Genomic DNA, 72,089 nt, shown 5'->3' on the forward strand with positions numbered 1-72,089 from the left:
AGACTAAGAATCATCTATGACAACAAGAAATTCATCCCAGAGATGCATGTTGAAACACTGGGGTTCTCCAGCAAAGGGAGAGAAGATCAGTGGTGTGCTGGAGCAGGCTCTCACAGGCTCGCAAGAGCCGGTTGTTAAGTTTTTAAGAATTTTGGGAGCCGGTTGTTAAAGTAGGGCCCTCCATGGCTACTTTAACAACTGGCTCCCAAAATGTGGGCTTGGGCCCCCTGCTAAATTATCTTGTACTTTGCTGGTGGGGATGCTGAGCCCTGCCAGCCAAGTAAGTAGACTACTGCTGCTCCCCGCTTCTTGTTTCCAGCTTTGAGCATCAGGCTGGGACTTCTCCAGCATGTGTGAGAAGTTTCAGCATGCTGCTCAGAGCAAGACGTTGGGAGTGGTGGCAGTCCATTTAGTGGCTGCCAGCAAAGGTATGCCTAGTGTGCCCACACAAAGGGAGGGAGGAGAAAGAGAGGCAAGTGTTGCTCCCCCACCCCACCCCCGGCCACCCCTGGCCCTTCCAACTGCAGAGCTGGCTACATCCGGAGAAAGAGCCTGTTGTTAAAAATTTACCAGCACACCCCTGGAGAATATCTTGTGCAGAAAGAAGACAGCTGGATACAGGTCACCAGATCCTGCAAAATCAAACCCCCAACTCCATCTTCTGTAGAACTGAAGAATCGATTCACAGCCCTGCATGCAGAAGAGATGAAAACATCTCAGGAACAGGAGGAAACAGCGATCAAAAATCCCTCGGTATGGGACCTAAAGCAACTGAGATATTCTTTGAGTGAAAAAATATTTCCTCCTATTTGTTTAAAAAGTATTTCGATGTAATTTCATTAAGCGTCCCCTGGTCATTGTACTTTTTGAAAGAGTGAAAAATCGATTCACTTTTACCCATTCTGCACCACTCAGGACTTTATAGACCTCAACATCTCTTTTCCAAGCTGAAGAGCCCTAACCTCTTTAGCCTTTCCTCATATGGGATGAGTTCCATCTGCTTTATCATTTTAGGTGTTCTTCTTTGAATCTTTTCTAATTCCACTGTATCTTTTTTCAGATACGGGAACCACAATTGAACGCAATATTCAAGGTGAGGTCGCACCATGGAGTGTGATTCAGAGGCATTATAATATTCTATCACTACTCTGAGATGTATACCATCTGGTCCAGGCAATTTACTACTCTTCAAATTGTCAAATTGCTCCGTTACATCTTCCATGTTTACAGAGATTTGTTTCAGTTTCTCTGACTTGTCAGTATTGAATACCATTTCTGGCATTGGTATCTCTCCCACAGCTTCCTTGGTGAAGACTGAAGCAAAGAATTCATTTAATGTCTCCGCTATGCCCTTGTCTTCCCTCAGTGCCCCTTTTTATCCCTCGGTCATCTAGCTCAGTGTTTCCCAAGTCCAGCCCTGGAGTACCCTTTGCCAGTCAGGTTTTCAGGATATCCACAATGAATACGCAATGAACTTTATTTGCATACACTGCTTCCATTATATGCAAATCTCTTTCATGCATATTCATAGTGGATATCCTGAAATTCTGACTGGCAAAGGGTACTCCGGGACTGGACTTGGGAAACACTGACTTAAAGGATGCACCCTGTAATAGAATATCCCCCTCAGTGGGCACTTTTCAACTTGTTTAAAAATCAGTGTTACAGTCCTCAAGTGCTGTGAAATATTGACGGTGGGGGCTTTTTGTATGCATCACGGACCGTTCCTCTTGGAACTACTGCAAAACTCAGTTTAAACTGAGCAGAGAGACTAGCTTTCAGAAACAGAGGTAAAAACAAATGTTAAATGAAGAATAGCCTTGTAATATGAATTACTGCTAAGGGAAGGGCCAGAACACAAGAACCGCTCTACTGGGTCAGACCAAAGGTCCATTAAACCCAGTATCCTGCCTCCAACAGTGACAAGATCCCAGAACGGCTTATGAGCAAACATCTGAAAGTGCTTTTGCTCCCTTTTTATACTGAAACTGATATCCACGAGTCCCTGTAAACTCATGTACAATGACGTCTGTGCAGCAATAAAGAATTTCTCATCCTTCAAATAATCTAATGTTCTGTGCTCAGCAGAGTTCCAGGAGTTAATCAAGCGTCAAACCCTTAAGGCTTCTTTTACAGCTCTCTGGGACTTGGATTATCTTTCCTCAATGAGCCGATAGTCGGAAATGCGCAAAGAGTGCCCACACTCTAGAGACCACTGTAACAGAACATGAGTACAGGCTGGAAGCTCAAATTTAACCTGCATTTCAAACTCAAAAATTAACAAAGTTAACTCATGATGCAATTAGCAATCAGTACGCAAATCTATCATGCTAATAAATGTGCTGGACTGAAAACAGAGCGGGATCTTATCTCTCTTGGCATCCAGTCCAGCTCCTCAGTATTTACGTAGACAAGCAGAAATGAAAAATTAAGACTAAACACAACAATCTTGAACAACTTGCTAACCAGATGAGCAAACGTGTGGACCTCTGGACAGCCTGTAGAGAACAAGAAATAGGCAGGAAGAACCATATAAGGTGAACTCAGTTTTTGATCCAGTACTTTGTACTGGGTGTCGTCGTTGATAATACACTGAAACCCTCTGTTCAGTGTGCTGCTGCGGCTAGGAAAGCGAATAGAATGTTGGGTATTATTAGGAAAGGTATGGAAAACAGGTCATTTCTTTCTCTATAATATCACCAAAATTCGCCCTTTCCTTTCTGAACACACTACCAGAACCCTCATCCACAATCTTATCACCTCTCGCTTAGACTATTGCAACTTGCTTCTTACAGGTCTCCCACTTAGCCATCTCTCTCCTCTTCAATCTGTTCAAAATTCTGCTGCATGACTAATATTCCGCCAGTGTCGCTATGCTCATATTAGCCTTCTCCTCAAGTCACTTCACTGGCTTCCTATCCGTTTCAGCATACAGTTCAAACTCCTCTTATTGACCTATAAGTGCATTCACTCTGCAGCTCCTCAGTACCTCTCCACTCTCATCTCTCCCTACATTCCTCCCCGGGAACTCCGTTCACTGGGTAAATCTCTCTTATCTGCACCCTTCTCCTCCACTGCTAACTCCAGACTCCGTTCCTTTTATCTTGCTGCACCATATGCCTGGAATAGACTTCCTGAGCCGGTACGTCAAGCTCCATCTCTGGCCGTCTTCAAATCTAAGCTAAAAGCCCACCTTTTTGATGCTGCTTTTAACTTCTAACCCTTATTCACTTATTCAAAACCCTGATTTTATCATCCTCACTTTAATTTTCCCTTATCTCTTGTTTGTCCTGTTTGTCTGTCCTAATTAGATTGTAAGCTCTGTCGAGCAGGGACTGTGTCTTCATGTTCAAGTGTACAGCGCTGCGTATGTCTAGAAGTGCTATAGAAATGATAAGTAGTAGTAGTAGTAGAAAACAGGTGTGAGGATGTTATAATGCCGTTGAATCGCTCCATGGTGCGACCGCACCTTGAGTATTGTGTTCAATTCTGGTCGCCGCATCTCAAGAAAGATATAGTGGAATTGGAAAAGGTACAGCGAAGGGCGACTAAAATGATAGCGGGGATGGGACGACTTCCCTATGAAGAAAGACTAAGGAGGCTAGGGCTTTTCAGCTTGGAGAAGAGACGGCTGAGGGGAGACATGATAGAGGTATATAAAATAATGAGTGGAGTGGAACAGGTGGATGTGAAGCGTCTGTTCACGCTTTCCAAAAATACTAGGACTAGGGGGCATGCGATGAAACTACAGTGTAGTAAATTTAAAACAAATAGGAGAAAATATTTCTTCACCCAACGCGTAATTAAACTCTGGAATTTGTTGCTGGAGAACGTGGTGAAGGCGGTTAGCTTGGCAGAGTTTAAAAAGGGGTTAGAGACAAGTCCATAAACCGCTACTAAATGGACTTGGGAAAAATCCACAGTTCCGGGAATAACATGTATAGAATGTTTGTACGTTTGGGAAGCTTGCCAAGTGCCCTTGGCCTGGATTGGCCGCTGCCGTGGACAGGATGCTGGGCTCGATGGACCCTTGGTCTTTTCCCAGTGTGGCATTACTTATGTACTTATGTACTTAAACATCTCAGAAACCTTGGGCGGGCCTCTGGAATAGTGAAAAGGACTAATGGAAAGAAAATGATCAGGTAAGACAATTCCTCCTTCCATTACATAGGTTCCCACTGTTTCAGAACCTGTGGGATGTATGAAAATAATCCCTTGAGTGGGTGGAATCCTGGTTCTGCCGCCCTGAGGATCGAAGCCTCAAAACTGGCTTCCCAGTGCAGTGCAACGTAAACCTTGTAGTGCTCGGAAAAGGTATGCAGCATCGACCACATTCATTGCCATCTTGCAAATATCCACTGGAGACAGTAAGGTAGTCTTTGCCCAGGATAAGAACATAAGAGTAGCCTTACTGGATCAGACCAATGGTCCATCTAGCCCAGTATCCTGTTCCCAACAGTGGCCAAGCCAGGTCACAAGTACCTGGCAAAAACCCAAATAGTGAAATGAAAAAAAACAAAGGGAGTAACAAGCCTGAACAACAGTGGTGAGAAACAGAAGGCCATACAACCAAAATAAGTACTACTACTACTATTACTACTACTATTTAGCATTTCTATAGCGCTACAAGGCATATGCAGCGCTGCACAAACATAGAAGAAAGACAGTCCCTGCTCAAAGAGCTATGTAATAAAAGTGAGCCAAGTATAGGACAATCAAGCCATTGTGACATCACTGATGAGGTTGGCTCTTATTGGTGGCCTGAGGCATTATGACATCACAATATCACCTCTGATTACAAGAGACTATTACTACTACTATTTAGCATTTCTATAGCGCTACAAGGCATACGCAGCGCTGCACAAACATAGAAGAAAGAGAGTCCTTGCTCAAAGAGCTTACAATCTAATAGCCCGACAAGACTTAAGAAGGAAAAACCAGATAGGAGGCAACATAAGGCAAATCAAATCGGCTATGTGATCTCCCACAGTGCAAAGCTATTCCAGATCTGCAGCACTTCATATCTATTAATCATCTGTCTCCTATGCTGGATTGAATCCTTTAAATTATTGAATCTATTTAATTTCGAATGCTTTTATATAAATTTGCAATAAAACCAAGAAACAGCAACCCCAATACTTAGCTAACACCACAATGGCACAGCGCTGAAGACAAAGCAGAGCTCTGGTGTTAGCTAAGTATTGGGGTTGCTGTTCATTGCATGCCCCCTTGTCCTAGTATTTTGGAAAGCGTAAACAGACGCTTCACATCTACCCATTCAACTCCACTCATTATTTTATAGACCTTTATCATATCTTCCCTCAGCCGCCTTTTCTCCAAGCTGAAGAGCCCTAGCCACTTTAGCCTTTCCTCATAGGGAAGTCGTCCCATCCCCTTTATCATTTTCGTTGCCCTTCTCTGCACCTTTTTGTAATTCCACTATATCTTTTTTTAGATGCGGCGACCAGAATTAAACACAATATTCGAGGTGCGGTCGCACCATGGAGCGATACAAAGGCATTATAACGTCCTCATTTTTGTTTTCCATTCCTTTCCTAATAATACCTAACATTCTATTTGTTTTCTTAGCTGCCGTTGGCTCCAATTCAATTTTCTTGTGCCCCAAATAGAGCTGCTGATAGCGCAGCCCCATGGACACATACGTTGGGCATTGATCTCCCGCTAGTGCATAATTTTTCACACAGTCCATTTACATTCTTTGTTTACTGCACCGGGAAATATTATGTTTCTTTTTCATGTGCATTAGGAAACCCTGGCACTGTGCTGTAGCCCAGACCCCTAATGAATGTTTTCTGCATCTGAGCGGTTCTCTCAGCCAGGTCACATCCCTCAGAAGCTATCAGGACAGAGTCTTAGGGAGTGAAACAGTTACCCAGTAATTTTATATCAAGGCAAGTAAGTTAATAGGGCAGGAAGGTGTCTATATTATAAAGACATCCGTGGAAAATCTTTTTAACTATAGAGAACAATGGTGGATCTTTAATCTCAATTCAGTAGTTCCGCGGGGTTTGAATATGGAGGTAGAGTGAAAGACATTAACTTAACCCAGGAGTGAGATTGGTGGAGTTTGGTGATCAGTGATAAAGCATGTAATTAAAAGGGGAGTAAAAACGCACTCGCCATCTTGCCAAGATCATAAGCACTGACAGGTAAAGTTGGCAGTGAATTAAAACAGATAATTTGGGGGATATGAAATGGGGAAAATAAGAAGGGTTTTCTGAATAGCGTTTAATTTTGATGCTTTCTTTATAGGGGACTTTCCTTGAGACAGTTTTTCAGTGAAATATTAGACATGTTGGATCCAGTCCCCAACCCGGCAGTGAAGCATTAATTCAGATGAATAACAGTTTATGTATTTGATCAAGATGTGAAAGCTGAAAATGAAAATTCAAAATACTATTTAAAAAACAAGTTTTGATGAGAGGTTACATAGAAAAAAAAGTGTTCTCTGTGTTGCCAGTGAGGAGCTGGGTGTGTAAATCTCGCTGTTTATGACGTTTGTATGACAGTGAATGACACTGCTGAGGTACACAGAAAATGCACTGAGTTTTGTGGAAAGTTGATTTGTTGAGTATAAATGTATTTTATCCCACAAGAGAATAAGAACATAAGAATAGCCATACGGGGTCAGATCAGTGGTCCATCTAGCCCAGTATCTTGCTTCCAGCAGTGGCCAATCCAGATCACAAGTAACATAGTAAATGAGGGCAGAAAAAAAAGACCTTTACGGTCCATACAGTCTGCCCAACAAGATAAACTCATTTTACATGGTATGTGATACTTTATACCCGAGTTTGATTTGTTCTTGCCATTCTCAGGGCACAGACCGTAGAAGTGTGCCCAGCACTCTTCTTGTACTAAAAGATCTGACGCTAACATCACAGTAACATAGTAGATGACGGCAGACAAAGACCTGCATGGTCCATCCAGTCTGCCCAAGACAAACTCATATGTGTATACCTTACCTTGAATTTGTACCTGTCCTTTTCAGGGCACAGACCATATAAGTCTGCCCAGCAGTATTTCCCGCCTCCCAACCACCAGTCCCTCCTCCCATCACCGGCTGTGGTACAGACCGTACAAGTCTGCCCTCCCCTATCCTCTCCTCCCAATCACCACCCCCTCTTCCCCCCACCTTCGAAGCCCCTTAAAATAGACACTCAAGCCCATAAATATCTATTCAGTTACGATCAGGGCGTAGACTGTAGAGGTCCACCCTGCACCAGTTTTACTCTCCAAATACCGGCGTTGCCACCCAATCCGTAGATCCATTCCTTCGAAATAGGATTCCTTTGTGTTTATCCCACGCATATTTGAATTCCATTACCATTTTCATCTCCACCACCTCCCGCGGGAGGGCATCCACATATCCACCACCCTCTCCGTGAAAAAATATTTCCTGACAATAGTCCTGAGTCTGCCCCCCTTCAACCTCAATTCATGTCCTCTCGTTCTACTGCCTTCCTGTCTCTGGAAAAGGTTCGTTTATGGATTAATACCTTTGAAATATTTGAACATCTGAATCATGTCACCCCTGTTTCTCCTTTCCTCCAAGGTATACATGTTCAGGTCGGCAAGTCTCTACTCGTACAGTTTGCAACGCAAATCCCATACCATTTTCGTAGCTTTTCTTTGCACTGCTTCCAGTCTTTTTACATCTTTAGCGAGATACAGCCTCCAAAACTGAACACAATACTCCAAGTACCATAAATAAAAGGTTTCTTAAGCGTGAATTATGACACAAAATCAATTAGCTTTTCTTGGTTATTGAGGAGGACCAATGTCCAGCTTTGCTGGATGAGTCAGGAGACACGATATAAAACTCCTGGGTTGAGTTGCAGAATTACAAAAGTGTTTCATAAGGGCATAATTGTATTTTATAGACATACAGGTGCTCATTTTAGCAGCACTGTTCATGTTTTAAATGCCCATAAACTGACACTTATAGTGCATAAGTGTCCAAACCCTGATTTTAAGAAGCTGGAATATGGATGTCTAAAACTGAAGAGCATCCATAGGTGGTCTGGGAGTGCTGGGAATGGGATTAGGGTGGGCCTAAAAGCTGGACATTCAAGTCCCCGTTACACAAGGGGAATGAGCATCTCTGTCCTAAATGATGGGACATCAGGATGTCAGTGTCAGAAAAGTGTTCCCACTGGGCAAAGCTCCACCGGAAGGATTAGGGTTATGTCCCCCATCCCCCCCCCCCCAAAAAAAAAAACCTGGCAAGGGAAATGGGGCTCTGTGACAGCTATGGGAAAAGTAAACATTTATGTTTCTATAATGGCTGACATATACATTTACCCTAGGATTCTATATATATGATGCCTCAATTTCTGCACGGAAATTGCAGCGTATAATATAACAATGAACGTAACTTGATTGGTTAATGAGCTAACCAGCACTGTTAATTGGATGTAAACAAGCAATTATCAGCACTAATTGGCATTGATTTACGCACACATAGTTGAAAAGGGAACGGGGCCATTGGCGGGGCATGGGCATTTCTAAAATCTATGTTCGTTGTTATAGAACACACCCGTTCTGCGCCTATAGGCGTCAGGATTTACACCAAGTAAAACATGCCGTAAATGGCCGTGACTGCATTTGGTTGCGTGGAGAGGCGCTCGGCGTTATTCTATATATTGCACAAAATTTAAGCCTATTCTATAAAATGTAGGCGGACTTTACAGAATACACCTAGGCGTATTTTTTTCTGCGTGGAATTTTCAGGTGCCATTTCGGAACATGAACATCCACAGGGACATTCATGCTCCAGTTTCGTCCCACTGATATCTTAGATGTCCATTTTTTTAATGGAGTTCCTGCTGCAAAAGATTCTACATAAAGTACACATAAGTTCGTATTGTATAAAATACACATGTAAATTGCGCCTCTATTCAGACTCCTCCCCTATTCTTCAAGATTGCACGAGCTTAAACCGTATGTACTTTTAAATGTAACAATTTTATAAGAGATATTTTAGGCACATAAAAGGTTTATAACATTGCCCTCCACAAGCAAAATTACAAAACATCAAAAGCTAGAACAGCAGAAAAGGAAAAGGTCTTCTCTTTGTACGTTATCACCTCATCATGTTAAGCCACATGGTGAGAAGTAATTGCCATATCCAATGATTGATCTGATACTGATCAGTAAGTAGTAGAATCTTGTCCTAGTTTACAGACCTATGGCACCATCTAGTGGAGACAAGCTTGCTAAGCAGACAAGGCAGAAATATGCTCCTAGCCTGCTTAAAAGCCGGGATCTTTGAAGGAGTCAAATTCACCTGCCTCCTTACTCACCCTAATGGTATATGCTTTAAGATTTCACACACAGGAGCCAAAGCAGAAGGCTACAGTGGGCAGGACCTCATTGAAGAAAGGGGTTCACTGTGGCAGTTAACTCACACAGTACACATAAGCACACACTATACTAACATGAATGGTAATGAGGCCATTAGGTTTTCCTCCACACTGCGCATAAGTAAGGGAAAGGGAACTGGGACTTGATATACCACCTTTCTGAGGTTTTTGCAACTACATTCAAAGTGGTTTACATATATTCAGGTACTTATTTTGTACCAGGGGCAATGGAGGGTTAAGTGACTTGCCCAGAGTCACAAGGAGCTGCAGTGGGAATAGAACCCAGTTCCCCAGGATCAAAGTCCACTGTACTAACCACTAGGCTACTCCTCCACTCATTCCACCAATAAGAGCCAACCTCATCAGTGATGTCACAATGGCTTGATTGCCCGATACTTGGCTCACTTCTGATATTGTGATGTCATAAGGGAAAGGGGGAAAGGGAACTGGGACTTGATATACTGCCTTTCTGAGGTTTTTGCAACTACATTCAAAACGGTTTACATATATTCAGGTACTTATTTTGTACCGGGGCAATGGAGGGTTAAGTGACTTACTCAGAGTCACAAAGAGCTGCAGTGGGAATTGAACTCAGTTCCCCAGGATCAAAGTCCACTGTACTAACCACTAGGCTACTCCTCCACTAGCAACATTCCATGTAGAATCTCAAATAGGGAAAGGAAAATGGGACTTGATATACCGCCTTCCTGAGGTTTTTGCAACTACATTCAAGGCAGTTTACATATATTCAGGTACTTATTTTGTACCAGGGGCAATGGAGGGTTAAGTGACTTGCCCAGAGTCACAAGGAGCTGCAGTGGGAATTGAACCCAGTCCCCCAGGATCAAAGTCCACTGTACTAACCACTAGGCTACTCCTCCACTCATTCCACCAATAAGAGCCAACCTCATCAGTGATGTCACAATGGCTTGATTGCCCGATACTTGGCTCACTTCTGATATTGTGATGTCATAAGGGAAAGGGGGAAAGGGAACTGGGACTTGATATACCGCCTTTCTGAGGTTTTTGCAACTACATTCAAAACGGTTTACATATATTCAGGTACTTATTTTGTACCGGGGCAATGGAGGGTTAAGTGACTTACTCAGAGTCACAAAGCGCTGCAGTGGGAATTGAACTCAGTTCCCCAGGATCAAAGTCCACTGTACTAACCACTAGGCTACTCCTCCACTAGCAACATTCCATGTAGAATCTCAAATAGGGAAAGGAAAATGGGACTTGATATACCGCCTTCCTGAGGTTTTTGCAACTACATTCAAGGCAGTTTACATATATTCAGGTACTTATTTTGTACCAGGGGCAATGGAGGGTTAAGTGACTTGCCCAGAGTCACAAGGAGCTGCAGTGGGAATCGAACTCAGCTCCCCAGGATCAAAGTCCACTGCACTAACCACTAGGCTACTCTTCCACTCATTCCACCAATAAGAGCCAACCTCATCAGTGATGTCACAATGGCTTGATTGCCCAATACTTGGCTCACTTCTGATATTGTGATGTCATAAGGGAAAGGGTAATGGGACTTGATATACCGCCTTTCTGAGGTTTTTGCAACTACATTCAAAGCGGTTTACATATATTCAGGTACTTATTTTGTACCAGGAGCAATGGAGGGTTAAGTGACTTGCCCAGAGTCACAAGGAGCTGCAGTGGGAATCGAACTCAGTTCCCCAGGATCAAAGCCCACTGCACTAACCACTAGGCTACTCCTCCACTCCAAGTACATAAGTATTGCCGTACTGGGAAAGACCAAAGGTCCATCAAGCCCAGCATCCTGTTTCCAACAGTGGCCAATCCAGGTCACAAGTACCTGGCAACACCCCAAAATCCCAGAGTTTAATTAGACGTTGAAGGAAGAAAACGTTTCTTCGATTTGTTTTAAATTTACTTTGCAGCTTCATCACGTGCCCCGTAGTCCTAATATTTTTGGAAAGAGTAAACAAGCACAGAAGTAAATAGCAGATTTGAATGTGTACAATGTGACAAATTCACCCCAAGTCTGTGGCAGAGTTTAATGCTGATTTCTGGGATTTCCTGCCAGTTTTTTCTTTTCTTTCTTTGACCGTATATACCTGCAATTTTAAAAGAAGAGAGCGGCTCAAGGCTTCGACTCCTGACTTGTCAATTCCTGCTAAATATGCCAAACTGTTTAAGTTAATGATTTCTCTTGCTCTTCATCTGATTGCATTACATTGGAAGAACAATCAGCTTGTTTCATATCATGAACGGTGGAATCTGCTGTGTTCTTATAGGCGATATGAGGAAATGGCTGCCATAAGATTTGATTGCATCTCCTCTTTCCACAGAGCATGGTCGCTGCTAGACAGCTATGTATCTTGTGAAGGGAATTAGCTCTCTAAAGTATGTTGCGCATACTGTTCTGTTTTTATCAGCTCACTGACCTGCATGTTTTTTGTTTTTTTGTTTTTTTCCCCACTGTTCCATATTATATGCTGTTATATGTTTTTATAAATATTATGTTGTTTTGAATTCAATAAATAAAGTAAAAAAAAAAAAAGAAGAGAGCGGAGGGGGTGGAGAAGATGGTGGTGGCGTTGTGAGGCTCTAAACTTCAGCACATCTTTACTTTAAATTTTGCTTCTTTGTTCGTCATGGGAAAATGGAAGGGGAGTGTGTAGGCTGCTAGACTTCCCCCCCCCCCCTCATCTGCTACAGCCCCGATGTTTTGTGTGATAAAGCTTAGGTGTTACAGAGCTCCAGAGAGCAGGCCTCTGGGACAGGGGCGTATCTGGACTCTGGCGGTAGGGGGGGCCAGAGCCAGAAGGAGGGGGCACATTTTAGGTTCCCCCCGGTGCCACCGATCCCCCCCGCCATTTCCGGACCCCCCCCCGCCACTGCCAGACACCCCCTCGCCACCAATGACACTCTCCAGCCCCTCCCGCCGCCGCAAACCCTCGCACACTGCTGTCACTTACCTTTGCTGGCGGGGGACCCCAACCCCCCGCCAGCCGAGGTCCTCTCTTCCATGCAGGCTGCAAGTTGCAATGCTTCCTGTTCTTCTGAGTCTGACGTCCTGCACGTGCAACGCGCAGGACGTCAGACTGAGTTCCAAATTCTGAGTCTGACGTCCTGCACGTTGTACGTGCAGGACGTCAGACTCAGAAGAACAGGAAGCGTTGCAACTTGCATCCTGCACGGAAGAGAGGACTTCGGCTGGCGGGGGCTTGGGGTCCCCCGCCAGCAAAGATCGGCGACGGGTTGGTGGCGGGCGGGAGGGAGGGGGAGGTGGAGAGGGTCGGTGGTAGGGGGGTCCAGGGCAAAATCTACGGGGGCCCAGGCCCCTGTGGCCCCACGCAGATACGCCCCTGCTCTGGGAGAATCCTTGAAACAAGGAGCCTTGGCAAAGGAGCACAGACCCTCCCTCCTCCATGACTTACTGCATCAGCATCTGGAAGTGGTGAATGGCCTATATTGGGGGCAGTAAGAAAACTGCAAGGACCTTCCCTGACAAAACAGCCCAGTGAGGAGAGCAAGAGGCCAGCATTTTTACCAGGAGCAGCTGAGCCATCTAGTGAGTCGAATATAGAACTGATGGCCCCTTTTACAAAGGTGCGCTAGCGTTTTTAGCACTAAATGTTAGATACGCCCTTATATTCCTGTGGGCATCTCTAGCGTTTAGCGCATGCTAATAATCATTAGCATGTGCTAAAAATGCAAGTGCGCCTTTGTAAAAGTACATAAGAAATGCCACACTGAGAAAAGACCAAGGGTCCAGAGAACTGAAAAACAGCCAAACACAATCCAAAGGGTTGTGTGGAATGAATGTAAAGAAATGAGGAAAGTGGGAAATACCCTCAGAAACCAAGGCTTCTGCCAAGGTCTAATCAACAAGACACTATTATCTATGAAAGACTTCGTGCCCTTGATCAAGTTTCTTTCATGGGGTAAATATTCCCTACTCCACTCCACTCATTCAAAAATGCCCATATAGGAGCATCATGCAAAATTGCCCATAATAGAGCACAAATATTAAAGATAACTGAGTAACAAAAATTGTTCAAGCTACAGCATGGCATGCATCAACTTAGCTTAATAAATGCTGGCTTGACAACCCCACAGTTCAACTGTTGATTTTCAACGGGGCCCGGTTCGTTTCACCCATAACAGGGCTTCATCAGGAACCACTCAGTTGGATCATACTGACAGGGGTATCGGTCTCAAGCTGACTAAACTTCTCTTACACCCGACTGCAACCATCCCAGGCACTTACTCAAAAGTCTGTTCAACTTTGCAAAAGAATGTTCCTACCAGAGATGTGAAGGCAAAAGAATTGGAGAGAGAGAGAGCAGGAAAGGCAAATAACGACTGACAAGTATGTTCAAGGCATGTTCTGGGACTGAAAGGAGACCGGCCAGGTCTATAAGCAGTCAGCCAAATGATTAAAAAAAACAGAGTGAAGGGCAGGGTGCAGCAGTATCATCATTTTGAAGGGTTGATTTTGCAAGCAGAGTATCGCAATCAAACTTCCAAGCAGCCAAGAGCAGTTTTACAGCTGTGCTCGGAACTAACTTGAGACGTTTAACTGAGGAAATAGGATGCAGTAGTCAATCTGGGATAGTATTGGAACACAGATCATCAGTAAGGTCCTTCACATGTCAAACATGCTTGACGGAAGGTATGTTAATACTTGGGGTGCAAAAGGAAGCCCTAGTCACAGCATAAATTTGTGGGCCCAGTACAGGAAAGAATGTACAGTTTGAGCCCTGAAAATGGCAAGGACAGATCAAATCAAGTATGCACATGTTATCATATCATATGCTATGAGTTTATTTTGTTGGGCAGAATGGATGGATTATGACAGCCTTCCCAACACTTAACAGCTGTCAGCTAGATAGAATGAAAATAGATCCCTGAAGCAGGCTATGAAATGGCAGATGACGTTTAATGTGAGCAAGTGCAAAGTGATGCATGTGGGAAAGAGGTACCCGAAATATAGCTACTTCATGCAAGGTTCCACGTTAGGAGTCATAGACCAAGAAAGGGATCTAGGTGTCGTCGTGGAATTAGAAAAGGTGCAGAGAAGGGTGACGAAAATGATAAAAGGGATGGGACGACTTCCCTATGAGGAAAGGCTAAAGCGGATAGGGCTCTTGAGCTTGGAGAAAAGGCGGCTGAGGGGAGATATGACTGGCGGTAAGGTCGTAGACCCAAAATGAATGCGCAGCAATTTTGATTTTGCCGCATGTCTGTTTTCGGCAAAAATTTTAAAAAGGCCTTTTTTTACAGGCATGCTGAAAAATAGATCGACGTGCGCCCAAAACCCATGCCTACACTACCACAAGCCATTTTTCAGCGCACCTTAGTAAAAGGATCCCTACCAGAGATACCCGTTTTACAATTTCTGGAAGAGAAATCTTTGCTTAGTGTAAGATATTTTCAGAATGATTTTCATCAGAACCCCAGACAAATGTCACACAGCTACAAGTGACACATAAAAATAACAAAATCAAAGCAAGCAAGAAGTCAGCAAAGGTGAAGGTACATCTCTTAAACTCAAAGGAGTGAAAATAACAGAAACAAAACGTATTAGACCCAGAAAAGAATGGAGACTTTGGAAGAAACAACACAGTTCATTAATAGGTTAATTTGTATTTGTGAAAACTAAATCTACACTGAAGTTAATATTGTTAAATTACAATAAGATGATAACCAGCAGAATAATTTGTATAAAAGACTGAGCAAAGCTGTGACTCATACTCAAGAGAATGAACTGGAGCTTGGTATAAATGTTCATCAATTCAGCCCCATGAATAGAACCTATTACTTCTAAAGACGTCAAGGCAAGTATTTATGTGCAATTAACGGCTTGTGCAAGACAAGAAGTGAATGGAGCTAAGAAAGAACCCAAAGAGGCGGATAAGCATTAACTCAGGAGTCACAGAGGAGTCTGTATTCAAATACCGATCGGCACCAACCAAGTGCATGAGGCAGAGGGGGTGTTAAAGAAAGGGGAGAACGGGCGAAGGGCATGTGCTTGCTCTTTGGTGCTGCCAAGTCCAGTGGCACCAGTCTCCGAAGACAATAAACGAGGAGGGGCGTCTTTTCTTTTTAAATATAATTTGAAACCAGATCTTACTTCTCTCTTTGAAAGGAGGAAAAAGACTTCAGATGCTCGGCTTGTGGGGAATTTTCAACTATAATTTCTCTGCCATACTGGCCGTTTTGAAACTGTGACCCAACCATTTATAAAACATCACTGGTTACCAGTTGAACACAGAATTACTTATAAAATTCTGATGCTGACCTTTAAGGAGTTCCACATTGGCTCACCAACCTACTAATCTTTGCTTACGATTCCCTATACACCTACTAGGGTCTTCTGCTCTTTGAATGAACACCGTTTGGTATTCCTTGGACCTAACTCTACGGCTTGAAGTCAACAGAAATAGTGCCTTCTATTTCTTATCCCCTTTTACTTGGAACAACCTTCTCCTACCTATTCGTGGTGAGCTCTCCTTCAAAGTCTTCAAATCTGCAGTTAAGACCTGGTTGTTCCATAGAGCGTTCAATATTGGTTAGGGGCGACCCAGGGCCGCTGAGAGGGGGGGCAGGGGGGACAAAATTCCCTGGGCCCGGCGCCACAGTCCCCAGTCTCACCTGCCCGCCCTCGGCTCTGTCGACAGTCCCTCTCCGTCCGCCACCGGGCCCCCTGCATTCAAATCGATTCGGCAGCGCCTTACCTCTGTGTGAAAGTGGAAACAGGAAGTTACATCAGATGAGGACGGGACACAGGGAGGGAAGGCCCGAAGGGAGGTGATCTGCCGCTGTGCTTTCACACGGAGGTGAGGCACTACCGAATCGATTTGAATGAGGACAGAGAGGGGCTGTCGACGTAGCCGCGGGTGGGTGAGACCGGGGACTGCGGCGCCGGCAGCCTGAGAAGCAATTGGGGGGGCGGCAGCGGCGAACTCAAGGGGGCGGCCTTGCCCCGGGCCCAGCTCAGTCTCTTGGCGGCCCTGGGTCGACCCTAGTGAAAGGTTTTGGTTGAAAATTCCTTCTGATGCTATTCCTCCTTTGAATAAAGTGTATTATTTGCCAATAGTAGCTAAGAAGATGCCGCTTGGGGATCAGCCCTTGCAAGATCTAGCTTTGGTAGATCTTTTTCTATCTGGAACTCCAGTTCAGTCCCAATTTGATGGGAATGAATTAAATAATATCTCTGCTATTCTGGAAAATTCACTCTCTGAAGTTTTTGAAAGAGCACCTTTGATTGTGAACTTTGTTTTTGAACACGGCTTAAATTCAATATTGAGATTATATTTTAGAAACTCTGGTTCTCAATTTTGTAGTCAACAGATCTGGTTGTATCTGGATACAACAAAAGCTACTCAGGAGAGACGGAAACTATTTTTGGCTTTGAGAGAAGAGACGAAGAAATTAGGAGCTACATTGTTTTTTTGCATATCCATGTGTCACAGAACGCCTAGCACCCACCTGGGGCTAACCCTGCGGCCACTTACGGGGTCAGCCCTCAGCACTGCTCAGGTCCGCTTGCACCTGCCTTTTGTGCTCTACATTAGTAGCCTCCTCCCACCGACTGGGTACCTCTCACCTCTGGGTGAGTTTCCCACTCTCAAGTTATTCCCAGTGATTTACAGGACACTGGGGCCACACTCCCAGGGGTCCCACAGTTCCTGGAAAGCACTTACAGACTCAAAACACAAACCACCAGGATTCTTAGTCAGTCCAGGAAAAGTTAATAAATGAATTGATTTATTATCATGAAAAATTTGAACAGTGAACAATATAAAACAGATGGAACAGCAACAAGCAACAACAGGTAGCTGAATAAGGATCAACATTACAAAACACTATGTTACTACCTGGGTAGAACCTGGGGAGTTTTAGGAAATTAACTGCTCACAAGTCTTGAACAGGGTCTCAGGACAGAGATGTTTCTCCTCTGCACCCCCAAGCTGAGACTAAAGAAAATCCAATACCTCCTGGCTAGATTTGAACTTCAAGGCCAATCAGAGCCCAGGGCACCAGCTTTGAAAGTATCTGGCCAATGGTACTGCAGATTGCCTTTCACCAAGCTTAATCTGGCCAAGTCCTTATCCAACCAAGGCCTTAACCCTTTCATCTATGCAGACGATGTCACAATATACATCCCTTACAAACACAATCTAGCAGAAATCACCAACGAAATCAAGCTCAGCTTGAACATTATGGACTCATGGGCAAATGCATTCCAACTAAAACTCAACACAGAAAAAAAACAGTCTCATAGACATCCCAGGCGGTACCCTTCCAATCATAGACAGTCTGAAAATTCTCGGCATTACAATCGACCGTAACCTCTCTATGGAGAACCAAGCAAAATCTACAACAAAGAAAATGTTCCACTCAATGTGGAAACTCAAACGCCTGAAACCATTCTTCCAGAGGGAAACACTTCGTAACCTGATACAATCAATGGCCACGAAGACTACTGCAATGGAATTTATGCGGGATGCAAAGAACAAATCATAAAGAAACTTCAGACTGCTCAAAACACAGCAGCCAGACTTATATTTGGCAAAACGCGATTTGAAAGCGCCAAGCCCCTCCGAGAAAAACCACTGGCTCCCAATCAAAGAACGTATTGCTTTCAAAATCTGCACCCTGGCTCATAAAATTATCTACGCTCAAGCCCTGGGATATATGATAGACCTCACAGACCTACCAATCAGAAACACAACAAGATCAACACGAACATACCTAAATCTCCACTACCCAAGCAACAAAGGACTTAAATACAAACCAACTTATGCATCCAGCTTCTCCTACATAAGCACACAACTAAGGAACGCACTACCAACAGCTGTGAAAACAACGTATGACCACCTAAACTTCCGGAAATCACTAAACCCTCATCTGTTCAAAAAGGCATACCCTACTGACCCAACTTAAAATGCCTGAACCCTGCACCACAACGAAATCAAATCTCGTAATGGACACAAACTCACTCTTCCTCTCTTTCATAACGTGTCTTTCACACTAGAACCTTACTCTTCCATAACACCACTTTGTATTTGTTCTTACCGGAATTGGCGAATGCCTTTACAGTACTATGTAAGCCACATTGAGCCTGCAAATAGGTGGGAAAATGTGGGATACAAATGTAACAAATAAATAAATAAAAGAAAACGTATTTTTCAGGAACAGCTTTAAAACATATAACAATGCCATCTACTGACCAATTAGGAGAAGTAGACTTCATGAAATAATACTGTTCACAGGCTTAGAAACCCACTTTTTCGTCACACCATGCAAATGTGTAATTCGGATTGTAATTCGGATTTTGGACATTTAATAGCTGGGTGTAGTTCTGGTTAAGTCATTCCTGTAGGTGTTGCTTTATTTTGATCTCCTTATCTATGGTGCTCCACTCCCCCCCCCCCCCCCCCCCCCCATTATGGTGGTTGAGGAAGTAGCTTCTTTACTGCAAAGTTTCTTCTTCACTTATGTTATTAGGCAATTTATTTGTTTCATTACAGAATTATATAATTTCAAGAATCTTTCACTGTGGTCCATTTCTAATTTATTTACTTTATTTTTATTTATTATATTTGTACCCCGCTCTTTCCCACATACAGCAGGTCCAGTGCGGCTTACATAGTAAAAGAAAGCATCTTACATGGTAAAGAATGCAGTAAAAACAAGGAAATGTAGGAACAGTATTATAAATTGAGATGATCATAACTACTTACATTATGAAAGGCATTACAAAGGACACGTGAAAAGAACGTAATGAACTAGAATAGGGAAGGTAGACAAGGATATGAGAGGTGAAAGGGAAGGAGAATGGGAGGGAAATGGTCAAGGATGGAGGGAAGAAGATGAGGGATTGAGTATAACATTGGGGTCAGAGTAAGCGTCGACGTCTTAGCAGGATTGTAATGATTGTTTAAAATGTATAAATAATAATAGGCTATCAATAGAAATCAAACAAAATAAAACATGGAAAAGAAAATAAGATGATACCTTTTTTATTGGACATAATACATTTCTTCATTAGCTTTCGAAGGTTGCCCTTCTTCCTCAGATCTACACGCCAGGATTTATGCCACATTTTCGATGGTGTAAATGGATGTGCCTACATTTAAGCACTGAAGTATCAACTAAGCGCTTTCTATAATCGGCACCTAAATCTGATTTCAGCGCCAATTTTTTAGGTGCCATATATTTATTTATTTATTTATAGCATTTATACCCCGCTCTTTCCCGCTTGATAACAGGTTCAGTGCGGCTTACAAAATATGGTACAAAGTATCATAGAGATATTAGATATTAGATTGTAAGCTCTTTGAGCAGGGACTGTCTTTCTTCTATGTTTGTGCAGCGCTGCGTATGCCTTGTAGCGCTATAGAAATGCTAAATAGTAGTAGTAGTAGTAATATCACAAGGTATGGTACAAAGTATCACTGTGATAATACAGTTATGTAGAATAGGACAATAGGAAGAGAGGTGGGGGAAAGGATTGGAGTATGGGTAGTGTTAGTGGTGTGGATTAGGTTCGAGAGTTAAGTTGGGTCGTTTGGGTGGGGTGAGCGACAGGGGGAGGCAGCGGCGGAGGCAAGGCGGCCTTGCCCCGGGCCCGGCGGCCCTGCACAGGTCCCCCTGCTATTTGAAGCCATTCACAGCCCACCAAAGTGTCTATTTGTTGGTATGAGTGAATACAACTTTCCTGTTATATTAATTTGGCATTCTTTTCCATACCTTTGTATAGTTTGTACACAGCTCGGTTCTGCATGTCAATTTCAGCGGTATAATAACATTTTTAAGGGGTCTTTTACAAAGCTGCACTAGCATTTTTAGCTCCCGGTAAAAATTAGCTGGCGGTAAACAATGAGATGCCCATTATATTCCTATTGGCGTCTTTACTGTGAGTTAAAAACACTAGAATGGCTTTGTAACTGGCCCCCTTAAACTATTACAGTCCCACCATCCTTGTGTGCATGGCTCACTTGAACAAGACTCATTCTACGCACTAGCTCTCTCCTCTTATAGAAAGCTTTGCCAGAATACTTGAGTTTAGAAAAGCCTGTTCAAAAATTTAAAGTTGACCCAAAGGCTTCTGGCTAGGACTAGCTCCGTTGTGGAAGAGGGAAATCCAGCATATGACTCTTCTAACTTATTTTGTATCTCTAGTTTAGTCCTTGTATAGGAGCCAAAGTTATGGGTACACCCCCAATATTGAGCATGCTCCTTCACTGTGTCAGAGAAGGGTAATTTGTAGTGTATCTGGCATCTCCAATCATTTAAAAATATTAGCTCCTATGACTTTGTAAGATTTGTGTAGATAAAAGTTGGCATCTTTCCAAGTTAGTGGGGGACCCCGTTTTACAAAGAAAGTAGAGATTGGAATTGAGACCTCCAGGCTAGTATGTGCTTGATTCTGGTGGTATTTTAGAAAATGATCTTTTGACTAAAATACTTGCAGAAGGGCACATGGCTGCTGCCACTGCACATGGTAGTGTAGTACAACTTACAAATGTGCATGTTGAAAATGTGAAAGGTATGGACCTGGAAGCTTCCACATGAAAAGGGAAGGGAAATGGAACTTGATATACCACCTTTCTGAGGTTTTTGCAACTACATTCAAAGCTGATGGGCTGGGAGGACATAAGAGAAGTGGAAGGACAGTGGTCCAGGCTAAAAGAAGTAATAAACAGGGCCACAGACCTTTATGTAAGGAGGGTAAATAAAAGCAAGAGAAAAAGGAAACCGATATGGTTTTCAAAGCAAGTGGCTGAGAAAATAAAGGCTAAAGAGTTAGCGTTCCAGAAATACAAAAAATCTCAAGTAGAGGAACACGGGGAGGAATACCGGATGAAACTGAAAGAAGCCAAGAGAGAGGTACGTCTGGCGAAGGCGCAAGCGGAAGAACAAATGGCTAGAAATGTACGGAGGGGAGACAAAAACTTCTTCAGGTATATTAGTGAAAGGAGAAAGACTAAAAAGGGGATTGTGAGACTAAAAGATATAGCAAAACGCTATGTAGAAAATGATGAAGAAAAAGCCAATTTGCTAAATAGATACTTTTGTTCTGTTTTTACTGAAGAAAATCCTGGGGAAGGACCGAGAGGGACTGGCAAAAGTACACCTGAAAACGAAGTGGATAGAGCACCATTCACGGAAGAGAGTGTATATGAACAACTTGGAAAGCTAAAGGTGGACAAAGCCATGGGGCCGGACGGGATCCACCCCAGAATACTGAGGGAGCTCAGAGAGGTTCTGGCGGGTCCTCTTAAAGATTTGTTTAATAAATCCTTGGAGACGGGAGAGGTTCCGAGGGATTGGAGAATGGCGGAGGTGGTCCCTCTTCACAAAAGTGGGGATAGGGAAGAAGCTGGAAACTATAGGCCGGTAAGCCTCACTTCGGTTATTGGAAAAGTAATGGAAGCCATGCTGAAGGAAAGGATAGTGAATTTCCTGGAAGCCAATAAGTTGCAAGATCCGAGACAACATGGTTTCACCAAAGGGAAGTCGTGCCAAACGAATCTCATTGAATTCTTTGACTGGGTGACGGGAGAATTAAATCAAGGACGTGCTATGGACGTCATCTACTTAGATTTCAGCAAGGCTTTTGACACGGTTCCCCACAGGAGGCTCTTGAATAAACTAGAAGGGCTGAAGATAGGACCCGAAGTGGTGAACTGGATTAGGAACTGGTTGACGGGCAGACGCCAGAGGGTGGTAGTGAATGGAGTTCGCTCGGAGGAGGGAAAGGTGAGTAGTGGAGTGCCTCAGGGATCGGTGCTGGGGCCCATTCTGTTCAATATATTTGTGAGTGACATTGCCGAAGGGTTACAAGGTAAAGTTTGCCTTTTTGCGGATGACACCAAGATTTGCAACAGAGTGGACACCCCGGAGGGAGTGGAAAACATGAAAAAAGATCTGAAGAAGCTGGAACAATGGTCTAACGTTTGGCAATTAAAATTCAATGCGAAGAAATGCAAAGTGATGCACTTAGGGAGTAGAAATCCAAGGGAGGCGTATGTGTTAGGTGGGGAGAGCCTGATAGTCACGGACGGGGAGAGGGATCTTGGGGTGATAGTATCTGAGGACCTAAAGCCTATGAAACAGTGCAACAAGGCGGTGGCCGTAGCGAGAAGGTTGCTAGGCTGTATAGAGAGAGGTGTGACCAGCAGAAAAAAGGAGGTTTTAATGCCCCTGTATAAGACGTTGGTGAGGCCCCACCTGGAGTATTGTGTTCAGTTTTGGAGGCCATACCTTGCGAAGGATGTTAAAAAAATGGAAGCGGTACAAAGAAAAGCTACAAGGATGGTATGGGAGTTGCGTTCCAAGACGTATGAAGAGAGACTTGCTGACCTGAACATGTATACTCTGGAGGAAAGGAGGAACAGGGGTGATATGATACAGACGTTCAAATATTTGAAAGGTATTAATCCGCAAACGAATCTTTTCCGGAGAGGGGAAGGCGGTAGTACGAGAGGACATGAAATGAGATTGAAGGGGGGCAGACTCAGGAAAGATGTCAGGAAGTATTTCTTCACGGAGAGGGTGGTGAACGCTTGGAATGCCCTCCCGCGGGAGGTGGTGGAGATGAAAACGGTAACGGAATTCAAGCATGCGTGGGACAGGCATAAAGGAATCCTGTGCAGAAGGAATGGATCCACAGAAGCTTAGCTGAAATTGGGTGGCGGGGGGAAGAGGGGTTGGTGGTTGAGAGGCTAGGATGGGGGAGGGCAGACTTATATGGGGTCTGTGCCGGAGCCGGTGATGGGAGGCGGGACTGGTGGTTGGGAGGCGGGAAATACTGCTGCACAGACTTATATGGTCTGTGCCCTGAAAAAGACAGGTACAAATCAAGGTAAGGTATACACATGAGTTTATCGTGGGCAGACTAGATGGACCGTGCAGGTCTTTTTCTGCCGTCATCTACTATGTTACTATGTAAAGCAGTTTACATATATTCAGGTACTTATTTTGTACCAGGGGCAATGGAGGGTTAAGTGACTTGCCCAGAGTCACAAGGAGCTGCAGTGGGAATCGAACTCAGTTCCCCAGGATCAAAGTCCACTGCACTAACCTCTAGGCTACTCCTCCTCCATGGAGGTGTCAGCACCTACATAACTGCCCCATCTTCCAAACCTATGCTTGTAAGTGCCATTGGAGCCGACTCTGTGGGTGCTTGAGCACCCCCAATATTGAGAAAGTTCCTTGTATGTGTCCAGGGGTGCAAAGCCTGACATTTTTGTCCTTAAGTGTGTATCCCCTTTGGCACACACATGTGGGTTTGTCCTGGCCAAGCCAAGCTCCCTCAAAGACCTGCACATGTAGAGCGGCTTTTTACTTGATATGTTTGTAAAGTAATGGTCATACTCTGTGTCAGACTGAGCAGCAGTTCACTGTGACCTTTCTAACCTTTACCAACATGTAAGCTCCTGCTTGTGCAATGCAGTAAATCCATGGCTGGTCTCCTGACAACTCCACCCAGTGCTCAGGTGGGTCAGAGCAGGAAGTTTTGCTGCCACTGTCTGGATAAGGCAGTTGCAAATCAGAGAGAGAGAGAGAGAGAGAGACTTGTCCACACTCCAAAGCCGCTGCCCAGCAACAACGGCCCATAGAGACGCCGGGCGCTTCCGCGAAGGCCGGAAGTGACGACTCCAAAGCGAAGGCGCTCTAGGGAAGCGGCGCAGGCTCGATGGTAGCTGGCGCTGCTGCAGCACTTCCTCCCTCTCTCTCTCTGTGGGTAGCCTTGGTGACGTCACCGGTGGCCGGTACTACTGTGCGCGAGCGGCTGCTGCCAGGTGTGAGGAGAAAGAGGGGGCAGAGCCCGGGGCCCGACCCGGGGGGGCCGGAAAGAACCGGAGTCCGGCCTGAGCGGGAGAAGTAAAGAGAGGGCCGGAGTCCGGCCCCGGGTGTGAGGAGAAGAAAGACAGCCGGGGCCTGAGGAGAGGGAGACAACCGTCCGGCCCGGGTGTGTGAGGGGAGGAGGGAGAAGCCTAGGCCTGTCCCGGGGGGGAGGGGGCGACAGCCGGGGCGTCTCTTGGGTTGTGAGGAGGGGGGAGGCAACCGGAGTTCAGCCCAGGTGTAAGGAGAAGATAGCCGGGGCCTGTCCTGGGGGGAGGGGGAGGGAGAGAACCGGAGGCCTTCCCGGGTGTGAGGGGAGGGAGAAGCCTAGGCCTGTCCCGGGGGGAGGGGGAGACAGCGGAGTCCGGCCCAGGGGGAGGGGGCGACAGCAGGGGCCTGTCCTGAGGGGAGGGAGGGAGAGAACCGGAGGCCTTCCGGGTGTGAGGGGAGGGAGAAGCTTAGGCCTGTCCCGGGGGGAGGGGGAGACAGCGGAGTCCGGCCCGGGGGGAGGGGGCGACAGCAGGGGCCTGTCCTGAGGGGAGGGAGGGAGAGAACCGGAGGCCTTCCCGGGTGTGAGGGGAGGGAGAAGCTTAGGCCTGTCCCGGGGGGAGGGGGAGACAGCGGAGTCCGCCCCGGGGGGGAGGGGGAGTAACAGCCGGGGCCCGTCCTGGGGAGGGGGAGTAGCCGGGACTCCGTTCCGGTGAGCGAGGGGAAATAGAGAGGCCGGTTCCGGGGTGTGAAGGGGGGGGGGGGATAGAGAAGCCTGGGCCCCATCCCGGGGAGAGTCATGGCCTTCCGGCCTCCGGAGCGCAGTTGTGTCCTGTGTTGTCAGGAGCTGGAGGTGTTCGCAGTTGGCAAATGTGATCATTACATCTGTTTCCGCTGCTCCACCAAGATGCGGGTCCTGTGCGAGCAGCGCTATTGCGCCGTGTGCCGGGAGGAGCTGGACAAGGTGAGACCCCGCTGCACAGATTGGGGGGGGGGGGGTCGTAGACACCCCCCCCCCCTCAAAGGCTGCACCTTAAGCACATGTGTATATGCAAAGGTTTCCAGGGGCTGAGGGGCCAGACCTACACCTTGTCCTGCTGCTGTCGATGCTTCTGTGGTTCAGCTGCAGAGTAAAGAGTATTTGGTGATCTTGGGGAAGAAAGACAAACTCATGCTACCTCTGCCCTTCCTGCTTATGGTACCACTGTTCACACGTGTAGATCAAAGGGTTTTGTTATTCCCATGACGTTCACCAGGGTGCATTCTTGTATTAGTAGGCCTGTCATTACCAAAAGTAAGCCTCCTCCTGAAATGGAAAGGAGAATTATAGACTAGGATATCTCAAGTGATGATTCACTTCTGCCCTGTCCTTTACACACGATTCTTGAGCTCAATTTTGTGTGCACAAATGTTACTCAGAAGGAACACCTTTTCTGGCTTTAGAAGGGAATTCTTTCTGACTCAGAGGTTGGCAGAGGTTAACCTCACTCTCACACAGTTCAACTGACTTTCCTGTTTTGTTTAAATAGGAGGTTTAATCCTTCCAGTTTAGTCAAGATTCAGTTCTGGTCCAATATGGTTTACAGCAACTAATGAGGATAAAGTTAGTGTTGAAAGCGTCATGCCAGATATTTTTGGAATAAATACGTTTTGGCTGTCAAATAATATATAAGTAGGCAGTTGTTTGATCAGAGATAGTTTTATATTCCATATCTGAACTGCTTGATAGGAAAAGGACAATTCAAGGTAAAGCCCAAAACCCCAGGCTGCTGGATAAAAATAGCTGTCACGCTCAGGTTAGTGTAAGTTTGGTATTTGTCCTCGCATGCAATGGCCTACATACATAGGTTTCTAGTTTGAATCCTACTACTAGAAGAACATAGAACAATTTTGTATGTCTTTGTCACTGAAAATGTATTAGATGTTCTGATTCTTCTGATACTTGTTTCGATAAAAACGCATGAGCAGCCTTCATAGTAATTTGTACTATTAAACTCCCTGATCCACTGCCTGGTAGGCTATTGCTTTGAACATTAATGACATGGGAAGAGAGCACAAGCAACATTTTAGGCAGGGTACTTGCCATTAAGGAAAATACTCTTCAGAGCTGCTGTATACATGCGGTGACGGTGAACCTCTGTCCTGGAACTATTCCTTATATAGAGCAATGACATTAAAGGGTTTAACACTCTTCGGTGCCCTGACACAGAATAAGTGTTATTCCTGAAATACAAACTGGGCATCAAAATTTATGTATTTATTTATTGGATGCATTTGATATACTGCTTGAGCTTACACATAGGCATAGAGCAGTGCACACACTTATAGCTGGACAGGTACTTTCTGGCCCATATGGGCTCGCAGTGGAGGGTTAAGTAAGTTGCCCAGGGTCACAAGGAGCTGCGGTGGGAATCAAATCCAGTTCTACGATAAATCAAGTTTATTGGTTTACTGTCCCGCCCTTTGCGACACCTTCAGGGTGGCTTACAATCTAAAAATATAAAATAAGAAAGAAACAAATGGACAAAAGGAGAACCAGACATGACTGTGTAGGGTATTTATTTATAACATTTGTACCCCGCGCTTTCCCACATAATGCAGGTTCAATGCGGCGTATATAGTAAATTTAAATACAAAGTCATATATAATAGAAATGTAAAAACATTATAGTTGAGCTTGATAATGTATGATTAGGATAAGAGAGGGTAGATAGGATAGTATAATTTGGGAGAAAAGGGGTAAAGGGGAGATGGGTAGTGGGGAGAACTACAATAATTCATAGAAGGGGAGGGAAAGAACAAGAGGGAGAGCTACAAGTAACTCCCAAGGTATTTCCCTGTATTTCTACAGTTGATATGCATCTTTAAAAAGATACGTTTTAAGACGAATTTTGAATTGGGCAAGTGATATCTGAAGACAAATAGAAATGGAGTGAGTTCCAAAGGTATGGTCCCTGCACATTAAATATAACATGTCAGGTGTATTCATGAGTTACTTCTCGATGGCTTGGTATCATTAATTGATTTTGCTGTATGGATCTAAGAGCACGTGCAGGACTACAAGTAATAAGATGACAGAAAAGATAAAGAGGCTGTTAGCTTGCAAAGTTTTAAAGACTAGCAAAACAAGTTTATAGTTAATACGGTAAGTAATGTGGAGCCAGTGAGCCTTTTAGATAGAAGGGATAAGATGATCATAGTAACATAGTAGATGACGGCAGAAAAAGACCTGCACGGTCCATCTAGTCTGCCCAAGATAAACTCATATGTGTATACCTTACCTTGATTTGTACCTGTCTTTTCCAGGGCACAGACCGTATAAGTCTGTCCAGCAGTATTTCCTGCCTCCCAACCACCAGTCCCGCCTCCCATCACCGGCTCTGGCACAGACCCCGTATAAGTCTGACCTCCCCCATCCTAGCCTCTCAACCACCAACCCCTCTTCCCCCCGCCACCCAATTTCAGCTAAGCTTCTGTGGATCTATTCCTTCTGCACAGGATTCCTTTATGCCTGTCCCACGCATGCTTGAATTCCGTTACCGTTTTCATCTCCACCACCTCCTGCGGGAGGGCATTCCAAGCGTTCACCACCCTCTCCGTGAAGAAATACTTCCTGACATCTTTCCTGAGTCTGCCCCCCTTCAATCTCATTTCATGTCCTCTCGTTCTACCGCCTTCCCATCTCCGGAAAAGATTCGTTTTATTTATGCTTGTTTGAAATGAGATGAATGGTAGTATTTTGAATAATCTGTAAGCGTGTATCTAAATTCAAAGACCTTTATACGGGGAGTTAACAGTAATCTAATTGGGAAATAATCAAAGAATGAACTAATATATTGAGTGCTATTGGAAGCATAAATCGTAATTTGTGGAAGGAGCGTTTAATCACCTGGGATATTTGTGGAAGGAATGAGAGGTTAGAATCTATTCGGACATTCTTTACTTGGAGGACTGGCACTTTGTCAAGGAAAATTGGTGAAGACAAAGGAGGACTCATTCTGTGTGGGGAAAAGTATTGGTTTTTGATTTAGTAGAGTTGAGGACGAATTTGTGCTCCTTGAGCCAGTGAGAGCTGAGCGAGCTTTTTATTAACTGTAGAGATCTCAACGGAGTACATGTATTTAAAGAAATAAGCATTTGAATATCATCAGCATATACATATGCAGGAAGGTCCAGGGATTATACCAAGGTCAACAAAGAGGCCAATAATATGTTAAATAGTGTTGGAGATGGAATTGAACTTTTTAGGACACCAGAATCTAGGCTATAAGGAGTAGAGAGGGATTTGAAGATTTTCCAGATAAGGGGCAAACCAGTCTAAGGCCATTCCTGAAATACCAGTAGACCTTAGGATTCACCTTTGGGTTTAAAAAGCAAAACCATGTGCATGTAAGGACTGGATAAATGAATTAAAACAAAGTTTAAAGCAAATGCTCGTAATATGTAATGCTTGGTAGCAATAATGAAACAGTAATGGAATATTCACATAGCAAGCAGCCAGAGGCAAAAGATTTCTTTTCTACTGAACATAATTAACTTTGTATGAACTTGGCGGGCTAATAGTGTGCTGAACTGGACAACGTTGGTACATTTAGACTGACGCTGGAACAATGAACAGAAAATATGCAGTCAGCAAACAATAACAGGTACCTGTTATTATTTGCTGATTGCACATTTTTTATTCATTGTTCTGTATATTTTTAAAACAATAAACAATTGTTTGACTCTGCCTGTCTGGACTGATAAAGAATCCTGGTGGTTTGTGTGTTGGGTCTGTTGAGTGCTTTCTGTGAACTGTGGGACCACTGGTAGTGTGGCCCCAGTAACCTAGAAATCACTGGGGCGCTTGTGACCCATTCGGTGGGAGGAGGGTGCTAGTGTAGGGCACAAGCGGCAGGTGTAGGCGGACCTGAGCTGTGCTGGGGATAACCCTCTAAGTGGCCGTGAGGTAACCCCAGGCAGGTGGCTAGGCGTTTCGTGACAATTACCATCTCTTTTCAACTGGAGAACAGACTGAAAAGGGTGGTAGTTAACTCTAGGAGCAGTCACTGGTACATGCTCAGAATGATGTCACCTATGTGTGACTGGGTTATCCCAGTGTCCATGGAGAACCCCTGTTACATGTAAGCAGCTTCAGTGCCTGCTATGCTCGGACTGTTTGTATCCTTAAATATTGCTTCATTGTTGTAGTAAAAAGCCCTATACTTAGCACAGAGTGAATATATATTGCACAGAGCAAGGAAACTTGCACGAATTGCATTAATTCCCAACTGTTGCTTCTGGTTATAAGCTGGCGAAAAGAATCCTACGTACTTAACTGTTGAGTGAGACTTTTTTTAAATTTATTTATTTAGGTTGCCTTTGTGAAGAAATTGTCACCTTTTTCTACAATTGCAACCCACCAGTTGCAGTGTGAGAAAAAATATGGTATCTACTTTGCTGATGGAAAAGTGTTTTCTCTGTATAGGTAAGTTCATTTACCTTGTGTTTGTCTTATGTGATTGGAATACATTTAAAATTTGCAAAATCTGTGTCAGCAGCCAACACAGATTATCCATTATGTCGTCAGGAGTAATGTGTGGGCGGCTTGGGCATAAGAACTCCATATAGTGTGCTTTCTAATTCTTGGAGAGTAGTCTGAATGCAGTTCATAGTTTCTCTTGACCTCTTGTGCAGAAGAAACAGAGAAACAGAAAATGATGCCAGATAAAGACCCCTACGGTTTATCCAGTCTGCCCAGCCATACCATCTACTGTCTTCCTCTTCCTCAGAGGTCTTATGTGCTTGTCCATTCTTTCTCAATTCATATACAGTCTTTATCTCCTCTGTCTCCACTGGGAGGCTGTTCATGCATTCACCACTCTTTTAGTAAAGAAGCTTACTCCTGAATATATCTCCTTTCACTTTCAGCCTATGCCCCCTCATTCCATAGCTTCCTTTCAGTGGAATGAGATTTTGTTTCCTGTGCATTTATGCCACGGAGGTATTTAAATAAATCTATTATATTTCTCCTTTCCTGTCTTTCTCCTTCTGGCTTTTGCCGTCACCTTTTCTACCTTTTGGCCGCCTTAAGATTATCAGATATGTTCACTCCCAAGAGCCGGTATACAAGTGGAATATTGGCCAACTAATAATTCTCAACCTGGAATGACATCCTTTTGTGATATAATAAATAGTTTTTATAATTGCTACTACTGTACATGATAGAAGAAGAAAAATATACATGTTGCAAGGTGGACAGTGGATTTACAACTGAGCTGCCTTAACGTAAAATGTGCATATTAGTTTATTAAATATACCCCAGTGTCTTTCTCTTTTAATGGATGTCTCTTCCGCAAGACCATAGACCCTCTTCCCATTAGTCTTTGTACCTAACAGTAATGTTGATGTCATGATATGAATCAGGGATCCAGTCTGGGGGGCTCTCTGTGACTGTGGCTCTTTCTCTTATACCCATTTCTGTGCTTCAGGCGGCTGCTGCAGCATGAGTGCTCCTTGTGTCCAGAGACACGACCCTTTCACTCCTTTCAGGATTTGGAACAGCACATGAGGAAACAACATGAGCTCTTCTGCTGTAAGCTCTGTGTAAAGTATCTGAAGGTGAGCAGCAGCTGTGGATAGAAATACTGAGGCAGGAGGAGGGTTGTTAAGCTTTTACTTAATCATATACAAGAATCAAGTCTGTTTCAGTTTGAAATAATACTGTTCTTCCATATCGTCCTTTTCCCTGTATTCCAGAATTTGTTAGAATAGTTATGTCCATTGATCAGCAGGTGGAGATAGAAATACTGAAGGGGTTGGGGGTATCTCACTGGGGTTATATGTTAAAGCTCTATCTCCATCAGGTGGATAGACATAGCTCACAACCTCAAGCTCTGGATAGTGGCTCCTGGTCTATTTGGTCAACTGGCTCCTAGTGGAGCATGGCAGCTGCTTGACTAATCAGGTGGTTATATCTGGAGGTTTTCAGATCTCTGGCTCCTGAAGCCAGGCTCAACAACTTAAAAAAAAAAAAAAAAAGTATTGTGGTTGAAATATCAGGAAGAGAACGTTTTAATTGAGGACAGTGAAAGGAACCTCGCTAATTTTGCTATGAGTATGGGGAGCAGAGAAAGGGGAGTAGCAATCAGCTGGACAGGTCTGGTTTCTTCTTCAGAGCAGCTGTCTTGGGCGAACTGATGGTATCTACAGGGGAGGGGGAGCTCCTGCCAGACCAGTACTGGCAATCAAGTCAGAGGCGCAGCAGTGAAGAGGGAGCTTCAGAGTTTCTTACGCAGTTAAATTCTACCATTTCTCAGGTGGGACTTGCTAGTGAACCTACAGCTATAGTTTCTCTTGAATTTGTGCTTCTATAGCAACAGGCATATTTTATTGAAGAAGGAACCATTGGGGGTTCTCAAGCCCCATCTCTCTGTAATCCTCTCTCCTACTCCCAAATGATCATGTTTAGACTTCCAGGATCTGGAGGACTGGGAGTCTTCTCAGTCCCTTCCCTCTATGTGAGAGCCCCTGGAGGAAAGGGAGCTGCCTTTTGAGGAGGGAGATGATTCAAAGTTGCTTAGACCTTTTCAAAAAGAGGAGCTCAGCAGCCTGATTGCTGTAGAGGATCTGTAAGCAGAAGCTACAGGGGTTCAGGGGTCTTCTAAAGCCTTTCCCTTGCACCCTGACATATAAGATTTGCTCTAGGCGGAATGGTAAGCTGAAGAGTGGGAACAGCCATAGCGTGCTTATATCCCTTAGTACCTGAGGAGCAGGAAAGGTTCCAGCTTCCTAGAGTGGATGCTCTTTGTCACAGTTGTGACTAAAAAGACTACGCTCCCAGTGAAAGAGGGTATTGCTCTAAAGCAAGGGTTCTCGACCCAGTCCTTGAGGACACACCCAACTAGTCAGGTTTTCAAGGTATCCATAATCATGAGCGAGATATGCATGCACTAGAGGTAGTGAGAGGTTTCGTGGGAGATCGCTACCAAAATAGTCAGTCTTCCTTTCATTCCAACAGGAAGTCCACTCCCCAATCCAAAAGAAATGCCAGTGTTTCCGGTGGTACACAGTGATACGAGGCAGGCCCACGCCTCTCTCCTCTCGCTGTGGGAGGTCATCTGCAGCGGTTTGTAGAGGAGTGGGACAAAATCACTACAGCTCAATGGGTGTTGGATATTTTCAGGGATGGCTACAAACTCCATTTTTCCCATCTGAACACACCCCTTCTTATACTTTCCACGCAGAAAGGGCACCAAGAATCAGGGGTTCAGGCAACTGTTGCTTCATTGTTCACTTTAAAGCCCATCATTCTAGTCTCTCATGAGAAGCAAGGGCAGGGAAGTTACTCGATTTACTTTGTGCCCAAGAAGGAGGGCACTTTTCACCTGTGTTGGACCTCGGTCATTTCTTACAAGTATCACATGGATCCTTATGCTCAGTTATAGCCTCGGTTCAAGTGAGAAAGTTCCTTATAGTTCTGGACCTCAAGGAGGTATATTTCCATATCACCATTTAGCCACCTCATCAACAGTTTCTGAGGTTTGCAGTTCAGGGCGATGCCTTTTGGGCTGGCAACAGCTGAAAGAACATTTTCCAAGATAATGGTGGTGTTGCAGCCTATCTATGTTGTTAGGGTATCAGAGTTCACTCATATCTCGATGACTGGCTCATTTGGGCTGTTTGCATCTTTGATTCAATCCTCACACTAGCGGCAAGGTTTAGAAGGCCTGTGTGCTGTGTTGTGCATTTACAAGTTTGATGAGAAAATTAGACTCCTGATGAAGGCGTTGTAGTCAAACACGGACCGTGTTGAGTCCATCTTCAAGCAATTGTCTTTATAGAATTTGCTGTACATCTACAAGCAAGTGTTAAGTCTGTGTGGTCCACATAGGACTTGTTTATATTGTGTTTAATAAAGGGCTTGTTTTTTCATCCTGGGTCACCGCATTGGTCATTTCCACCTTCTTTGTGGGATTGTTTAGTTTCCCCTTTTAGACTTCATTTGGGCCTTGTCCTTTTTGGACAGTGAAGCCATGACAGCTATTGTCCAGCTATATCAGAAGCTGGGGTAGGTGAGCAGTGTCAAGAAGAGCGGCTAGTTCCTTCTCAGACTCTAGAATATTTGGAAGTGATCTTTGACGTAAAGAACGGGAAGATCTTCCTCACAATCACAGGCAATTAAAGTTGCTACATTAGATTCAAAACTACCTTTTTCAGTGCAGACCTCAAATTTAGGACTATGTTCAGATGTTGGGGACCATAACAGCTGCAATGGAAGTAGTTCCTTGGGCATGATCATATATGCGCCCTCTTCAGCTCTTAACAGGTGATGGCTTGCTGTTTCCAAAACTACAGTGTACATCTACCATGGACTCTGGCAGCCAGACAGAGCATGAGGCGTTGGTTGTCAGAGTGGAACTTGAGCAAGGAGGCTCTGTTTCCTAGACATCGCTGGGGGATAGAGATTGGCATCCATAGTCACTTGGGCTGGGGAGCTCACTATCAGTTTCATCTAGTACAAGGAACCTGGGCACGGAGTCAGTGGCCCATCAGTCTATTGGAACTCGGGGCTATTCACTATGCCTTTGAAAGCCTTTGCTCTGTTTCTAGTGGTAGCCCCGGTCTGAGTTTTCTCACATAATGCAATGGCAGTTGCTTATGTCAACAAGCAAGGAAGAACTCTCAGCCATCAGTTAGTGGCAAAAGCAGCTGTCCTGATGTACTGAGCAGAGGAGCATCTACTCTGACTCTTGACTGTGCACACTGCAGGATGTATGAATGTGCAAGTGGATTTTCTAAGCAGGAACTCCTCCAATCCAGGAGAATGGGAGTTTTTCGAGGTGTCATTTTAGCTTATAGTGAAATGCTGGGATCTACTGTTTCTCAACTTAATGGCTTCCAAGAGCAGTGCAAATAACATAGTATCATAGTAGATGATGGCAGGGAAAGACCTGTACAGTCCATCCAGATTCTTCAGATCCATCCAAATAGATTCTTCTGCCATTGGAAAGAGCTGGGTTTTGGGGCATCGATGCTCTCCTCTTGCAGTGGAAGAGAAGACAAACTGCTCTGTCTTCCCTCCTTGGCCAATGGTAGGCCAGATTCTCAGAAGGATTGCATTCTATCCAAGTTGGGTCATTCTAGTGGCCCCAGTCTAGCTGAGATGACTGTGGTATGCATATCTGATACAGCTTCCAGATGGGCAACTGCTTCAGTTCCCTTGGAGTTGTGGTTGTGGCAACAAAGTCTTGTGTTACTAGAGGATCCGTCCCCCTTTGGTCTTACGGCCTGGCCATTGAAAGGTCATGGCTGAGGTGCAAGGGTTATGCAGACTTGGTGATTACAACTCTGCTTCAGGCTAGATAGCAGTCTACTTTGGTTACTCGCGCCAGGGTTTTACCTGAAATCTGTAAGATTAGTGACTTAATAGCAACAATTGTAAACAGAGTAATATGTTTGACACCAGGGGATTTGCGGGTCCAGTTGAACAATTGCTTCATCACTAGCAGACACCCACCAATATCTGCAGAGAGAAAAAGCATTTGCAGGCAACCCCCCTTCCCCCTGGGATCTAACCTAGCTCTCGCTGTCCCTCCTTTCCAGCCATCCCAGATGTTTTTGTGGATCCGCTGGGCTACTGATTTCCATCTTCCTCAGCAAGGGTGGGAGGCCAGTGCAAGAGCCTCCTTCCATCCTGCATACCACAGGAGGAAGATAGCGCACAAGTTTTCCCCACTGCTCCCATCAGATGTGCCGCCCTGAGCTTTATATAGTTAACTGAGAGTTTTGTAATTTCAAAGGTGTTAATAGGGAATTTCAGTGCTGCCTTTGACATTTCATAGGGGATACCTTCAGTGTTTAATTTTTTTTTTTTTATCGAACTTTAAGATCTTTTGCTTTTTTTTTTTTTCTAGAACTTTACATATGAACGTAAATGGTATTCCCGCAAAGACCTGGCTCGGCATCGCATACATGGTGATTCTGATGATACCTCTCACCGCGGGCACCCACTATGTAAATTCTGTGATGAACGGTATCTGGATAATGATGAGTTGCTGAAACATCTGCGAAGAGATCACTACTTCTGTCACTTCTGTGATTCTGATGGTGCCCAAGATTATTACAGGTCTGTCGCATCCTGTTATGCAGAAAAAAGAGCACTGTGCCTCTCTGCAGAAAATGCAGGTGGAGTTTCTTTACTGAGCTCTGGTCATTGAGTTCTGCAGTACTTGAAACTGAGTATACGTCATGCATACACCCCGCTCGCCTCAAGCATATAGCTGATGCTTCAGCTCTGCTGTGCTCCACCCTTGGCCAATAGAGAGTGCTGTTCTTTGGAGCAGAGTGATGGGGCTAGTATATTATGACTGTTCTAGGATTTAGTGTAAGTGGAAAAAGAGAAAAATCTGAACTCTTCAGTCAAGCATTTTTATTCCTCTCAAAATATTTCAAGAAAGTGAAATATAGCTTGGCATAAATTGTAACCTTTAGTAAAATACATGGCTGAATCAGTTTTATGCTGCTTTATTTCTTTATGTTCACTAATCAGAAACCCAAGAAATTCATAGCTAGTTTTGTACTTAACAGCCTAATAAGCCGACAACAAAATGTTGAATGGTGCTTTGTAAATAATGAAGTATGGTAGGAGGAATTCACCCACTTCTCTTACAATCCTGGAGTTCAAGTGTACAAGCTTTAATAAAATAGAGGGAGGCAGCATCTAATGGTTAGAGCAACAGACAGGAAAGCCGGGTTCAAATCCCACTGCTGCTCCTTTTGATCTTGGGCAAAGTTGCTTAACCCTCCGTTGCTGCAAGTACAAAAGTAGATTAAGTTCCCAGGAACAGGGGAACACCTACTGGACCTGAATGTAACTTCTCTTGAGCTATTACTGAAAAGGTGTGAGCTTAACAAAACAAAAAGCACTGGTAGGAAGGGGAAGTACTGTGTGAAGCAGAAGAGCAAGAGGGCACCTGATCTTTTTGGGGCTTTGTTACTAAGGTGTGCTAAATTCCATGCAGCCGATTATATACCTATGGGTTGCATGACACTTAACTCACACTAATTTGTTAGTGTATACCGTAGATACAAAAGGTTATAAAGATCCCTAAGGGCAAGGAGTACAGGAAAGAATATCCATTGGAACTGAAAGAAGCTGGGAAAGTAATCAGGTGCAATTACATCAAAGGTGCAAGTGGAAGGAAAATTAGTCGGAGGTAAGGTAAGCTGACATGAGTTTTTTTAGGTATTTTAGTGAAAGAATTGAAAAACTAAGCTGGGGGGAGGGGAGAGAAAATACCATAGTAAAGTGCACCAACAAAGAAGAACCTTGGCAGAATCTCACTACAGTTCATTACTGCAGTGATTCTAATGGAGCATCAGATAAGGACCCCTTTCCCAATAGGGTCATGGATTTGATATACTGGTTACAATCCAAGTTACAGCCAGTAGAGGATGACATGACTTGCTCAAGGTCACAAAGAGCATCTGTAGGATTTGAACCCTGCCTTCCCTGGTTCTCAGCTTGTTGCTGGAGGGGGGGGGGGGGGGGGGGTCCAGTTTTGCAGCTAGAGAAGAGAACATAATTGTACAAAAAAATCCATACATTAAAAACTTTGATTTGGTGTGTGAGTTGCAGATTGGGAAAGATCAGTTTTAGGATTTATTTTATGATGTGCATTTAGTTAATGCTTTTGGGAGATCAGTAGCTGTGTGAACTGCTGCTTTACTGTTAATTCTTGAAATAAGTGAAGCATTGCTATCCTTTTTCTAGTGATTATGATTATCTGCGGGAACATTTTCGTGAAACTCATTTCCTTTGTGAAGAGGGCCGTTGTGTTAGTGAGCAGTTCACACATGCTTTTCGAACAGAGATAGACTACAAAGCTCACAAAACATCCTTCCACAGCAAGAACCGGGCTGAGGCCCGGCAGAACCGACAGATCGACCTTCAGTTTAATTACACCCCACGTCATCAGCGGAGGAACGAGGGTAAGCGATACACCCTCTGTTCTGTAAAAGTGTTTTACTACTGTTTTTTTTTTTTAAAGAAAATTTTATATATTATACATTCATTAATCCAAATTGAATGACAGAAATAGAATTAAAACAAACTTGAAAAAAAATATATATAAAAAGAGACAATAACAATCAAATATTAGTCCACAACAGAAGGTACATCTATATTTTTTATTTATTTATTGCATTTGTATCCCACCTTTTGATATATATAAGAAAAGAAAGAAAACGTAATACTATATGGGCAATGGAGTGAATATAGCAAGTTGGTTAAGGATCAACTGTGGGAATTGCCAAAACATTTAGGGATCCTTTTACCAACCTGTGCTAAAAAGTGGCCAACGCTGTTGTCAGTGCTTGAGTTTTCTGAGTACTGCAGCCACTTTTAGTGCAGTGGTAAAATTGTCCGCCTTTCCATTTTTTTTTAATGGCCACGTACTGATTTCCCAATTAGCGCGTGGCCATTACCGTGGGATCCCTTACTGCCACTTATTTAGCAGGCAGTAAGTGCTCCCACGCCACTCCACTAATTGTCTAGTGCGTGGTAATGTACCCTCGCTACCTGATTAGTGCAGGGCACGCCTACTGTGCCAAAAAATATAAACTATTTTTAATGCAGGACTAGCATGCGCTGATGGCCAGACTACCATGTGATGCCTCAGTGCGTCCCGCAGCATTGCTTTTTTACCGTGTGGTAGGCACACATCAATGTCTACTGCAGTTTAGTAAAAGGGCCCCTTAGTGAGCATTCTGTATAATTAAAAAAAAAAAAATCCTGAATCTGTTTAGAGATGAGGGAAAGAGAACATTATCCACCATAAAGTACAAAAGAAAAACAATGAAATTTTTAGAAAATCTATTGTCCCAGCCAAAACCAGGATGCAAGGTTTTAAGGCCAATAAGTCCCTTCTTCTGAATTGGGTTGAAAAAAGGAATCCAGAAAAAGCACTGAACAATGCTCCCATAAACGAATCCCTCCACATGCCCAAGGCATTATTCTAACATCATAATCCGATTGGGTTCCAAGGTTAGCAATAAAGTTCTTTAAAGTCTCTAACTCCATTGAATTCTCCAGAAGAACCATCAAATTCAAGGAGTCACTTTATGCTGACTGTTATCCAGGTATATAAACTGTGGACGCTTACCCAGATCAAGATTGACAGTAATAGCATAATTAAGAAGTAGATAATCTTTAGAGAAGAGCCTGCTATCTGAAAGGTGTCTCATAGCCGGTCAATAATAACCTCAGATCTTTCCGCATCTAGACTCTGCTAACTTGCAGAGAAAATATGGTAACCCCTGGTCAGTGACACTGTTTATTCCATTTCTATAAACTGAAGAAGATGTTGCTAGGATGTTCCCCTCCATGGGACCTGCAAACCGTACTCTTCCTCAGACAGTGAGCCCTCCGAGGCTCCCAGCCGGAGTGATTCTGAGTTGCAGAACTGCACTTTGCACGTTGGTCTAGCCAACGTATATTCCAAGCTCTGCCCCAACTTCTCAGGGCCACCCGTAGCCACACTTCCATTATGATAAGCCTCAATAACCGCCTCCTTCCTTTCTCCTTGTTTTTCGTTTTTAATACTTTTACTTTTTCCTTCTCATTCCTGCTCTAATCTACTTTATCTTTAATGATTTTTTTCATCTTTCCTTTCCTTCTCTAAGTATGATTTTATTGTACACCTCCTTGCTGTAATTTACGATATTACATCTAATAAACATAACCAATATGGGAAGGGTCCTCGGGCAGGAAAGTCCAGAGTTTTCCTTTCTCTTCCCCATGACTGTTTCTTCTTTAGTTTAACACAGAGAAGACGTTAACATGCAGTGATGTGACCAGCTACTTTCAAAGTTGGTGTTCTGGCCACTGGTTGGCCCAGGAGCTCAAATTCAACCAGGATGTATTGGCTTTTTCTCCAGTCTTAGCCAGGGAGTGTGCCCCCCCCCCCCCCCCCCCCCCCCCCACAGTATCCTACAAATCACTGGGGAACACCTTGACAGCGGGAGACTTGCCCAGAGGCATTTGGGACCCAGTCATTGGGAGTAGGGTACTAGTGTAGTGGACCCGAGCTGTGCTGGGCATAGACCTCTAAGTGGCTGCAGGGTTAGCTCCAGGTGCGTGCTAGGGATTTTGTGACATAACGTAGAGTTCAAAATGTTTTAGTTGGTGCATGTGTGCCTTAATTATGGTCATGTATTGCAGGAGTGGTAAGTAGGGAGGACTTTGAAGAGGTGGACAGATATAACAGACAACAGGGACGAACAGGCAGAGGAGGATCCCGAGGAGGACAGAACAGGAGAGGAAGCTGGCGGTACAAAAGGTACAACAGAGAGCTCTCTGTCATAGGGCTTATATTGGAAACATTTGCATTATTTATTGCTTACTCTAGGACTGTTGATATAAAACTGAAACTTTTCTTTTTAATATTCTCTCCTACCAAATAAAAATGGACTGGGCCTGTTGCTGCTCTGGCACAGTAAGTCTGAGAGCTAGCAAACGCCTCTGATCAAGTTCCTTGATGGCACAGTCAGAGAGATGTTTGCTTATCCAGGCCAAAAGTCATTGTGATGTCATCTGAAAAGCTTTTGGAAGAGTTCTGCCAAACGTTGACTGGTGGAACTATACAGCTTCATATCATCTACAACAGGTGTGATGTCACCTCTGGGTATTTTGATTAAGGATAAATCCATAACCCACAGAGTTAAGAAGTGTACTCAAAAGATTAAGTGCTATACAAAATGAGAGTGGTGACAAGGAGTGTCCCTGGACAATTCCTTGCTGGATTCTGATTATAGATGGAGTGTAGTTTGCCACATTTTCATGGTGGTTAATTTGCTTGATCAATTTAGCATTTATTTTGTACATTTCAAAGCAATATATTAGCTAGAAGTGTGGGACTTCTGAGATTATTACTTTTCTTAGCACTAGCCATGATGTCTTTAATTTAGCAAGAGCAGATCGTTCGTTCCATATTGTTGCCTGTCTGCTGTATTGCCATGATTGTTGTTAGTCAATGTGATCATATATTCTGTGTGCATCTATTTCAGTGATTAGCTTATAGATTATTGGTCTGTAATTTTTGGGAAGGCTACTTGCATCTCTATTTGGAAACAAAAGCATTCTTCCTGTTAGCCAGTGTGGTGTTAAATCTGTCTGCCTGATCAATTGATTTTTACAGTTGCCATGCCTTGGAGAAGGGATGTTCCGTCTGGGTCAGGGCTCTTCCAGTGTGGGCTCTCTCTAACCTTTGTTCTCAAGCTCTTTTGTTGTTACTTCAGGCCATTCCATAGCTGTAATGTTTGCCTGTTCCAAATTCTCTTGTATACAGGGTAGCCAGCCTTTATCCCCCGCATTCTATAGAAATTGCGCATGCAATGTAATTATTTATTTATTTATTGCATTTGTATCCCACATTTTCCCACCTTTTTACGGGCTCAGTGTGGCTTACAATACGATATGAATGATGGAAATACAATTTGTTACAACTTGGTTATGGATTACATTGTGAAGAGTTATACAAGACAATCAAAGTGTTGTTAAGGAATATAAACACTGGAACCAAACCTTGAAACACTGGAAGGAGACAGCGGGAAGTTAAAAGGGCATTATGTATGGTATACATATTTCTGTGAGTAAAGGTATGAGTGAGGTGAGACTACGGGGGATGAGAGTTTCAGAAGTGGATGTATTGATGCATTAGTGAACAGTGAGTGTGGACTTTGTGTTTTGCTTCTTTCCGTAGATTTTTTTCAAAAAGATGGGTCTTCAATAGTTTGCGGAAGGAGGTTTGCTCGTGGATCGTTCTCAGGTTGCGCGGCAGTGTGTTCCAGAACTGCGTGCCCACGTGAGAAAAGGTTGACGCGTGTAGCGTCTTGTATTTTACGCCCTTGCAATTAGGGAAGTGGAGGTTGAGGAAGGTTCGGGATGATCTTTTGGCGTTTCTGGGTGGTAGGTCTATTAACTCAGACATGTAGGCTGGAGCTTCACCGTGAATGATTTTGTGGATTAATGTGCATACTTTAAAAGTAATGTGTTCCTTGAGTGGAAGCCAGTGTAGCTTCTCTCGTAAGGGTTTTGCACTTGCATATTTTGGTTTTCCGAAGATGAGTCTGGCTGCTGTATTCTGGGCTGTTTGAAGTTTCCTCAGTATTTGCTCTTTGCAACCTGCGTATAGTGAGTTGCAGTAATCCAGATGGCTTAATACGAGGGATTGCACTAGGCAGCGAAAGACGGATCTTGGGAAGAATGGTCTTATTCTTTTCAGTTTCCACATGCAGTAGAACATCTTTTTGGTTGTATTGTTTGCATGAATTTTGAGTGTTAAGTGGCGGTCGATAGTGACTCCAAGGATTTTTAGCGTTTCTGAGATTGGAAGGTTTAATTTTGGTGTGTTTATAGCGGTAAATTCGTTCGTGTTGTATTGGGAGGTGAGTATCAGGCATTGAGTTTTTTCTGCATTTAATTTCAGATGAAATGCATTTGCCCATGTGTTCATGATGTGTAGACTTTGATTGATTTCGTTATATATTTCTTTGATGTCCTGTTTGAAAGGGATGTATATTGTTACATCATCGGTGTATATATATGGGTTGAGGTTATGGTTTGATAGGAGTTTTGCCAAAGGGATCATCATTAGATTGAAAATGGTTGGTGAGAGGGGTGATCCTTGTGGTACTCCACATTCAGGTGTCCATGCTTTAGATGTGGTTGAATTTGATGTAACTTGATACGAACGCTGTGTTAGGAACCCCTTGAACCAGTTAGCGCTAATTGATCTTAAGGAATTATTGGTGCTAATTGGATTTAATTAAAAATCACACGCACAGGAGAGAGGGTGAGAGGCTTTGGGGCTTGGAAGGCATTTGGAGAGGGACTTTTTCTTGTGACATCAGTGACCCTGCCTCTCCCAGTATATCTGCTGGACGCACCAAGGCAAGTGGCCATTGACATGTGCCTGAAGGGGCATGACCAACAGGGCATGCCCCTTTGAAGCAGATTGAAGCAGATCAATTTCAGTTGGATTTTTATTGGAAATATTACTTTGTGAAAATGGAGAATAAATCTTAGGTAAAGGCTGTTCAAGCTACTACGTCTACTCCTAAGGATAATGTCCCAATGGATAAACATCTTAAATTGGACCCAGAAACTGTGAGTAAACCTGTGTTGTCATCAGAAGGAGCCTCTTTAAGCTCCAATGGTAGAACCCCCTCCCTTATCGCCCACAAGCAGGCTTCAAGCTGAGTGTACTGAATAGATTAGAGTTGATGGAAAATCGTCTACTTGTAAATAAGATTTGTAAATTTTCCTATGACTTATTTGATTTCCTCTGAAATTTTGCTTTAAAAATATTTTGCTGAGGTGTTAGATCTAGGTCAAGTAGAGAGTGTTCCTATTCTTAAATGTTTTTACCTTCCTAAGGTAATTTCTGAAGCAGTTAAACAGCTTTCCACAGAGGGGAGTCAGTTGACAGCATTTTTAGAAGACTCTCAGGATATTATTTCTTCATGTGCTTCATTATTGCTGACCTTTATTTCTGAAATGGATAAATTGAAAATATTGACATTGTATTCTAAGGTGAAGCGTTCAGTTTTGTGGGCAAGTAGTACAGATCGTTCCAGATGTTGCGCATTCCATTCAGCAAAGGAGGAAAACGTTTCTTAATTTAAAACCCAAGGTTTTGGCTTTGGGTGCAACATTCTTTTTTTCTTCCTTTGTTATACTTTTCTTCCTTTGTTATACAGCACCAAGGGAAGAAATTTATATTTTTTGATCCTTCTCATCTGGAAAGATATTTGTTGATCATGGTCAAGGGAATAATTAGGATCAGGGTTTAGTAAGTTAATGAAGCTCTAATGATTCAAAAGTTTGTTTCAAATTTTCTGTTAAAAAAAATTCCTTTTTGAGTATTCTTACTCTCTGTCTTCAAGATTTAATAAGGTAACGTAGTTGTACTAATTTTAATTTCTGATTGATAAAGATAATTGGTGTACTTAACCTTTCTATTTTGCATTTATGTAAATAATTTATAAATGTTAAAGAAAAAACCCACATAAATTTTATGTATGGGTTCAAGAAGGGGGCATGGCCATGGGAGAGTTATGGGCGGATCAGGGGTGCTCCTTGAATTCATGCATTTTACAGAATAAAGGGTATCAGATTTACAGCAAGGTTTCATTGATGTAAATGGTTGCACCAGTGTAGTTGCAGTTCCTGGCGCAAAGCATTGTTCTATAAATGGTACCTAACTTTATGCACCGTTTATAGAATAGCACTAAGCACTAATTTGTTTTAGGCGCCATTTATAGAATTTGGTCCTATTTTGTTTTGGTTGTGCTACAAGATCCTTGTATAAGTTTCTCCAGAATGTTTGTTTCAGCTTTAGTTGGTGGGGTGTTCACTGATGTTCTTTCCCAGTTCCCTGAAGTAAACTGTCAGTATTCTCAATGGAGAAGGGTTCCCCAGGGGTCTGTGCTGGGACCAGCGCTTTTTAACTTATTTATAAATGATGTAGAAATGGGAATAACTAGTGTAAATTTGCTGACAAAAGTTATTCAGAGTTGTTAAATCACAAGAGGATTATGGAAAATTACAAGAGGACCTTATGAGACTGGGCGACTAGGTATCCAAATAGCAGATGACGTTTAATGTCAGCAAGTGCAAAGTGATGCATGTGGGAAAGAGGAACCCGAACTATAGCTACATAATGCAAGGTTCCACATTAGGAGTCACTGACCAGGAAAGGGATCTAGGTATCATTGTTGATGATACGTTGAAACCTTCTGCTCAGTGTGTAGCAGCAGCTAAGAAGGCAAATAGAATGTTAGATATTATTAGGAAAGGAATGGAAAACAAAACTGAGGATGTTATAATGCCTTTGTATCGCTTTACGGTGCGACCGCACCTCGAATACTGTGTACAATTCTGGTCACCACAACTCAAAAAAGATATAGTGTAATTAGAAAAGGTACAGAGAGGGGCAACAAAAATGATAAGGGGGATGGGAAAACCAGTAAAATGTTTCTCTAATGGGCTTGAGAGCCTGGAACTTTTGTCTGGGTCAGTCTGGCTTTCGAATCCTCTTAAGTGCACTGGCTGAAACTTTTACTTTCACAGGGAAGAAGAAGACAGAGAGATTGCAGCAGCTGTGAGGGCATCTGTGGCAGCGAGAAGACAAGAGGAAAGGAAGCAAGGGGATAATAAAGAAGATGGCAATAAACCTAGAAGGGATGATGGGAGAGACCCCGAAGAAGGGAGCTCCTCTAAGAAAATGTCCAGACCTCCTCAGGACACTTCAGGTTTGCTACCTCTGTTTTGCAGTTACTGTACAAAAGTTTGATGGCTGTGGGGGGTGGTTAAGGCAGATTTAGTTTTAACAATTTTTATTGATGATTCGTCAGTGTAAACAATCAACACGTTCAATATACAACCAAAAAAGAAATTGTTAACATATCCTTCTGCATGCGAAAGAGATAATGGTAGCATCATCAAAAAAAAATTTTTTTTTTAAACATTTCCTCCCTTCCCTAACTCAGCCTCAAACCCCATCCCTCCCTCGCACTTTATTATTATTATCTCAGTTCTTCATGGAAGTGAATAAAGATATGAACCCTGTTTACAAAATGGTCACATACAACGACCACGAAGGTCAATGTGCAGTGTAACTATGTATGCCCTGCATCCTATTATAGCCGGAACATTAAATATACTAATAAAACCCCTCCAAGCGAGAGACCTTGTGGTTAAGGCAGATTTAATTGGCAGCTTGGATTCATGGTCCAGGAGTGGCTGGAGCCTGGGAGTGCTATTTAAGTGAGACACTCGCTCCCTGTGTTGTAACAGCCTGAGAGGCTTTGCTGTGAACCACTGGGTAGCGCTAAAGTATGTGATGTGTGTGCTGGTTCCTTTCAGGAGGAAGTCCAGAAAAGTTAATGAGGTAAATACTTAGAAGTGAAATACATACACTTACACCTTTTCAATTATTTTTTCTACAATGAAAGGGATTAGAAGAGTTTAAAAATAATGTCCTATGGACAACTGCCCCATAGTGCCCTGGACATGCTCCCAGAGCGGAAAGCAAGGCTCTAGCTGCTAAGTCTCACCTAGTGTCTTCAGTTTTTTTCTTTTTCCTTCAGTTAAGGAAAAAGAGGTATCTAAAAACTTGAAGACACATTAAAAAATCAAAGTAATGGGAGTAAATGCCAAACTAAGAATCTCTGCTGCAGAAATCAGTTGAGGGGGGTAAGCACCACTGAATTTGTGTTTTTTGCTTTCTCCTTAAAAGCTGCCAAGGAAGTTGTGAAGCCAATAGGTAATGCTGGGACTCTGAGCCAAGAGGACAGTCCAGCGTTTGGATCCATGGTAGCTGGACCTCTTCCAAGGTATGCAACACAACTAATGATGTTTTATAACATGCAGGTTGCAAAAGTCCAAATAAGCATTTTTGGGATGCTGATGCACCACCAACCAAAGCTGTACATTATTTTGTTCTTTACTCACTGCTGCTTTAATAAAACCCAGCGTACATTTGTTACACAAGTAGAATTCTGGAGTAGTTATTGATATGTCAGATTACTTTTTTAATGAAGTTCTGTGACAAGAAGTTTTTAGACTAGGACTCCTTTGTTGGGTCTGGTGCTGGCATTACACTTAATACTAATTTTTCCTACCTAGAACAACCAACAGGGTCATTTTGACTCTAACTGAAAATTGCTTCTTATATGAAAATAGGAGATATAACTTTAACAGCTACTGAAAAGAATTACAAGCAATGTGGTATTTTAAAATGATATAATTTAGTTTGTAATTTGTTTTGGGAATTATATGAAAAGATGGAATTTTAAATTGAAGAAATAAACAAACTAGGCCTATAGCATCTTTCTTTGGCACACTGCAGCTATTATTGCAGTGCTGGTATTGGTGAAATGTAGATTTGCTGCTGTTTCTTGGGCTGTCCTGATGGCTCAGATTTTCATGTAGGCTGGAGATGCTGTGGAGGAAAGCCATTGCAGAATTGTGCACTATTGGCCAGGCTTAGACTGTACTTACACTGTTTACCCAAGGGGCCTGTAGCCCTTGCCCATGGATGGTCACTGTGATGAACTGGGCTAGTCAAGGGAGTTCAAGAAGGGCCCATGGTGGTGTCACCTCAGCCAGAAACCAAGAGAAGCGAGAGACAACTGTCAGGTTCTCCTTTCCTTCCTCCTCTTAAATAAAAATATTGCCATTGCTAATATACCTAGCTAAAATTCCCTAGAAATAATTCAGCAAGAGGTTTACCAACTGTAACAAAGAACCTGAAAACCACCAGTAATAGAAGAGCATCACTTGCACACAATCCATTAATAGAGTTGATTAGGGCATTTGGTTGGAATTTGTGAGACCTTTCAAGATACTTTTGAGTTAAAACCAACAGTGTTTACGATTAATGTCAGGGGGAGCCAGATCGCGCCACTGTTCTTGATTATATATATCTTTTTTTCCAGTTCCATTGAGTCAGTGTCTCCTAAGTTAAAGGAGGAGGATTTCCCAAGCTTGTCCACTTCCGTCTCCTCAGCAGTCCCCACAGTGTCCACAGGACTCTCTGTATCTTACGCTTCTGCACGAAAATCCTCGGCCTTCCAAGAAGAGGACTTCCCAGCTCTAGTGTCAAAACATAAGCCAAACAAAACCGTTTCCACCATTACGTCTGCATGGGCCAATGGGTCCTCCAAAAATATGGTCAAAACTGCCTCTTCCAATGGTATCAGTCCAAATCCCCCTATGAAAAAATCCAGTTCGTCGGGCAGCAAAGTGAGCCAGAAGAGCAGAAAAACCCCTGTGTCAGAAGAGGAGGACGATGAAGAAGGGAAGAGCACACTGGAGATTAAGAACACACCCACTATGTTTGACATCTCCTCTCTGCTGACATCGTCCTCTGCTCAGACTGTTGCTAAACTTGGAAAGAAAAAGAGGATGGGATCAGAAAAGAAGAGCTGCTCGTCTTCTCCACCGGCTCCAAAGGAAGCTGCCAGCTCCTCCCATAAGGAGAACGTGCTGGAGGCTGAGCGCACACCCTCCCCGCAAGCTGTTTCTATTCTGAGTGATAAATCGAATACTGTTGCCAATGGACACACTGAGAAAAAGGGCACCGATACCAGTAAATCTAAGGAACCCCCTGGCCTGAAGAAGGCAGTGGTAGTGTACCAGTGTCCTTTACCTGATGAGGACTTTCCAGCTCTTGAAAACCATACCGTGTCAAGAACCCCACCCCCAGGTAATTTGCTTTACGATGTGCTTTGCAGCTGATGACAGCAAAGACCTGTTCTTATTTTTCAGTAGATCATTTTACCAAATGTATTTCATTAGCTTGTATTGCTGCTACTGTCTTCATGTACTCTGGGAGGGCATTCCATGCCTCTGTTGGCCATGAACAACTATTTCCTTAATTGATCCTTACTACTACTACTACTTAACATTTCTAGAGCGCTACTAGGGTTACGCAGCGCTGTACAATTTAACATAGAAGGACAGTCCCTGCTCAAATAGCTTACAATCTAATAGATAAGAGTGAGACAAATATAGGCCAATCAAGCCATTGTGACATCACTGATGAGGTTGGCTCTTAGGCATTGGTGGAATGAGGCATTATGACATCACAATCTCAGCTCTGGATACCAGAGACTGAAACTCTTCACACTAAGGGGGGAAGTGGGCCAAGTATAGGACAGTCGAGCCATTGTGACATCACTGATGAGGTTGGCTCTTAGGCATTGGTGGAATGAGGCATTATGACATCACAATCTCAGCTCTGGTTAAATCACTGCTATATGTAATACTACTACTACTACTACTTAACATTTCTAGAGCGCTACTAGGGTTACGCAGCGCTGTACAATTTAACAAAGAGAGACAGTCCCTGCTCAAAGAGCTTAATAGATAAGAGTGAGACAAATATAGGACAATCAAGCCATTGTGACATCACTGATGAGGTTGGCTCTTAGGCATTGGTGGAATGAGGCATTATGACATCACAATCTCAGCTCTGGATACCAGAGACTGAAACTCTTCACACTAAGGGGGGAAGTGGGCCAAGTATAGGACAGTCGAGCCATTGTGACATCACTGATGAGGTTGGCTCTTAGGCATTGGTGGAATGAGGCATTATGACATCACAATCTCAGCTCTGGTTAAATCACTGCTATATGTAATACTACTACTTAACATTTCTAGAGCACTACTAGGGTTACGCAGCTCTGTACAATTTAACATGGAAGGACAGTCCCTGCTCAAGGAGCTTACAATCTTAGACTCCTCAGAGCCTCTTACAACCTCATGATTTTGAATTTTACTTTCTGCATTATCATATTTTGAATGTGTATCATATCCCCTGCCTCTTCCTTGTCCTCCATCCTTGTCTCAGTCATACATCCTTAGATCCTTAAGACTTGTTTCTCAGTACTTTTGGTGAAAATCCCATATCATTTTGGCAGCTGTCTTTTTTTTCAACTGCCTCCAACTTACATATTTTTTAATTTCATTTTTTATTTAGAAGGAGCTTTAAAGGCCTGGTTCTGTGAACAAGTGCTTTCCTAGTCGTCTTCCTCTCTGCTTAATACATATAGCCAAATATCACACTTAAATGTGTTGCTTCTCTTTAGGATTTACCTCTGCAGCTTCATTAAAGAGTTGCCATCCACCTCCAGGATTATCAGCCCACCTCAGCAATCCTCCTCCTGGCTTCACTACTATTCCACCCAAAAGCACTTCCTCAGATTCCCCACATATACCAGCGAAAGAGTAAGTTCTGCTTAAATGTATTCGTTACTTTTACAGCATGTGTTGTACAAATGGTTTTTTCTCATGCTATTATTTGTTTGTTACATTTGTATCCCACATTTTCCCACTTATTTGCAGGCTCAATGTGGCTTACATAGTACCGTAAAGGCGTTCGCCAAGTCCGTTAGATAACATATCATTGTTGGAAGGGTAGAGCAGAGCCCACTCGTCAACATTTATCAAGCCTGTTAAGAACATAGAAATATAAGCATTGCCATACTGGGACAGATCAAAGGTTCATCAAGCCCGGTAGTCTAACAGTGGCCAATCCAGGTCCAAGTACTTGGTAAGATCCCAGAAGAGTAAAACAGATTTTATGCTGCTTATCCCAGAAATAAGTAGTGGATTTTCCCAAGTTCATCTTACTAATGGCTTAATGCAATTTTCTTTTTGGAAATTGTCCAAACCTGATTCTCTGGCAACCCCCCCTCCCCTCCCACACTATTCTCACTGAGAAACCTGCCTGACAATGTCCACTGCAGCTTGTAAAGTGATATATCTGTTCCTTAAATCATGGTATTGACAATGTCCCAAAGATGTGGAAAATCTAAGATGTGTTAGCAGCCAGCCCCCCACCTCCCCAAATTTCCCTCATAAGGTTATGCCAGTGTGTGAGAGTAGGGGCTGAGGTAGCAGTCCAAGACTGCAGTATGCATTTCTTAATAAGAGAAGTGGCCAATAAGGCAAACCTACATTGTGCTTCTGTAAAACCCTCCTTGCCTAGACTCACACAGCAGGCTGGAGAGCCCTTTCGCCATTACTGTAGTGTGTCCATGAACATCTGGAGCTCATTAGGGTCTATGAAAAAGAGCCTTGTTCTTGTGAATGACCCTCACCTTGGCTAGGTACAACACAGCAAAATGGACCCCCGTTGTTGAATAAGTCCCATGAGCTTCCTCAGGTCGGAGACTCATGCTGAATAGTCTTGAAAACGCAAGATACTATTGCCCTTGCACTCCACAGGTCTCTTCGACCGAAATGCTTGCAGAATCCAATCTTTTTTGGCATAGTTGAGAACCCTTGCCCATGACTGGCCAGGGCTGCTGTTCACCTTTGCAAAGGACACCCACTCTATTGACACGATCCACTTGGATGATGTTAGCAGGGAGATCCAGGCTCAGCTGTCCTGCCGCTTCACAAACTCCCAGAGCTCTTTTATCCTTCACGGATTCAAGCAGACCGATGATTGGCACATTGTTGCATCTGCCACGGTTTTCCTGATTCTCTACCTGATGCGCTAGCTGTTGGTATTTAGATTCCAAAGAAACTAGACAAGCCTCCGTGGATTCAGCCCGATGCTCTTGGCATGAAATGCACTCTTCAGCTTGTTGCAAACATGAGCATTGCCTTTCCAAAGTTTCTTTAATATTGTCCCCTGAAATGGTCATTGAGCCTGCTTTTAGTGGGAAAGTGCGGGATACAAATATAATTAATAAATAAGAGAGAGAATATCTTTCAAATTATGTGTTTTCATTCACCAAATCCTGTATGGTCAAGCCCCACCATATGTGAATAATCTTAATGAATTACCCCCCTTGTAATTCTGTTTCATCATCTAGAGAATATCTTGTCTTACATTTCCCAATCAGTAAGAATGTGATATATAAAACAATTCACTGTAATTTCTCCTATCAAGGCACCACAATTTAAAAATTCTCTTCCTAAATCAATCAAGTTTATACATGATTACATAACTTTAGAAGACTTCTAAAAACACATTTCTTCAGTCTGGCCTTTCTGAATACTACTACTACTATTTAACATTTCTAAAGCACTACCAGGGTTGCGCAGCGCTGTATAATTAACAAAGAAGGACAGCGCCTGCTCAAAGGAGCTTACAATCTAAAGGACAAAAAGTGCAGTCAATCAAGATTGAGGCAGTCTAGATTTCCTGGATAGAGGTACAATGGTTAGGTGCCGAAAGTGACATTGAAGAGGTGGGCTTTGAGCAAGGATTTGAAGATGGGTAGAGAGGGGACTTGGCGTATAGGCTCATGGAGTTTATTCCAAGCATAGGGAGAGGCGAGGCAGAAAGGGCAGAGTCTGGAGTAGGCGGTGGTGGAGAAGGGTACTGAGAGGAGGGATTTGTCCTGTGAGTGGAGGTTACGGGTAGGAGCGTAAGGGGAGATGAGGGTAGAGAGGTAGTGAGGGACTGCAGATTGAGTGCATTTGTAGGTTAGTAGGAGAAGCTTGATCACAAGCCAGTGAAGTGACTTGAGGAGAGAGGTGATATGAACATATTGGTCTAGGCGGAAGATAACACGCGCAGCAGATTTCTGAACGGATTGAAGGGGGGATAGATGGTTAAGTGGGAGGCCAGTGAGGAGTAGGTTGCAGTAGTCAAGGCAAGAGGTAATGAGAGCGTGGATGAGAGTTCGGGTGGTGTGCTCAGAGAGGAAAGGGCGAATTTTGCTGATGTTATAGAGAAAGAAGCGACAGGTCTTGGCTGTCTGCTGGATATGGGCAGAGAAGGAGAGGGAGGAGTCGAAGATGACTTTGAGGTTGCGGGCAGATGAGACGGGGAGGATGAGGGTGTTATCGACTGTGGGTTTGGGTGGGAAGACAATAAGCTCGGTCTTGGCCATGTTCAGTTTCAGGTGGCGGTTGGACATCCAGGCAGCAATGTCGGATAAGCAGGCCGATACTTTGGTCTGGTGTGGAGAGAGAAAGCTGGGTGTCGTCAGCATAAAGATGATATTGGAAACCATGAGATGAGATCAACGAGCCCAGGGAAGAGGTGTAGATTGAAAAAAGAAGGGGGTCCAAGGACAGATCCCTGAGGAACTCCAACAGAGAGCGGGATGGGGGTGGAGGAAGATCCATGAGAATGTACTCTGAAAGTACGGTGGGAGAGATAAGAGGAGAACCAGGAGAGGACAGAGCCCTGGAACCCAAATGAGGATAGTGTAGCAAGAAGTAAATTATGATTGACAGTGTCAAACGCCGCGGATAGGTCGAGGAGGATGAGGGTGGAGTAGTGACCTTTGGATTTGGCAAGGAACAGGTCATTACAGACTTTAGTGAGTGCCGTTTCTGTCGAGTGTAGAGGGCGAAAACCGGATGGAAGTGGATCGAGGATGGCATGAGAGGAGAGAAAATCAAGGCAGCGGCTGTGAACGGCACGTTCAAGTATCTTGGAGAGGAAGGGTAGGAGGGAGATGGGGCGGTAGTTGGAAGGGCAGGTAGGGTCTAGTGATGGTTTTTTCAGGAGTGGTGTGACTACAGCATGCTTGAAGGAGTCAGGGACAGTTGCAGTGGAGAGAGAGGTTGAGGATATGACAGATGGGGGGGGGGGGGGGGGGGTGACAGTAGGAGAGATGGTGTTTAGTAAGTTAGTGGGGATGGGATGGGAATACAAAGAACTCTATTTGGATTTTACCCACACCCTTTTCTTAATCTCATTTCCCATCTAGTCCTGCCTAATTATGCTTTCACCTATCCACCTTTAATTATTTGTTTGTCCTTGAGATACTCTAAATCCCTGGTTACTTACTGCACATGTATTCATTTGCTTCTTGAAGTTATTGTAATTTGTGTTATATTCAGTACATTATTATGATTTATTCACTTCATTGTTTGTAAGCCACATTGAACTTGTCTATTTTGAGCTAATGTGGGGTATAAATGTCATGAATAAAATAAATAAAAATAATGTAACATATTTTAACGGTACTAAACTGTAAGCCACATTGAACCGACAACTGGGTTGGACAATGTGGGGTACAAATGCAGAAAGAAATAAAATAAGTAGACTGATAGAGGGAAAGGGAACTTGATATACCGCCTTTCTGTGGTTTTTGCAACTACATTCAAAGCGGTTTACATATATTCAGGTACTTATTTTGTACCTGGGGCAATGGAGGGTTAAGTGACTTGCCCAGAGTCACAAGGAGCTGCAGTGGGAATTGAACTCAGTTCCCCAGGATCAAAGTCCACTGCACTAACCACTAAGCTACTCCTCCACTCCATAGAGATGACCTAATTAATCTTCTAGCCTCCTAATTGGTTCAGTGGTTTTCGCATGCACTGCCTCCACTGCATGCAAAATATCTCTCATGAATATTCATTGTGAATATCCTGAAAACCTGACTGGCTGAGGTGCCTCCGGGATCAGGTTTGGGAACCACTGGCTTAAGGTGATTGCCCATTACTTTTTGACTTGCTGATAGGAGGGCACTGATTCCTAGAGAAGGCTTCATCTTAAATGAAATGATCTAAATTACAGTTAATGGGGTACTGGAAGTAATGAATGCTGCAGACCACTGCTGGCTATTTACCTAGACACTGCATGCTGGGATGTATGTGGATCACCTCAGCTCTCATACATAGGAATCAGCTGCAAACCTTTACTGCAACCTTCTCGTGGCGAGTTCTCCTTGTTGTAATCTTCAGTTGGGTGGATTCTTTTTACTTTTTACGATTTTAGTACATGGAAGATCCTCAAAGCAATATGATGTGAATTAAGCTTTGTGGATTCTTGCCGAACTGGGCCCAAACCTATTTAGGGAAAATGCATAGCCACCTGCAGTATGATTCAACTTAATTCTGTGATTCTCTTCAATAGGCCCTCACCCTCCATGGGATCTTACCTTGTACCTGAAAACTTCCAGCAAAGGAATATTCATCTGATACAATCTATAAAGGACTTTCTGCAAAGTGATGAATCCAGATTTAATGAGTTTAAAACCTACTCTGGGAAGTTCAGACAAGTGAGTAGATTACAGTGCAAGCGTGTATGTGTGTTAGGAAATGAGGTTCCACATGAAACCCTAAGGGTGCCTTTCAGGGGCAGGGCTGTACTTTACAGCATTACCTTTATTAGCTATAATCGGAGAAGCATTGTGCGTAACCTTTCTGGCGCATTTAAGGAAAATACTGTAGCAGCGGTCAGTGTTCATAAAGCTATGGTACCCAGTGAAAATGGCCCTGTCAAAAAAGCCCCGACAAAATGGCCTCGATAAAAAATTAGCATGTAGATGGAAGAATAGTTTCCTTAAACAGCAGAACAGATCATGAATACCAGCTGGTAGCTATACAATTTTGTTTATTTATATATGCTTTATACAATGCAGTGCTGGTAGGAGCATTCATAAGTACATAAGTAATGCCATACTGGGAAAAGACCAAGGGTCCATCGAGCCCAGCATCCTGTCCATGACAGCGGCCAATCCAGGCCAAGGGCACCTGGCAAGCTTCCCAAACGTACAAACATTCTATACATGTTATTCCTGGAATTGTGGATTTTTCCCAAGTCCATTTAGTAGCGGTTTATGGACTTGTCCTTTAGGAAACCGTCCAACCCCTTTTTAAACTCTGCTAAGCTAACCGCCTTCACCACTTTCTCCGGCAACGAATTCCAGAGTTTAATTATACGTTGGGTGAAGAAAAATTTTCTCCGATTTGTTTTAAATTTACTACACTGTAGTTTAATCGCATGCCCCCTAGTCCTAGTATTTTTGGAAAGCGTGAACAGACGTTTCACATCCACCTGTTCCACTCCACTCATTATTTTATATACCTCTATCATGTCTCCCCTCAGCCGTCTCTTCTCCAAGCTGAATAGCCCTAGCCTCCCTTAGTCTTTCTTCATAGGGAAGTCGTCCCATCCCCGCTATCATTTTAGTCGCCCTTCGCTGCACCTTTTCCAATTCTACTATATCTTTCTTGAGATGCGGCAACCAGAATTGAACACAATACTCAAGGTGCGGTCGCCTCATGGAGCGATACAACGGCATTATAACATCCTCACACCTGTTTTCCATACCTTTCCTAATAATACCCAACATTCTATTCGCTTTCCTAGCCGCAGCAGCACACTGAGCAGAAGGTTTCAGCGTATTATCGACGACGACACCCAGGTCCCTTTCTTGGTCCGTAACTCCTAACGTGGAACCTTGCATGACGTAGCTATAATTCGGGTTCTTTTTTCCCACATGCATCACCTTGCCCTTGCTCACATTAAACGTCATCTGCCATTTAGCCGCCCAGTCTCACTTGTAGTTTATCATCTTTTTTTTTTTTGTGATGTTTTTTGTCTAGGGGGCTATTTTGTTAGGGGCTGATTTGTCAAGGGCTATTTTGTTACAAGTGTTTTGTCAGGGTGCCTACAGCTATTTATGATAGTCTGCTAGATCTGCCATGAGAGAGAACTTCAGCAACAGTATAGCCACAGGCTCAGAATCATTTCTTTCTAACAGTTGTTTTCTCTTTAATATAAGGGCCTGATTTCTGCTGCCGAGTATTACAGAAACTGCCGTGATCTGCTTGGAGAAAACTTCAAGAAAGTCTTTAATGAGTTACTGGTACTATTACCGGACACTGCCAAGCAGCAGGAGCTATTGTCTGCTCACAATGACTTCCGAATCGAGGAGAAACAAACTTCCAATCGAGGGAAAAAGAACAGGAACGTGTGGCAGACAAATTCCACTCCTTCTGAACTTGACTTCTCGATCTGCCCCTCCTGCAAGCAAGTGGTGGCCGAGAAGGATGCTGCAGCTCACAAGACCCTGCATGTAGAAGACGATGAGTTTCCATCCCTGCAGGCAATCCGTAGGATTATTAGTTAAAGCAGCAGCATTGGCTCTGCATCTGCAAGCTGCTCTCTTACCAGGAAAAAGATTAGGGGTCGGTAAGGAGGAAGGAGACGTAGAGAGCCCCTTTAAGAGAGTCTTTGCAGTATGTTGTAAAGGAAGGGTCTGTATTGTAACCGGAAAACAAATACATGAGAGCAGACACAAGTGAAAGAGGTCGAAAATGTCTGGCTTGATGCTGTAGCAAGGTGTTGGCAGGAGCTGGCCATTCAGTGGCTGTGGAGGGCAGGAAGGGAGTTGGAGAACAAATGTATCTTCATAGATAAAGCTGTTAAGACTAGCTGCAGAGCATTTTCATTCTACCTCTGAAGAAATACATTGGGTGGGACAGGGCAAGTTGCCTTTCAGAGTGCTTCAGACTTGAAAACAATAGTAAAATTGTACTTGAATTAGAACAATCTATTTTTTTCTTTTTAGCAAAGGTTTACAGCGTGACAGACAGGAAAACTAAGTATAAATAATATGAAAAACAAAATCTCCATCACAATAAAGAAATATGAAGAAAACAGGTCATCCTACTTCCTGTAAAGCCCTCTGGCGTCTGAGTCAGTGATAAAGGAACATTTAAAAGATACCACACAAGCCATCTTAGTAAATCCAAAAAGAAAATGTATGTTTGTAGCACCATATAAGAATTACAAAGACATATTCCTCCCCCACTACATTGGCTTAGCTACTTCAGGTCCCATAAAGTATATTTTTAAATTAAATATTTAGACAATTACAAGGATACCGAAAATAGGTGCTGCACAGAAAAAAGCTTTCTTCTAAGGAGGAGTTTTACAAAGTATCTCAGAAATAGCCCAGCTGTACTGAAAAAAATGGTTAGAAGCCCCAGTCCCCCTTTTGGCTCTCACACAAAAGAGAATAGAACGATAGCTATTGCTTCTGCTACTTTTGCAAGGGATTTCTCCAGCATGTTCAAAGTCAAGTCTTCTTGCATAGGATCTTCCTCTGCTGCATCTTCACTCGCAGATAATAAATCTTAGAAGTTGAAGACACTGCACCAGCTGGAAGTTGTAGGATCATAACTGATATTTCTTAAGCATCTCTGTCTAGCAGAGAGATTATAGGAGCTTTTCTGGATATTCAGAAACTGTAGGTTTTATCAGTGCACTTGTTGGTGACCCAGGCTGCACTGATGGATTTGAAAACATCAGCCAGAGTTCACTGCTCCACAGCCACTTCTGATTTGAACTTTCCTTAAATTTGAAGAAAGGTACAAACAAATCCTCCTAATTTGGAAGCAAAGTGAATGTACTTAACCAGTCCCCAGCAGAGGGAACTGCAGAATGGGGGAAGTAGAGAGATCTGCCCGCACCACACACACATTGAGCTGCTACTGCATATTCTCCAACAGTATATTGCCAGGTCTTCCTTCACGCTGCACTGGTTAAACACATAATGTGCTGGATGGGGGAGGGGGGGAAACGGACATGGACTGAAGCTTTCACTTCTAATGGCTGAAACAACAGGATGCCGTCCAGACTCCAGCAGGTATTTGATGTATGTTAGAAAGGCCATCTTCTGCTCTCACCAGGAATGTGGCCGTGCAATTTAACAAAACTATTACCCCAGCTGATAGCAGTTGTCTACATCTGCAGTGGCTGAGGGGTGACTAACTTTCCCTTTTTCCTTCTGGGAGCATCAGTTCAAAACAGGGTTGAGGCCACATTTTCTATCCCATTTCCTTTCCTCCCTTAACCTGGTGCTTACCTGCCTCCATGTGGATGGCTGGTGGATCTGTTGTTTGCAGTGACTCTGTAAAGCACTGCCATTTTATCCTGGTTAAGAAGTGACTCAAACTTGGTCTTGCTGTTTGGATTTGAAGATAGTTGTCAGCAAAAAATGCCTCTCCATATTTCTGTAAAACATTAATAGCTGTCATTTCATATGTGCAGTCTTTCTGGGAGCCTGAATAAAACAGGATATGCCATGGCTCAGTGGTGATTCTTTTCTGCTGTGTATGCTGTGCTTGGTTACTAGAATGTAGTTGATGGTGAGTTCATCTTACTGTAGTCATTTTTAACACATATGTTCTACCCATCGGACATCAAGACTTCTCATAGTGTACAAAGTTTAGAATAAAAGCTAATTATTCTCTGTAAGGTGTACTGAGCTGGCAGATTCCCAAACCTGTCCTGAGGGAACAGGATATCCACAATGAATATTCATGTGAGAGGTTTGCATGTACATCTTCCACTGCATGCAGATCTTATATGAATATTCATTGTGGATATCCTGAAAACCTGACTGGCTGGCGGTTCCCCCAGAACAGGTTTGGGAACCTTCTGTAGACAGACCAGGAACCTGACGCATCTCCTGTCCCACAATCCCAAAAAAGTGTAGGTCATCGTGTTACCTTGTCCCTTCAGTCTGTATGCATGATGGTATGACTGAAGATGGGAGGGACCTGTGTGACTGTATTCTGCTCTGACCACAAGTTCCTCAGTAGTGGAGACGGTTGCATAGGGCCCAGTGAAGTGGCAAAATAGGCAATGGGTCGGCATGGGAAGAACTACACAGGTGTGGACATTGGAAGGGCTCTGCAACTGGACCAGATGTTAAAAAAGGCGCCAATGCTGCACCCCTAGGGAAGCAGGAAATTGGATGCCTTATCTAGATGCAATAATGGGAAGATCTTTGTCAAGGAGCAATGCAAAGGTGGGAGAAACCGAAGGTCATCACCCTGGAGTCTATTTGGCAGGCTATTGTACATCTTGAAGGTACTGTGGGAAATAAAGTAGGAGAATTGGAGAAACCAGTGAACTGTCAAGTCCTGGGTGACCTGTGTGGAGCAGAAAAATAGATTGATAAGAAAGGAAGTTGATTGCATTAGGAAAGAAGGTTGAAGATTATTATGGAGTACAGTGTAAATTGGTTGGACATTGTGGTAGTGTGCTCCATAAGTTGAAAATAATTGAAAATAAAATGATGATGATAAACCAGTGATAATACCTAATTATTTAAATAATGTAAATAATACAGGAAGACCTCAGAATAAATTGTTCACCTAAGCTGTCTTCTAAAAAAAAAAGGGGGGGAGGGGGGACACAGGTGTGATTTTTTTGAAATTATTTTTAAAGTTGCCTTTCATAGGGTATCCAAAGTGCACCACTGAAAATAAAACGAGACATTTGAATGTACGAATTTTGAACTTCTCTCACCTACTACAGGACCTAGAGATAATCTTAAGAAATAACCTACTTGGAAGTGTTGCTACTGTTTCATAATGTGCACTTACCTTCCTTTTAAGAAGGGGTTTTCTAGTAAGAATGAGAAGGAGAAAGAGAATGTACAGGAGCCTGTCAGAGATCTCTGTTTGTTTCCTTGGTCTTAGAGACTGATAAAAATCGTAATATGCTTGTGCTTATGGGTCAGCATGCTGGTGTTTTCCTGATTTTTGTACGGAGATGCAGAGGAGGAGACTCTTCCCTTAATTCTGTCAAGATATATTGAGTAAAAGGGGTGAATTTTTCCTTATATATCCTGCAACATGTTTAGTATAATTTGCTAGTATTGGATATATCCTTTTTTTTTTTTTTTAACCTATGCACCTGAGTTTCTTCTGAAAATGTTTTCCTTACAGGTGACTGGTGATATCCCAAAAACAGATGCAATCTAGAGAGCAGGTTTAGTAGGCTATGTTGAGTCTATCTGATCAAGAGTTTATATATTTAGAACTGGGATTACCTTTTCAGAAACTTCATTCTGCTGTTGGATCTCCCTATATTCTGAGAAGTTGGTAGAGGGGATGTGGGATGTTTCTTCCATTTGGTTTTGTTCCGATTCTAATTTTTCTATTTGAGCCTGTCAGCCTAGTTGCTGTTACAAGGATTATACAGCTGATATTCAGCACTTTTTAAACGCTAGATTAGCTCTCAGTATTTAGTGCTGGGCAATGTCCAGGTACTGGCACTGAATAGTGGGGTTAAATTCGATGGGGATGGCTGCTGGGCTCCAGCTAAATGGCAGCCAGCACCTGCATAACTATATTTTAACTTTAAAGAAGCCTTGCACCCCCCCCCCCCCCCCCCAAGCCTACCTATATCTCTGCTGGTCTCCTAGTGGGGGTATTGAGTACAGGAGTGAAGCCCCCTCACTTCTGCCTATTGCCTCCACCAGAACTACCAGGAATATAGGTAGGCTTTGGGGGGGGGGGGGCCTTTATTCTCATGGGCCAGGAGGTTGATGGGACTTTGTTAAACTTAAAATACAGTTATGCAGGTGCTGGCACTGAAGAAGTGGGTGGAATTAGGACTGTTTATGAGCTATTCTAAATTTGCCTGCTTAGCTATGGCATTGAATATTGGCAGCTCATTTACACTACCCTTGCCCTGCTCATTTTTTAATGGGTGGTCAGAGGCGCTATTCACCAGTACTGCCTACTTTAGTACTTCCAAACAAGGAGGTTTAATAAACAGGAGTGGAAGTGAGGCAATCTAGTCCACTGTAAGCAAGGAAGCCAATTCGGTTAATCTCTGTTTCCACTCCCCCCGCGCAGCTGTCATCTCTAGTACACTCAAAATAAAGCAAGCAAACCTATGAGCTGCTGCATCTGTGTTGTTCTTTATTGTTGGTCCATCTGTTGCAAGTCTAAAGCTGTTTCAATTGGATAGGCAGTGCCTTGAACGGTGGAGGACAAAAGATTTATTTTTACTTATTGGACAGCTTTTTAATGTATGTGAAAACTTTCCATATGTAACAATAAATATCATGAAATAACAATTGAATATCACTAAAACTGCTTAAAAAATTATTATAGCTGGTAGAAACAGCAATTTTGTATTTTGTGCTAATTTTTCAACACTAAAAACTAACTAAATAAATACACTGTAGACAATACAGATGGCCAAATTTCAGTGAGGACATTCTGTTTCTTGATGGGTTCATCTGTTGTGATCTGCCTTGGTAAGCCTGGTGCTATAAAGATGATGGAACATATTGAAATTAAATGGAAGTAGAATTAAAACTCTCCGTTCATTGGGGCACATGGAATCACATCTTCATCGGTTTTGAAGAAGTTTACCTTTGAGGTACACGAATGGATTATTCTGTTTTGAACATGTTGCAAGGGCAAGTAGTTTTATAAGTCAAAATAAAAATATTTTGTTTCATGCTGATCTCTTTTGTTTAAATGGGCTATAAGCCCCTAATGCAGCCCATTGGTTTTCTTATATTTTGTCCTTGTGGTAACTTGTACTGTGCCAAAACTGAAAACTCTTATCTGGTTGATAATAAAAGGAGCTCATTGTGATCACAATCCACCCTAAAAGGATTTTTGGCTGTATATGAATAATTGTGATATTGAATAAATAAGTGTATGTTTGTGTCCCTACTCATGCATCCCAAGTTTATGTAATGCTTTCAAGAAATCCAGTTAATCTTTTAACTTATGCGTGGTGCATAACCACAGAGGCATGGTATGGTTGCATTTTCAATATAATACTAGGGCCCAGGTAAGGAACAGGTTATTTTGAATTAGTCTTCACTTGACCAAACTTGCTTTCCTTGTGCCATCACTATCCAGCAGGTAGGCAGTGTCTTAAAAGGTGGAGGATAAGGGATTTTGTATTTTTTTACATTTGTATCACACAGCCCAAGCAAAGTCGGGTTCAATGTAGCTTACATTGGAAAATACAGTGAGACAGAATAATAGAATTCAGTTATATCATGGGAACAAATAGATGGATATGTCTGAAACATTTAACGAAGTTGAGATTAGCATCTATACACAACTGGGCATTTAAAAGTTTGTCCTTTGATGATACCATGTGTTCAGAAATCCATAGCCATTACTATAAGGCAGTTATTCAAAGATTATCACATGCACACACCAGAACAGGCAGCCATTGCATTGCAAATGTAAACAACTTTTACAGTGTACATCCAAAATTTAATTTTTATTTCCTTATTTCTATCTTCCAAAATTCCAGACAGCAGATGTACAGATCTGAATATTGCACAAGCTGGCATGTTTGAAAATATAGTGAGATTAATAAAAATGCTACCAGCAATAAAGAACAACAACTTTGATGCTGTAGCTCATACGTTTACTTGCTTTGGGTTGAGTGTATGGGGATGACGGCTGTGTGGGGAAGGGGAAACAGACTGACCTAATTGGTTTCAACATTTTGATGTCACTTAGACTCCTGTCTATTGAATCTCCTTGCTCCCAAATATCAGGGGGGGGGGGGGGGGGGGGGAGCCACAGCAGGAACTTTTCCTGTCTGCTTCAATTGCTTTGAATATCAGCTGCTATGTGACTTGTAAAATCTGTAACATGAAAAAAGAAAGCAGTGGGACTCACAGCAGGCATCAGCCCTAGGAAGAAAGTGATGGGGCTGAGCATGGAGAAGTCAGTCACAAACAGAAGGAAATCTGCTCCACGAAACAAATAGAGCAATGAAACCTTTCGCAGATGGTGTTCAAAAAAATATTTATTAGAAAGTTCTTTGGAGCAGGGACTGTCTCCATGTTACTACTACTACTAACAAACATTTCTAAAGCGCTACTAGGGTTACGCAGCGCTGTACAATTCAAACATAGAGGGACAGTCCCTGCTCAAAGAGCTTACAATCTAAAAGACAAGAGAACAATCTAGAGGACGAGTGAACAGTTAATCTGATAGGGTGGATGGATTGGGGCATTTTATATTTCTCGAGCGGTTAGGCGCCGAAGGCAGCATTGAAGAGGTGAGTTTTAAGCAGAGATTTGAAGATGGGTAGGGAGGGGCATGGTGTATGGGTAAAGGAAGATGTTCAAGTGTACAGCGCTGCATACGTCTAGTAGCGCTTTAGAAATGATTATTAGTAGTAGTAAAACAGCAAAGATGACCAGACATGTTTTGGCCTGCATCAGGGGTCTAGGAATCTGTAATTCAATACGTATTCCTAGATTTAGTCATCAGGGGATTCAACTGCCACTCATTCATTCAGAAGATTACAAGGAAACTTTGGACACAAATGCAGCAAAAAAATGCTGTATCTGTACTCAAACAGCAGCATTCTTTTTGCTGCATTTGCAATCTAGGAATACGTATTGAATTGACAGATTCCTAGACGCCTGATGCAGGTCGTTCAGCCTGAAACATGAGTCATGTCAGGTCATCTTTGCTGCAGTGGAGGCGTAGCCTACTGGTTAGTGTGGTGGACTTTGATCCTGGGGAACTGGGTTCAATTCCCACTGCAGGTCCTTGTGACTGGGCAAGTCACTTAACCCTCCATTGCCCCTGGTACAAAATAAGTACCTGAATATATGTAAACCGCTTTGAATGTAGTTGGAAAAACCTCAGAAAGGCAGTATATCAAGTCCCATTTCCCTTTCCCCCTTTCCCTTATGACATCACAGTATCAGAAGTGAGCCATGTATCCAGCAATCAAGCCATTGTGACATCACTGATGAGGTTGGCTCTTATTGGTGGAATGAGTGGAGGAGTAGCCTAGTGGTTAGTGCAGTGGACTTTGATCCTGGGGAACTGGGTTCAATTCCCACTGCAGGTCCTTGTGACTGGGCAAGTCACTTAACCCTCCATTGCCCCTGGTACAAAATAAGTACCTGAATATATGTAAACCGCTTTGAATGTAGTTGCAAAAACCTCAGAAAGGCGGTATATCAAGTCCCATTTCCTTTATGACATCACAATATCAGAAGTGAGCCAAGTATCGGGCAATCAAGCCATTGTGACATCACTGATGAGGTTGGCTCTTATTGGTGGAATGAGTGGAGGAGTAGCCTAGTGGTTAGTGCAGTGGACTTTGATCCTGGGGAACTGGGTTCAATTCCCACTGCAGCTCCTTGTGACTCTGGGCAAGTCACTTAACCCTCCATTGCCCCTGGTACAAAATAAGTACCTGAATATATGTAAACCGCTTTGAATGTAGTTGCAAAATACCACAGAAAGGCGGTATATCAAGTCCCATTTCCCTTTCCCCCTTTCCCTTATGACATCACAGTATCCGAAGTGAGCCATGTATCCAGCAATCAAGCCATTGTGACATCACTGATGAGGTTGGCTCTTATTGGTGGAATGAGTGGAGGAGTAGCCTAGTGGTTAGTGCAGTGGACTTTGATCCTGGGGAACTGGGTTCAATTCCCACTGCAGCTCCTTGTGACTCTGGGCAAGTCACTTAACCCTCCATTGCCCCTGGTACAAAATAAGTACCTGAATATATGTAAACCGCTTTGAATGTAGTTGCAAAAACCTCAGAAAGGCGGTATATCAAGTCCCATTTCCCTTTCCCTTATGACATCACAATATCAGAAGTGAGCCAAGTATCGGGCTATCAAGCCATTGTGACATCACTGATGAGGTTGGCTCTTATTGGTGGAATGAGTGGAGGAGTAGCCTAGTGGTTAGTGCAGTGGACTTTGATCCTGGGGAACTGGGTTAAATTCCCACTGCAGCTCCTTATGACTCTGGGCAAGTCACTTAACCCTCCATTGCCCCTGGTACAAAATAAGTACCTGAATATATGTAAACTGCTTTGAATGTAGTTGCAAAATACCACAGAAAGGCAGTATAGTCCCATTTCCATTTTAGAAGAACTTTTTAATAAATGTTTTTTTGAACTCCATCTGCGAGAGGTTTCATTGCTCCACTTGTTTCTGTTTGCAGTATGGAGAAGCTGCACTTACTGCTTTCCTTGGTCTCTTAATAAGCAATTTGCCAAATATCTTGGTTCAGAGTCTCCAAGCTTGAATCTGCTGTCCAGGAGCAGCTAGCAGATGCCCCATGTGGAGAAAAATGTTCGGTGACAAATTTGAGCAGGGGGGGCCAACCTAATTAAAAAACATAAAGATTCGATGATGACTTTGCTTACTTTATGTTTGTCTATTAGATTGTAAGCTCTTTGAGCAGGGACTGTCTTTCTTCTATGTTTGTGCAGCGCTGCGTATGCCTTGTAGCACTATAGAAATGCTAAATGGTAGTAGTAGTAGTCTCTTGTAACCAGAGCTAATATTGTGATGTCATAATGCCTCAGGCCACCAATAAGAGCCAACCTCATCAGTGATGTCACAATGGCTTGATTGTCCTATACTTGGCTCACTTTTATTACATAGCTCTTTGAGCAGGGACTGTCTTTCTTCTATGTTTGTGCAGCGCTGCGTACGCCTTGTAGCACTATAGAAATGCTAAATAGTAGTAGTAGTAGTAGTTAATACTGAAGGGCCTGCGTCTGTTCTGTGTAACAATTCTCCCCCACACTTGCAGAAGTCTTTTAATGTACCGGTCTGTGTGCTGACCCTAGAGGTGCTCTGAATGAGCCTGCTGGGTTAGGTTTTTTTTTGTTTAACTTTTGGAGAAGCAGATGAAGAAGACCAAAGTGAGAAGGGATGCTGAATGAATCTGAGGCCTTAAGCATGGCCAGAACAACCAAGAGAGATGTCAGATACTTCATGTGCTACCTGCTGGCTTATTATCCTTTATGTTGACACAGAACAGGATATGCTTCTTTAAATACCTATTTACAGCTTAATGCTCTGTCTACCTGCAGTGATTATAGAAGAGGTGCTATTAGGCTTTTGGATGGTAAACAGTACAAAGCAGCTTTCAAATGCTGCTTTATGAGTAAATTAGATACAGGTAAGACTCGAATTGCAGTTGTTATTCCATAGCTCATCACAAAACACTCCAACAGATTCTAAATTACCTTTAATTTCTGAGTTTCTTTATAGCACTGCTGTCCGCCGTTTCTCATAATAGTTAGACTGCTTTCTTTGAAGAAACAAAGAAACCATTGCTCAGTGCAAGGGTTTAAGTACTCTCACCACATTTGCAGCCACTCCCCTTGCTTTTGATAGTTAAAACAATCATAGCACCCACGGCAGCTGCCCCAGAACAAAACACATGATTACACATCATCCTTTTAAATATTACATTGGAGAGTGTGTGTATGTAGATAAATATATGGTTTAGATCTACAATGATTATGTAAGAAATACATTGAGGGGCATTTTTGAAAGAATGTCCTGTCATAACGTCCCCAAAAAAGTCCCATTTTCAAAGGAAGTATATTAGGAGTTCCTGAAAATGTCAAAAAAAAAAAAAAAAAACCAGGTACAAAATCACGTCCCTAGGTCAGTGCAGTGGCCTTTAAACAGGGCCCAAGTACAAACCCCACCTTAATTCTTTTCTATGTTACTTTGAGCCCACCTGAAAGTCCACCACTACACTAGCCATTGTGCTGGGTGATGTCTTATAAATTCAAATGCAGTAGGTATGTCTGCGTTCCAGGAGGGCTCACATTTGTACAGAAATAACAGTTAAAGTGGGAGTTACACCTGGGTCCCATTTCCACTCCTTACACTTACTTGCTGCTGTATTAGGAATGGCCATGGGGGGGGGGGGGGGGGTCTTGTCTTCATCCCTCCAGTGATCAACTGCTTAATCGGTATGTTTTGTACCCTGGATGTGATTGAAACAGGCCTACATAAAAACATCATTTTTTTAACTTGGACATTTCTTCCTGTACCATTATTGCTGAAAGATTTTGGGCCCCACCCAACACACAGCCCTTTGCTATTTGGACAAACTAAAGTGTAAAACGTCTACATTTCAGCCTTTCCAAAATTGAGTTGGACATTTTGTTGACCATTTGGAGTTATCCATCTGCTTTGAAAATGAGTGCCAGAGTGTGATAAATATTCTTTGCAAATGATGATGTAATTATGATTTACAGTTGGTCAACATGGATTGTTTTTGTTAAACGATAACCTCATCATAAAATCTCAGAGACAGACAACAGTATGGAGCTAAATGTTTCTTGAAATACTTCCTGAAAACCAGCAATCACTTGTGAACGGAAGAAAACTACTGACAACATTGGTATGACCAGTACTATCAAACGCTGCCCCAAAGTACATATACACTCCTGATGTCACTTGCCAAGTTGAAGATCTGGTGTTGTCAGGAGGACAAGCTGCAGACTCACCCCATGCAAGGATATTTGAAACCTGCACTTCAAACTGTCAGTGCAACTAACATAAATCTGGCAAACTTTTGTGTGCAAAATGATTTTGCGCATAATGTTTTTAGTGCTTACATTTCACTTTTCCCACTTAGTCGTATGAACATTTTGAAGTATCTTTTAGAGTCCTTTTACTAAGATAAGGCAAAAATTGGTCTTTTCTCACACACTAAGGCCATTTTTTACTACAGTCCATTTTCTATTTCTTCTACCAATGGCCATATGCTACTGTTGCCATTAAAAAAATTACCACATGAGCACTTACCACCAACCAATCTGGAGGGGGTAAGGGCTCCTGAAATATTCCTATGATAACAAGTTAGCACATCCACATTAGAGCGTGCTCACTAGTTGGCGTAGGAATGTAGCGTGTGGGTTAGTGCGCAGTAATTTGGCAGTTCCCACAGAACACTTGAACGTGTCCTGCGGTACCACTTAATGCAGCCTAATAAAAGGGCCCCTTTATTATGTGACAATTACAAAGAATATTTATTACGCTACGAATTTGTTGCATGATTATTTTATAGTTCTACTCTTGGCCTATTTGTGAGCCAAGTATTATTTATTGAACATCCAGCCATTTATAGATATATATATATATATGTGTGCACATATATATGGTTAGAAAATAGAGAGATCAATGAATGAAGACCATTTACCATTGGTTGTTGTCTTTCCCTCCCACCAGAAGCAGTTTGATATTCTGAAGCAGGGCTGGATGAACCATGTCTGATAACGGATACCAGCTCAGCTACTCACCTTGAACTAGTTCCCTGAAGCAGAATAGTGCTCTGAAATGTCAGGCATAATAAGACTTGATCTAAATCACCGAGTTAAGCTGAACAAGTTTTTCATCAATGCTTTTGGCGTAATGAAAACTGTATGTACAAAAATAATTATAAGCTAATAAACATGAATGGTTAGTAGCATTGAAACTTTGTTGGTGCCAATAAAGTTATATTATGGTCTAAAAGCCATAAAACTGGCATTTGATGGGTTAATAATACTATTAGCTCTGCCTGTGGTGATGTGTGCAGGTGCTTCATTTGCATATCAGCCAGCATGAGCTTAATCACCAAACTGGGCAGGCCTGCTGTGTAATGGATTTTTCTCCTCATATAGGGGTCCTTTTACTAAGCTATGGGAAAAGGGGCCTCACAGTAGCGTTTTTCCCATGTGCCAGGGCCCTTTTTACCACAGCAGGTAAAATGCCCACCAAAAAATGGCCACACGCTAAGATAACCCTTACCGCGTGGCCATGCCGTGAGGAGCACCCTCGTGTGATGCCTGATTACCACAGGGTAAGCGCCACGCTACAGAGAAAAGAATTTCTAGAGCGCCAGAAATGGCACACATTCCAGCCAGAACTACTGCCGGCCGCAGCGTTGGGGTGGCGGTAGTTCCAGATTAGCAAGCAGTAAGCCCGCTTTGGGCTTACCGCCACTTTGTAAAAGTCCCCCATAATCAGTCTTAGAGGATTGTTGAACTGCCGTCATCCATGCAAAAATTTGCCTGCTCATGCAAGGCTTGAAAATGCCCAACTACGACAGTCTACCTTCTCTCCCCCTCCCAGAAATGCTAAAAGATCTGCCCGCAAATTTCTTAATCTGCACTTCCCCAGCTGTAAAGGATTAAAATACAGACTAACACATGCATCTAGCTTTTCTTACATGAGCACACAGCTGTGGAACGCACTACCAACAAACTTGAAAATAATCAACGAAATAACTAACTTTCGCAAATCTCTGAAAACCTCTCTCTCTCTTCAACAAGAATCCCTAGCTTAACTAAAACACTTCAACACCCACCCATACTCGGAAAGTCTTCTCTCTATAACTGATGCTCAGCTCTTTTCTTTCAGCCTTAATCTTTTTGTAACACCAATTGTATCTTTTACCCTGGAATGGTGATGCCATAACAGGTCTCTGTAAGCCACATTGAGCCTGCAAATAGGTGGGAAAATGTGGGATACAAGTGTAATAAATAAAATAAAATAAATAAGCATTTATTAAGGCTGTTCTGCAACGGGAGACTTATCAGGTGCCTTACGATTTGATTTTATTCCATCCTGTTCATTCCAGAAAGAAACAAACTGCTAGTAGAAAACAAAACACCACTGAAAATACCCGATCACAGATTGTTCTCTCAGAAGAAACACTAAATACATAAAACTGTAAACATTTCACTTCTTTCTTAAACATTATACACTATGCAGAACACATTTACATCAACAACTGCAAACATCCCAAAAGCGGGATTCGCAAATAGTACTTTACACACTGTATTTGGTTGTCTATTTCATATTTTTAAAAAAAGATTCTGAGCTGAGAATTTTCATATTGCAAAGTAAAAAAAAAAAAATTACATTTTGGTCAAATGAAGCTGCTACAGGTTAAGAGAGGCAGTCAATCATCACCCACCAGAGATTCAACAACAGTGAATTTAGTATGAGGAAATCCATATGCAAGTGTGTATTTGGCTGTACTAGAATGGCACACGTGTGGATTTCATTCCACTAGACACGCAGGCACTAGGGAACAATGAGGAAGCTCAGAGCTGGAGTCAGCAGCCTCTGCGTTCAAACTGCTGCACTGTTTCACAGATTAAGTTAAATTTATTAAATCAGTAAGGCCAGGAGCATCCTCATTTTACACATTACCTTTAATCCATTCATACCCTGAACTAGAGCTGTACCGAATACAAGTAACTGAAGACATTATCTAGCTGAACGTGAATTACTAAATACAAATGTTAATAGCACATTAACATAAAACTGTCATTTCTGGGGTCGATATTCAAGCTCCCGGCTGGTTAAATCGCCTGTTCGGGCTAACTGGTCATTTTCAGCAGCACTTAACTAGTCAGCGCTGATCTCAAAACCGGCTACTTTGGGGATGTTCTGGGAACACAGTCAGAACTTGCCTGGCCAGATTAATTAACCCCATAAAAGTCAGTTCTACCTTTGTGGTAACCCTAGCCAGATAAGTTCTGAATATCGCACTTTAACCGGTTATGTGTTAGCTGGCGTTGCAAACCTGGAATTTTAATGCCGGTGGCCAGACATGGCCTGGCATTGAGTTTCTGGGTTGATCACTGCCGACTGAATATTAACCCCTCTAATTTTTACAATCTAAATGGCCGTTATTATTACTTACATGCTTAGGGAGTCTTTTATTATGACTTTTAATAACTCCACTATTCTTCTTCTACCGTACAACTTAGGAGACCTACTGAAAATTTGCTAATTTAGAAACACCAAACATTCTACGTTTAATGGGAAAGGCAGGTTCTCCTCTCAGAAAGAGTGGCCCCAGCTGTACTGAACATGTATTCACTTGGCAACGCTTGTGGAAGGAATGGCCAGAAAGGCTTTGGCACATGTAATCAGGTCTTTATTTGTTGCATTTGTATCCCACATTTTCCCACCTATGTGTAGGCTCAATGTGGCTTACATAGTACCAGAGAGGTGTTTGCAGACTCCGGTGTAAGTTTGATTCAGTTTCCACCACAGAATTGGGTCTTCAGTTGGCTCTGTAAGGAATTTGTTAATTTCAGTTTCTTTTCTGAAGTTGGTGGCATTTTTCCTTGAGGACACAGGAGCACCCACCAATAATGAGAACATTCCATGTATGTGTCCAAGGAGGAGTTATTTCCATTGGGCTTAGCACCCCCAATAATTTTGAAAAGTTGGCTCCTATGCTTGAGGATAAGAAGAATCGAACGCAGCCCAAAAATCAAATGTATTTGAAGAACTTTTCTGATGATTTTAAAAATTATTTTGGAGGTCCTGTAGTTCCATCTTCCGTTTCAGTTAATTCCAGATTACGTGAAGGCTGCAATGAATCGTGAATATTCCGCAAGTCCATGTGCAGTAGCGAAGAATTTCATTTTTCACCTTGATCTGTTTTAATTCAGCTGTCTGTACTTTAAACCTTGGGTAAATGCACGTGGGCCACTGTAAGAAATGCATATTCGAACAGATGTGAAAATTATTCTGTAACAGATTTTGTCTCAGAGTGCTTTTTTTTTTTTAATTCTATCCTCAGATGTGTTATCAAGGTGGTGACTTAAAAGAATTCAGTGCAGGCAAAATTGTGGAAAGAGTTAAAACTGTTCAAAAAGGCTTTAGCAGAGGTATTAGAACTATTTGTCAAGGTCCACTGCTGAATGTTTAATCCCTTAACGTCATCCACTTCAGAAACATAAAGCAGTAAAGACCATTTTGCATTAACAAACGTATTAACATGTAGATCCATCTAGTCACAATAATGGCCAGATGTTACATAGAACAATGTACACAGATAAAGACCATATGGCCTGTCCAGTCTGCCCAGTTATATCATCTATTCTCCCTATCAATCCCTTACAGATCCTATGTACTTGTTCCAAGATCTCTTGAATTCAGATACTGTTTTGTCTCCATCACTTCCACCAGGGGACGTTCCATGAATGCACCGCCCTTTGCATGAAGATAAAGAAGTATTTCCTCAGGTTACTACTGAGCCTATCCCCTTTCAACAACTTCCAGGGTTTCCTTTCAATTGAAAGAGACTCGCCTCTTGTGCATTTATACCACAGAAGTATTTAAATGGCTCTAGCATATCTCCACTCTACCACCTTTCTTCCAAAGTATACATCTTGAGATCTTTAAGTCTGTCCCCACACGCTCTATGATGAAGACCACCGAGCATTTTAGTAGCCACCCTCTGGACAAACTCCATCCTGTTTATATCTTTTTGAAGGTGTGGTCTCCAGAACTGTACACAATATTCTAAAAAAAAGTCTCGCCAGAATCTTATACAGGAGCATCATCACCTCCTTTTCCCTAGTGGTTATTCCTCTCCCTAGGCATCCAAGCATCCCTTCTAGCTTTCACTGTCACCTTTTCTATCTGTTTGGCCACTTTAAGATTATCACATATGATCACGCCCAAGTCCTGCTCCTCTCTTGCGCACAAAAGTTTTTCACCCCCTAAACTGTACCGTTCCCTTGGACTTTTGAAGGCCAAACGCATGACCCTGCATTTTTTTAAACAGGAAATCAAAGCTGACAAATTCCAGGTCATTCCTTGAGCTTCGTTAAGTCCTTCCTCGTGTTATCCAGATGTTGATGCTGAGGTAGACCCAGTTCACACTGAATAGCATGCAGATGAGATGCAGTGTTCAACATTTTAAACATCCATCCAATTTTCCTGATAATGTTGTTAAGGAAGCATGGGACAATAAAAAGTCGTGAATACATATCTGGAGTGTGTAAGCGAAGCAAGTCAAGCCACATACCTCTGCATCTCTCCGGGATTTTATTTTGTCCCATTATCATCTCATATAAGACAACATGAACTCTGCTTTTCTGAATATTCCAATTTGTCAGCATTTCTGACAGAGCTTCAGCTAGGTGAGCTCCTGTGTGATTCCTATGAAAATACAATGCAAAACATTAAACTGTTGCTGGAAGTCATCATTGATCCAGTGGGCAGGGGAATTATTTTAGCTTTATCCATG

At 42.9% G+C, this 72,089-nt stretch overlaps 1 protein-coding gene across 1 annotated transcript; it reads left to right on the plus strand.

Annotated features, from left to right (window-relative positions):
- The first annotated feature begins 24,981 nt into the window (after positions 1 to 24,981).
- Positions 24,982 to 57,561, plus strand: ZNF598 (zinc finger protein 598). The gene is made up of 12 exons (XM_030211589.1): positions 24,982 to 25,179; positions 29,569 to 29,681; positions 30,685 to 30,814; positions 35,110 to 35,321; positions 36,969 to 37,186; positions 39,417 to 39,534; positions 44,328 to 44,509; positions 45,496 to 45,592; positions 46,697 to 47,466; positions 48,851 to 48,989; positions 53,593 to 53,737; positions 55,247 to 57,561. Exons 1-12 carry the CDS (start codon positions 25,015 to 25,017, stop codon positions 55,592 to 55,594), a joined length of 2,637 nt encoding a protein of 878 aa, XP_030067449.1. The 5' UTR covers positions 24,982 to 25,014; the 3' UTR covers positions 55,595 to 57,561.
- The last annotated feature ends 14,528 nt before the right edge of the window (positions 57,562 to 72,089 follow it).

The sequence above is a fragment of the Microcaecilia unicolor genome, chromosome 8 (genome assembly GCF_901765095.1).
Source record: "Microcaecilia unicolor chromosome 8, aMicUni1.1, whole genome shotgun sequence".
Taxonomy (NCBI): domain Eukaryota; kingdom Metazoa; phylum Chordata; class Amphibia; order Gymnophiona; family Siphonopidae; genus Microcaecilia; species Microcaecilia unicolor.

Bases quoted from the DNA above. Each gene is read 5' to 3' on its own strand.
- ZNF598 (XM_030211589.1), top strand. From the start codon at position 25,015: ATGGCCTTCCGGCCTCCGGAGCGCAGTTGTGTCCTGTGTTGTCAGGAG. The intron at 29,682-30,684 runs GTAAGTTCATTT...TCTGTGCTTCAG, and splicing joins AAAGTGTTTTCTCTGTATAG to GCGGCTGCTGCAGCATGAGT. The intron at 53,738-55,246 runs GTGAGTAGATTA...CTTTAATATAAG, and splicing joins ACTCTGGGAAGTTCAGACAA to GGCCTGATTTCTGCTGCCGA.